Here is a 64,176-nt window from a genome sequence, read left to right as displayed (position 1 = left end):
ACCACTTATTTTTCTGCTACCGTTTCAAGTTTATAAAATAAACCTTTCACTGTTTAACATGAGGGCGGCACGGTGGCGCAGTGGTAGCGCTGCTGCCTCGCAGTTAGGAGACCCGGGTTCGCTTCCCGGGTCCTCCCTGCGTGGAGTTTGCATGTTCTCCCGTGTCTGCGTGGGTTTCCTCCGGGCGCTCCGGTTTCCTCCCACAATCCAAAGACATGCAGGTTAGGTGGATTGGCGATTCTAAATTGGCCCTAGTGTGTGCTTGGTGTGTTTGTGTGTGTCCTGCGGTGGGTTGGCACCCTGCCCAGGATTGGTTCCTGCCTTGTGCCCTGTGTTGGCTGGGATTGGCTCCAGCAGACCCCCGTGACCCTGTATTTGGATTCAGCGGGTTAGACAATGGATGGATGGATGTTTAACATGATGGCTGCTTATAGACTGCAGCATTTCTTATTTCACATGCTGATCATACATCTTGGTTAAAATGATTATAAAGATTCCAATAAAAAATATCAGCCATTCATTTGTAACACCTGAACTACCACACACAAACTTTTATCAGTTAGAGGCATATTGTTTTTAAAGGAGATATGCAAATTCACTAACATTCAAGTCACCAGTTATTGGAACTGCACAAAACAGACATGAAAAGATTGCAATGCTTTTTTAATAATGTGTAGTCCACATGATGGAGAGCAGGCCCTTAAAGTTTGCCTCAGTTCTTCCTGACCATAATCTTAAATTACAGTCCAATACTCAGACACATAGTGTTTGAAAACTGAGCTTCGTTTAACTAGTCAAATGCTGCCAAATGCCAACAACTGATCATTTCTTTTTCCATTATTTTATTTGTTGACAATATTTTTTCTTAAGATCTGGTTTATAGACTAATAAAAATAATGCTTATTATGATTTTGTTTCATGGCTTATTCCTTATATACAAAATATTAGGCCTTTATGGCTAATAAACTTCAATCCACAGTGTGTCAGTAAGAAGAATGTACTATTTAAAATTGATTGACCACACTGAGATTGTAACACAAATTCATCTTTGTGCATGATCCCTCCTGCAAGAATTAGCAATCAGACTACTGGAGCTTTGGTCGCAATCAATAAGTATGCGGGCAAGTAGTTCTGTAGTAAATTTTACACAGAATGCTGTGGCACAGCAATCTTTCTACAAGATAATCTGCTATCAAGGTCAAAAAAAATGAATGCAACCAGCAATGGAAGTGTTTCTTAAAAATTTAATTTCCTGCAGTACAAACCCGCCAACTTTTTTCAGCACCATTGCCGTTTTTAGTATCAACATTGAACTCCATTGTTGCTTTTTATTAATGATATTCAGAAGATAACATCGCATTTTGTCATATCTGACATGTAATTAATTTATTTTGGGCCCTTTAAGATGTTTCTGCAGTCTAATCCACAATATACAGTAATTATCATTCAGATAGCAGCACTAAAGAATAAAAAAATATTCTAATAAGACACAATAACCTTCACTGTTGTGAACCATGTCTTATTAAAACAATCGTGCAAAATGTAATCAGTTTTCCAGCAACTCCCTAAACTATATTACTGTGCCAGCCAGAAGTAGGTCACTTTGGCATTGAACTCAAACCTTCCTCATCTTAAGGTTGTCTGGTTAGCACATGAATTACACTGAAGCAGTTTAACCTTTTTGGATATAAAAGACGGTTTACTCACTTTAAAGACTGCCCTACCTTCACAACACCTGATGAATTCTAGTGCAGAAACTATTGTATTTTATGGTTAAATATGCCAGAACTAAATACACACATGCAGATTTTAGATATTAAATGCCTTAAGCCATAATAAATGCAGAAATGTGTCTTAAAATAATTATCATCTAGCGCAGGGTTATGGGGAAGATAATGTCTGTACCACAACTTTGGCAACGGATTGGCCTCCTGTCTAGGTCTGTTTCCTACCTTTCACCCAATGCTGCTGACACAGGTCCCACCACCCTGTGAGCTTGTGTTGTGCTAAGCAGGTCAGGAAAAAGGCTGAAAAATAACAGAATTAACCTGTAACCTTATATCACTACCTCGTTAACTACTAAAAATGGGTTTATAAACTTATTTATTTTGGTCAGTTAAAATGAGTCATCAATTTGCATCTTTTGCACAGTGTAGGAAGTCACAGCACGCATCTTTTGGCTCCTTTTTGTTAAAATTGTTAAATCATAGCTTGTATATTACACTTCTTGAAATATTTAGCTTGTACTGTAATTATATTTCCACTATTAAGATGTAAATAAAATTGGATTTGCTTCACTGTAACCAAATACTACCTTTCGGCACATGGGTAATAAACCACAGGGAAGTTCCACATGGATTTGAGTCTGAGCAGACCCCGTTACTGGGCCTTTGGCAGTGAACACTACCCAAAGGCCTGTCTCCAATAGTGGACTCTATTATTCCTATTCTAGAGAAGGTACAGTTACATTTTGTGACAACCATATGAGTCTTCTTTTTGAATTCCTCTTTATCACACCCCCTCTCTTTAGTCCCATCTGCCATGGGTTCCTATAATGCATCTCTAGAGATCATTGAGGCATTCAAGCCTCTTCACAATCATGCGGTTATGGAGTGTCATTGACTCCACCCAAATGAAATGTAGAAGGCATAGTCCACTGGAAAAACACTCAAGATATCTCTTGGCTGGCCTAAGAATTCCCCAGAGAATTACAGACTTGCTAGGATACAGAATAAAGAAAACAGACATTTCTTATATTTTTCATCTCACTCACCATAGCAGTTAAATACACTCATCTATTAACAGATTTTTGTTCACACTCAAGTAAAAATTTCAAACCTGCCCACCCATGGCAAAGTAAACCCTATGACCACCTGGCAAAATGATTTATTGTTAAGTCTTCTTGCAGATGGAACTGAAATGTACACCTAAATCCCCATTAAACTAAATAGAAAAGGTTACACTGCATTTCTTTAGAAGTGGCAGCAATCTAGGAAGAGGACTGCAATGGATAAGCTCCCCGCCCAACAAAAACAAAGAACCAGTTCAGCTAAAGCCTTTACATCAACCGCATAAAAATTCTTAATAGTGTGGCCTAATTGGATTTTTAAAAGCTCTTCTGAAATATTTCTATTCAAATTAAAATCATCAGAGTGTAGGTCTCTTCCGCAAAACTGTGAAGGAAGCAGACAGACCTCCAAAATTGTGGGGTATATAGTTCTGAAAGACAAAAAAGCAGTATATTTTAATATCACGCACAAAGAAGTTCACATCCAACTGCAGACCTCAAACTTTTTAGCTTTTTAATAAAATTTGGAATTGACCAAGCTGATTTCATGTGCAACAAGATATTACCCCTAACCAATGACCTGACAAACCTTGCATACAGATACCAATGATAATTAGGTAAATGTCCTAAACCCTCAGTCCAATTGAAAAACGAGTGGAATCTACTTATATTTTAGGCCTGCTTTACACCGGGCGTTAGATGCTAATTTCATGCACATACACTACCATTATTTTCCCGAACCCACATGCTTCTGTTACATGGCCGCAGGTTGCCGAAAGCTATCAGCACAGGAATCAGGCTTGCCTGAAACGGACAATCCGTCGTACCTATCCCACGGAAATAAGGTCGGATTCCAATTGATACAATTTGCACATTGACTGGGTTGTAGAAAAACGGAATACTTAGGAAGAACAACTCACAAATATACAATAAACCAAATCCAGCAGACCCATTCATTATGTGCACATTCGAAATAACCTAAGCAGCTATAAAAAAAAAGTTATTCTAAGATCTGAAACTCGGCATGATTGAAACATGTAAAAGTTTAAATCGGAGCACATTTTAATAATTTACAACCAGCTAACTCTTTTTTTTAACCTTGATTCCTGTAACTAGAAATACCCTGTCTTGTGCCAACTCTACATAATTAATCCTAGCATTCAAGAGTGGGCACCGAGCTCGCGCATAGTTATCAGACTTCCCACCTCCTGCACCTGCTCTCAATTTTACATGTATTCCAGCGACTTTAAAAAGAAATCATCTTTATAAGATTCCACCATACACGAACTATCAGCAAGAAAGCCTGGTCCGATCCAAAAGCCCGCAAATTGCCTGACACGCTTCCCCGAAGTTAGTCAGAGAAACTCTTCTAAACTTTGAAAAATGACTGTGGAAAACTCCGCGACTCCACACAAAGCCCTGATATCAGCATGCAAATATGTAATCTAGACGCGGTAGTCATGATGCACCTGTAGTTTTGTACGCGTTCTAACACAAACACATCAGTGTCATGAATAATTGACCGTACATATCGGCACTGCTGCACAGACTTTATAAGACCCATTGATGATAGTCCGAATCGCACTACCCATCATAACTTGACGCATTGCAGGTCTAACGTAGCAAATCACGGAGCGCGACACACCGAACTAAGCATTGCAGGTCCGCCCTGACCAATCACAAGCGGCGTCACAGAGCGGCTCGCCAATTCTCCAGCGTCAACGAGGAAATAAGGCGTATGACCCTCTCGCTTTCCAGGAGTACCCTTCCGCTCACTAAATAAAATAGTTCCTTAAACCGTCTCGTCAGGATGTGTGGGGAGGGAGAGGAGGAGTGGGATCGGAGATGCGGTACGTTTTAGTTCTCGTATTCATTATTTGTAATACTTGGAAAGCGGCATCATCGGCCTTTCTTCTGATTCAGTTGTGATTTCAATAACCCAAAACTTGAAATCTTTACTTTTTTAATATTACAACGTTAAATTGAATGAAAGTTTGTAGAAGTTAGTAGCCAATTACTCTTTAATCCTATTAAGTGCCATACCCAGTGGTGTAAAAAAACACATGTCAAGGGGTAAGAAGCCCCGCATTGCCAGTTAGATTTCATTTAATATAGAGCCTTTCACAATGAGTTGTACTTTACGAATCAATCTGTAGCTCAGTGAAAAATTTTAAACAAAGAGTGAATATAAACACGTAGCATTTGCAAATAATACATATTCAAGACGTCTGTAAAATCAGGATGCAAAATAACATTTGCCTAAACAGACAGAAAATGCAGTGTATTTTTGTGTTTGAATCTAGCGTTATTTTTTTTTATAAGCTCGCAAAAGGGGCATCACTACCTTTGTTTTTGTATGATATCGGGGAGACAGATAATAATTAGCACTGCTGCCGGAGATCCAGACTTGAATTTTAGCCTGGTCTCCATCTTTGTGGAGTTTGTATGTTCTCCCTGTTATGTACGTGAGGGTTTTTTTTTTCTTTTTCTAAAGGTTTTCTTCTTTTCTCTCATTTTTCCAAAGTTGTACGTTAGTTTAATTAGCTAGTCTAAATTGGCCCGATGTGATTGAATGTGTATATCAAGTGTCACTTATCCAGGTCTAAATGGCACCTAATCCAGGGTTTGCTTCCTGTCTTGTGTCCCATGCTATAAAAACTGGCAGTAGCTTCCCTGAATGTATCCACAGATTAAAAAATGAAAGGGTGGATCTTGTGTTCTATAACCGTGCTATGTTGATTTGGAAAGACCACCCACTATTTAATATCCATCCATCCATTATCTAACCCACAATATTCTAACTACAGGGCCACGAGCGTCTGCTGGAGCCAATCCCAGCCAACACAGGGCGCAAGGCAAGAAACAAACCCCAGGGCACCAACCCACCACAGACTATTTAATATGAAGCCAGTTAATGAATGAGTAAATGAATGATCCCATGCTAAAGCTGGGCCGCTGCTTTTTTTTTGTTCTTTATTTCAGCTTATACAATTTCTTGTATTAGGAATTTGTTAGTTTTCACATACCCCTTGGGATCAGAGCACAGGGTCAGCCATTGTACAGTACCCCTGGAGCAATTGAAGGTTAAGGGCCTTTCTCAAGGGCCCAGCAGAGTAGGATCTCTTTTGGCAGCGATGGGGATTTGAACTGGCAACCCTCGCGATACCAGTGCAGATCCTTAGCCTCAGAGCCACCACTCTGCCCTACAGGTTTGTACTGATTTCAAGCAAATTCTACTTTTGCCATTCAAGGGAATATGAAACTAATAAAGAAAATACTTGGTTGCAGCCTTTTTTATAGATACATTCAGATGTATTCCTTTTTTGTTGTCATGTGTGTTCTATGTAATTCTTATTACTTCTTGCATAATTATGTACCAGTATTATACAAATTAATATACCAACAGATGCCAACAATCTAGCTGGGAGTTTGACACGCAAGGCAGACGAAAACCAATTATTACTGAGAAGCAGCATTTGCAGCACATTTCTAGGTGGGAGCAATTAGCTTAAGGTGTGGAAAGCACCTCTTAGTGAGTCATATAATTTACTGGGTGCGTTCTAAACCTCACTCATTACTAAAATAGCTTTTTTAGGCCAGTGATTGCATGTCTGCTCTGTTTTGAAGAGCAGCTTTTTACAATTTTCTAACACACCAGAACAGAAATATCCATCCAGGGCCTTATTTCTCAGTACAGTGGAACTAGGGCATGAAATCTTCAGTTACAATAGACAAAAATGCGTGGGTTGTCATAGATTTGTAGGGTCAGTATTGTCACAGGTACAAAGTACAGTAGAACTCCTTACTTGATTGTGTTAATTAACATGCAGCATGTGGTCCATGAGCGGTTTCATGCCTGTCTACTGCTGAGGACACAATATATTGAAGCAAGTACTGAAACAAATGAAACTTGCTCTGTTAGCAAATGTCTTTTGTCTTATGATCATTTTCCTAAGATATAATAGCTTTAATCCAGAATAGTCACTCAAAACAATGGACATAACAAACTGCTTTAGACTTCAGATTAAACAGATAATGCAATAATACCAGAAAATATTTATTAGTGGTATAACAGTAAAAATAACATGTCAGCATGTCGAAAGAGCAACAGGGTGGGACAATGTAGAACCAGAATGATGAGTCACAGTTTCAGATATGTATCAGCAGTGGACTGAACAGGATCTGAAATATCAATCCTTTTTCATCTTACAAAGAACTGGATGAAAGCTTCTTGATGCAATCTCTGAGGCTAGCCTTTTCATTGTTCCTCAATCATGATGCACAATTTTCACTCAAAGGTCACTTAATTTTAAGGGGCACCATATCTGGAACCCAAGCTCAGTTCCTCTCTGTGATGCCCACTTGGCCTGCAGATGCACATTTTCACCAGATAGTTCAGAGTATCAATCTTAAATTGACAAGCCTTTATTTTTTTATTTAAAGTCGTAACTGTTTAATACATCGTCCATTCATCTTGTGCTTGCTACAGCGCTGGTTGCTTTGTTTGGTTTATTAAATATAAAGCACCACATGAATAACTTTGAGAAGTACTTCATAGAATGCTACATTACAAATTAAAGACTGAGTGATCAATGTATTTGTATGATTATAGGGACATTATTGTTATGTGTACAGAATACAGTGAAAGTTTGACTTTAATGTGCTAATCAGCATGCAATACATAACTATTTTCTTGCACCATAATAAGCAAACCACAAAACTATGCAGGCAAGTCATTTGAGATTAAAAAGTAGTACAATTGCAGTTGGTGTAGTAGGTGTTGGTACAGTAATATCAGCTTATCAAGAAATCATTTATTGTTGCACTAAACTGTTTAAAACATTTACTTCCTATTTCAGAATACTATAAAAAGTGCTTTGAGATATTTTCTACAAATTACAATTTGTCAAATTTATAAATAACTTATTATGGGTAATGCAATATAATATACAACATTAGGTTCCATTTCAACTGTTTAATTTTTTTACATTTGGGATACAGAAAGATCATGTGACTTGCTCAGAGTCACACGATGGTTTAAAAGTGGGGGTTAAACTAAGAATCTGTGCCTCAAAGTCATCCTGCACATTAAAAGGTGCTATATAAAATATTACATGGGTAATATGGTAAAGCCATATGTGTTTTAATGATGAAGGCATCCTATAAAGAAATTGATTTGTAGAACACATTGAAATAGTTTGCCCAGTTAAAGGCCTGTTCATAAAAAGGTTGGTTGGGTGTAATTTTTCAAAATATTATAAAGAATATAAACAGATAAAATGGCAATATAGAGGGATGTCCATCCATCATCCAACCCACTGAATCCAAACACAGGGTCACGGGGGTCTGCTGGAGCCAATCCCAGGGCACAAGGCAGGAACTGATCCCAGGCAGGGTGCCAACCCACCGCAGGACACACACAAACACCAATTTAGAATCACCAATCCACCTAACCTGCATATCTTTGGACCGTGGGAGGAAACCGGAGCAAACCCACGCAGAACATGCAAACTCCACGCAGGGAGGACCTGGGAAGCGAACCCGGGTTCTCCTAACTGCGAGGCAGCAGCGCTACCACTGCGCCACTGTGCCGCCCTATAGAGGGATGTTTGTTTCATAAAACACTTTTCAGTACATTAAAAAAAACAAAGTGTAGCAACTGATTAGTTCATTTGTAGAGCACTTTGTGATATTTTACATAATAAAAGAAAAGAGAATTTTGATATATTGCACAATAAAGACGGCTATCTAGATCTAGTAGTTATTGCTTCATGTAAAGTGATTTATATATTTGGTGTCTTATCATAGATTACAGAAGCAAAACTGCAGTGGTTCGTGATCCTACCTTGCAGCTCCAGAAACCTGCTATGAAATCCAGGCCCAATCATTGCCTATGTGGAGTTTGCACATTCTTTCCATGTCTACGTGGATTTTTTCCAGGTGCTCTGATTTTCATCCTTAACACATGAAAGTTAGACTTTTAAAGGTTAAGCATAAAGGTTAGGTTAACTGGTGACTCTAAATTAGCTTAGCACGGGTAGATGTGAAACGTACCTGGCCTCTTCAGCCATGTTCAGCCTCTGTCTGCTCCCATTGCTGTTAGTTTAGGCACTGGCTTCCTGCAACCCTCTAGCCATTTTTATATAAATCACCAGAGATGAGCGGACCGGTAAAGTCATTGGTCTAGTACTGAACTAGGGAAGAACTCAAATCCCAAGAATTTGAGTTCTTCACGCTGCACAGAAACTGCTTTTCTCTGGTGATTACATGTCATGATCTTTACAAAGCTCCCACATGAAAGAGTACTTTTTGTCTTTAAGAAAATGAAAACGTGACTGTTCAATGTTAAGTAATGTGCAACTGCTTGTTTTATTGAAAATCATTAAATCAATCGGTCTTAATTTTAAATATTACCTAAGTAGTTTCTAAGTCTTTGTATAATTTTCAGTCAATAAATCAGTCTTTACTTTACATGGGGCCCCAATAGAGTATAACAGCACAGTTTAAGATGAAATACAGAAGCTTTCAAACCTTTGCCAGCTTATGAAGAAAAGATGAACTGAATAGTGAAAAGAAAATGACAATAGGTGCTATTAAATGAATTAATTTGTAAAATACATTATTATTAGCCTGACAAAGAAATGCATATGGGACGCCAGGTGTATCTTGATAAAGAGTTTTGTGACCAGAGGTGGGCAGTGGATAAAAAACATTTTGGAACAGAAGCTAGAAAGGCAAATTAAGAGAGAAGTGACGTTTCTCAGCATCTATATGGAAAAACTTGTGGATATTGTGGAATGGGAAATAGGGTTTTAAATCTGAAATATAAATGTGTAGTATGGATTTTTGGTCCAATTTTTGAAAAGATGATAGTCCTTGGTTAACAAATCAAAGTTGGAAAATGACTGTGCATTAACAAAACTGTATTTTGTTGAACTGTGTAAATAAAACTTACTCCCTGCGTGGAGTCTGCATGTTCTCCCCGTTTCTGTGTGGGTTTCCCACAGTCCAAAGACATGCAGGTTAGGTGCATTGGCAATTCTAAATTGTCTCTAGTGTGTGATTGGGGTGTGTGTGTGTGTGTGTCCTGCGGTGGGCTGGCACCCTGCCCGGGATTTGTTCCCTGCCTTGTGCCCTGTGTTGGCTGGGATTGGCTCCAGCAGACCCCCGTGACCTGTAGTTAGGATATACACAATGATGATGATGATGATTATTGTAAAATAATGTGTCAGTTTTGCTAGGTGACAGTTTTTAGAGTGAAAGTCACTATATAATGAAGACTGGTCTCTCTGTGATAAAAATAAGTATAGATTTATCACTGTCAAAATGATATTGCAGTACACACCTTAAGGGGTTCGTTGAAAGGCCCATCCATCTATTTTCAAACTCCATTGTTTCTTTGTCTTTGTATGATTCCACTTAAAATACAACATGGCACTCTTCTGATGCTCTTGTCACTTCGGAAGTGCACTGTCTGTTAGGCAAGAACTGTATAATCACCATGTCACAGGACATTAAACTTCAATTAAATAAATATGCAGTATTAAAAGTATTGTGAGATTACTCCTTAACCACAATTCTATCATTACATCTCATTACTAAAATACTGTACATCCCGTCCAGTGACGTTTCCATAAGGCTTTCACTAATAATAGTCATTACTCATCAATAAAGTTGTTCTGCACTGATTCTGTTACTTTTGAGTTATAAGAGCCAAGCAAAATGACACCTTTTATTGGCTAACTAAAAAGATTACAATATGCAAGCTTTCGAGGCAACACAGGCCCCTTCTTCAGGCAAGATGAAGGGGCCTGAGTTTCCTCGAAAGCTTGCATATTGTAATCTTTTTAGTTAGCCAACAAAAGGTGTCATTTTGCTTGGCTCTTCTCTACATTCATAATGGCTAACACGGTACAACACCCTAGTACTTTGAGTTATAAGAAAGCTTTCAAGAATTAAAAAGAGCCGCTCTTAACTACTGAAGTATTTTCTTTGCTCTTTTATCTTTATTTTGCTTTAGATGACTTGTCTTCTGTTTATGCTTTGGTTTAAAACTCAATACTTTGATCTCTTTATATCCCAAAATGTATTATTCACACTCCTGAGAGCTTCAGGCAGATTCATTTCAATACTGGTCCTCTCAGTGCACAGTAAGTAAAGCTGCAGTCCTTCAGTGGTGCTCTTTGCTTCGGGAGTTTCTGTGGTCATGTCTTAGCTCAGTTACTGAATGACTTGTGTTCAGTTCTCTGTGCTGTCCATCTTCATTAGCTAGTGTAGTTAAAAATGATTCACGGTGGGCACTCTCACCTAGTGGCCAATGCACTGGAGTATAAAACACAAAGATGTCCATTCTCTTTCTATCCCTGACTTACCGGCTGACATTATGTTAGAAAAACAAGAAAATGTATATTAGATTACTTGGCATTATTCTACTAAGAGTGAATGCGAGCGTGCCTGAGTATACACTGTGACAGACTAGCACACCAGTCTAGGTTGGTTCCTGCTTGGTGTCTGATGCTGTTGGGGCATTACCATGGGAATTTGATAATTTTATACTGGAAATTTAAAAGACACACCCTATTCAATGTATCATAGAAAGGGTGGCCCCTTAGCCTGACTGACATTTCTGAAGTCAAATACATTAACTACAAAATGTGCCTTTCAGTATGTCAATCTTCATAAATATCTGCCTGATACTAACACTTCATCCATTGATGCTTACTTCACCATTTGTTTCTTTGTCATATTTAGAGTATACTAATGAAGTCAAAATTCATATTAAATAATCTATACTTCATACAGTTACCCCACTCTTAAAACATCTCAGCCTGTGTTTGAGAAAAGGGTGAGTTTTGGGCAAAGTCTTTGTCCGGAGGTATGTCAGCATTGATTGGAGAGCTGTATTTCAATATGATGACACCAGTAAAGACAATTGAATTACCCAACAGTACCAAATCATGGACTAATTTCTTTAAAGGAATATTCCTAGGATGGCACCACAGAGCAACAGGTGGCACTAATTCTTGGATCCTGGTTCAATTCCCATCTTTAGTGCAATCTGGATTGAATTTGTATGCTCTCCCTATGTTCTTGTGGGTCCCCACCAAGCACCGCCACAATTCCTATAAATATCCAAAGACACCGATTTATTAAAAGTGAGTGTTGATCATTGAATGACTGTGCCCTGCAAAATGGCTAGCACCTCATCTTGGTTTCTTTTCTGCCTTGTGCCCATTCCTAATAGGTCAGTCTATAGTTAGCCACAATCCTTTACTGAAATAAAATGAGTCCAGATGGATTGGATGTCACTACAGTCAGAAGCCTCAAAATTGAGCTGCTGTGTAAAAGACTTTGTAAAGTGGAAGGACTTAATATGATAAAATAAATTTATATACCCTAATAGTTTCTATCATGAAGGACACCATATAACAAAAGCAACTGATTCATAAACCTTACATGACAGTAGACACAATACAAAGTTATATAAAAATACCAATTGATTTTAAACATTTTATGATAGTTTGTGTAATTAAAGGTGTATTACTTGTAAAGCATTTTGTGACAGAGCACACCTTGGAAGACAATGTACAAAATAAAATGTGAGCTGCTTGACCAGTTAAATGATTCACAAACCTTTGTAGTTCGAACTGTCTGTCATTGACGCATTATTTGGCCATCCTTTAATGACTTGAAATGTGTTATGAACTCCAGCCAGAAGAAAGCAGAGATTTGAATATTTTAATTTGTATAAGACTTGGCAGCAGACTAGTCACATACAAACAAAAACTGAAAGGACTTTATCTGGCAGCAGCATTTTTGTTTTGAAGGTGGAGACACCTCTGTCACCTTCACAATTGCAAGAGTGAGACGAAATCATGCTTCAAGAAAGTAGAAGGAGGACGACTGAAAAATAAATGGTTGTGTGTGAGGACCCCAGGGTAATACTGATGCTTGACTGAGAGTTAAGTTTGTATTTAGTGTTGCCCCATTTCCAGTTCATGGTGTCAGCACATCCTTCTGGTTTTAACTATTCTTTTATGCAAAGCTGAGCTACAAAGGAACAGGGGGTGGTGTTGGGATATCTGTAGTATTTACAATGGGGAGTGTAATGAATATAACAATAGGATTATTTAAATAGTTTCATTTTTTGTCCTTGTGTTGTGCATATTAATCTCAGTTTACCCTTAAGATGCATACACTAAGTAAGGATTCCTTGGATTGCTTTCCTGTCCAAGATCAACTTGAGACTTTCCCAGGTATGTATGGGCAGAGTTTCTTAGATATTCCCAATCATTTGTATAACGTTTACATTACAAGTGACATTTTTTCATAGTAGCTTTAATTAATTTGGAGTCAATTACTACTGTAGGTCGCCAGTCCATGGCAGGCCACAGATAAACACACATAAATATTACTGTTGGCTTAAAGTGTTACAGTGGGATGAAATGGCGGCCTCAGGAATGGGAGATTGGAAAACATAGAAACTCCACCAGAAATGGTTTTCAGCACAGATGAAAATCAACATTGATGTGTGCACCTTTGTGATGACCTGACATTCAAGATGTTAGATAGAACAGCAAACTGAAACCTATCCTAGAACGAAAAAGAGCAATTTCAAGGCATTTTTACCTTTTTTTAAGTAAATAAAAAAATTATTTAGCTCTTTTCCATCACAAAATCTTTTCCAATGGGCTTTACAGGTTCAGTTTAGCACAATTCCTATCATATTTCTACATTTGCAGAACTGGCATATTATTTATACACTCTTAAAAATAATGATGTTATGGCATTTTACTGGGTTGTGTTGTTCCTTGTAGAATCATTCCTTAACAAAAAAAATCATACTGGGAAGGCTTGTTTGCATATGAAATTGGTTCTTTAGACTTTGAAACGGTTCCTAAAATGTGGACTGAAACAGACATTTTGAATGTATAGTTTAAGTTACCTACCTAACAGGATTAATCAACAACAACAACAACAACAACATTTATTTATATAGCACATCTTCATACAAACAGTAGCTCAAAGTGCTTTACATATTAAAGAATAGAAAAATGAAACACACAATTATAAAACAAAATAAATCAACATTAATTAACATCGAATAAGAGTAAGGTTCAATGGCCAGGGGACAGAAAAACAAAAACTCCAGACGGCTGGAGAAAAAATAAAATCTGTAGGGATTCCAGACCATGAGACCACCCAGTCCCCTCTGGGCATTCTACCTCACATAAATGAAACAGTCCTCTTTGGATTTAGGATTCTCACGGAAGGGCTTGATGATGATGATGGTCACGTAGACTTCTGCCTTTTAATCCGTCCATCATTGTTGGAGCATCATGAAGCTTTGAGTAGGTGGAGGTGGCGCAGGCCACCACCACAAAGAAACCGGAAAAAGAAACAGAAAAGAGAGTCGGGGTCAGTACCGATTTTAGAGCCACCATGAATAGTTATTTTGAGGAAATTGAACATATAGAGTATCAGGATTAAGTTAAATTAAGATTAAAATGAAGTTATAAAAAGGCCATGTTAAAGTAATGTGTTTTCAGCAGTGTTTTAAAGTGCTCTACTGTATCAGCCTGGCGAATTCCTATTGGCAAGCTATTCCAGATTTTAGGTGCATAGCAGCAGAAGGCCGCCTCACCACTTCTTTTAAGTTTTGTTCTTGGAATTCTAAGAAAAACACTCATTTGAGGATCTGAGGTTACGATTTGGAATATAAGGTGTCAGACATTCCGATATATAAGATGGGGCGAGATTATTTAAGGCTTTATAAACCATAAGCAGAAGACTTTAACTTGGCTTGTGCTGTTGTAGGCAGGAAAAGTCCATTTAAAATCACATACCCATTTGTATTTCACAAATCTGTTACCTGTTCATGATTATTTATCGAAAAGTGTTAGAGATCTAAATAAATTAAAGGTTCTTTCTGGATCCTTCATGTAGATGATTCCCCCATGGCATCGATCTGAAGAACCCCATTGGACACCTTCATTTTTAAGAGTGTTGGCAGTAAGACAGTGATAGGGGTGGGAGCAGGAATTATATAGTGACTGTTGTGCCAGATCGTTAAAATGGTTAATGTTTTATGATAGAAGGAATCCGTGGTGGTTATGAAAGATCAGACAACCAAGAAGAAGTTAGGTACCTGTCAACCAAAAATTAATATGCCATCAAAAGATCAGGCTAATGTGCTGCGCGGACAGCATCTTCCAAAACCAGCAGGTATGAAGCTAAACTGCAAATTGACATTCAATAAAAAAACTGATGAAGACGTCGTAAGATGTTTCAACTTCTTAAATAAAAAGTCGAAAACGTACACCAGTCCATCAGTTTTTTATGACATTAACAGCAGTATGGACATTGATGTTTCAACAAGATCCAGAATACAGTATTTTAAAAAATGAGAAAGTGAAGTGGGGCCAAGCCATCACAGCTCACCTCACATATTCGCCCCACTTAGCGATCCCTAAGCGTCCCCAGCATGTGGCTCTCTCATTTGTACTGCATGTGATTTAGCGCAGTCAGAGATTACTGCTGAATTGAAAGGCTGTATGTGCTGAATAACGCAAAACTAGAAATGAATGGGTAATGGGGGTTGGGGGTGGATCGGAACATAAATTCTGGATAAGCAGAACTAAAGCGCAGCCGCAACGCCGCAAAGCACGGGCTCATATCTGCGTCTGGCGCGCGCATCAATCCCCGCCTCCTGGTGTGGAAAGGGGCGGGGAAAATATTGGCCCTGCAGTAAGGAAGCCGCTAAGTGACAGGCCCGTGCGGCGGAGGAATACGCAGTTATATAGGCATAGGCAGATGAGCTCAGCCCGTCACTGCTGACTGGAGTTACAGGCGAAGGTTTATAGGATTCGTTCTGATACCTGGCGGCTGTGTGAGCGAGAACGTGAATTAGCTAGTCCAGCAAACCCATCAATAACCGACAGACATGGTACGTATAACCAAGGGCAGCGTTCTCTTTTACTTTAGTGCAGTGTCGAACGACTACAAGCTATGTAATGCTGGGTTTCTTTTTCCAGTTAGGATGCCGGGTGTTGTTTTTTCATTTACAACGCCTTCTGAAAATGGCTCTTCTGTTATCTTCGTGCAATTGAAAAAAAATGGGCGTTTCTGGATTGTCCGAATTTGTTCTTATAATACGTTAGGGTGCCTATAGCCTGTGGAGTTTTAAAACGTGTACTGCTGTTAGAAGCGCAAGGTAGTGACCAGCCGATTACTGACTGGAGGAGTGCTGGTGCAGCGTGCCATGGGCTAGTGTTTGTGATTCATTTTGCATTTGATTTTTTTTTTTTTACCAGTAAGATAATAGAGTAGAATACATAGGTAATAAGGCGGAATTAATTAGTATTGATGATAAAAAATACGTAGTAAATTGCTTTGAGTCCCTTTGTAGAGTAGAGCGGTTTGGCTTGTCAGACGATATCCGGTGAGCGTTTCCTAGAGGCGGACAGCGCCGAGCCACGCAGCATGAAAGCTGGTTGCACTCAAAAATTTGCATTTTGGTTAGATTACCAAGGAGGGGCGAAACCAGTCAACTGTGTGTGGGTGAGGGGGGTTCGTTTTAGGTGTTTTCTAGAATGGGTTACGATATCAATTAAATTGATGGCACTGGTTTACTGAGGGGCAGCGGGTTAAGGAATGTAATAAAACCAGGCAGAATAATTTCTAAGTATACTACTGCTTTCGTCAGCTGATGCATGTTTCTTAAAATTCCCCCTTTGTTCGTCTTGCTGACACTTTTTTTTTTCTTTTTAATATACCCACATTCTTTTATTCATATGTACCTAAGGAATTGACTTGAATCGTAAGCGCAGCGCAGTTCTCAAGATCTTTATGAAGCGCAGGCTGCAGAGTTTCGAAGGTCCCTCGCGTCACCAAGTATGGGCAGTTTAATTAAATGTTGCAGTATTGTGTGTCCAGCTATCCAAATCCTGAAGGGTGTATATTCCCTTGTATTCCATCTTCCCACGACCCCGTTTTTTCTTTTCTTTTTTTTTAATTTGGAAGTGAGTAATTTGAAAGATATCAGGACCATGTTTTATAAAGACTATTTGATTACATTTTGCAGAGGATTAGATTATAGACATGGAATATTGTAGATGTCGTGGGCATGATGTTAAAACTGCTAAACAATTTCTTGTTCATCCGGTTCAGATTTTATTCACTCGGTATGTCCCGTCTTTTTTTTTATCCAGAAGCCTGGCCTGCTTAAAATACATATTGATTAAAAAATAGACATTTGATATGAAATGTATGCTGCAGGTTGCAATCCTGTCTGCTTTCTGTAATTTTAATAAGGACGGCGCAATAAGTTGTACCTGGTGCATGTGTTTTAGATGACCTCAAATCTAGTATTAAATGGGATTGTCTAAGACCCACCACCTCTTTTGTCTTCTTTTCCTTGCAGTCCCGCATGTGCCTGTTAATAATAACCTGGCAACCTGCTATTTCTTACTCAATGCTCTTGTCCGAGTAGGTTATTTGTTGGGTTGCTAGGCGTGTGTTTTCCACTGATTCAAAGCACCTTAGTCTGAACGTTTGCACACACAAAGGAGAAATGTTACCTTGTGTTTTAAATGTTATGGCTTTAAGTTTCTTTCCTTGTATTTATTTTGCTGTTGTATATTTTGAAAGGTCTTACAACACATTGAAATGACTAAACCACTTGTCTTAACATGGAGATAAGCAATGCATGACACAGGTTTTGATAACTCCTCCCTTTCAGATTTTATCTTATTTAGAGATCACTGGAATTTATCTTTACATATCCAGTCTAAGTCAAACGTAACGAAGTAGTAGACACAGTTTCAACCTGATACTCAAGTTTACCTGAATGTATAAACATTTCACTACACTGTGTACTATATGTATGGTTTGTATGCGACACAATATGATATTGGTTATTTAGTAGTACAGTAATTGTAAGTTAATCACTTCTCCAGCTGGATGCACACAGAGGTATCTCCATACTTGTCATTCCACCAGTCCACATATAGTCATTCTAGATTTACACCCTTTACATGTCAAGAGCCCAAGGCCAAATGGAAGCATGTCTACTTCAGTGATTCTGCTTGTCAAACTCTTTCTGTTTATAGAGTAATATCCACATTGTTTTATTCAGTAATTGATGAATGTATCAGTTAAGATTTGTGAATTTGTTTTTATCTGAAAATGGGAAAATTGTTATAATTTTGTTCTATCTCATTAATACATGCTGTATTGGCAAACTGCACAAGTACTTTTCTGCACTAAAGAAAAAAATATGCACAATGATTGTTATACTGTAAAATATTAATGGTCTTAATTTGGGCTGTACCATCAAGTATATGTTGGGCAAGCATGTATTTTGGAAAGGAAGACTGAATCATAAATAGACTAAACACTGTGTAAAAGGTTAGCATTTATTCACTAGAAAGGTATGCTTTGGGTGGTTTGATTTCATGGATTTTTGTAATCTTATTTTTTCTCTTAAAGAGGTAAATCATTCAAAAATTCAGAGTAATTTAAATTGTAGGCAACCATATAAAATATAAACATTTAGGGCGATATCAGAACATTTAGCTCGGCCCAATGTTTTCAAGACCCTTTCACCATACATTTCCAAGTCAAGTTCAAGGTCCACAAGGTGTATAGGCTACACAATGTCTTGTTCTGTGCATCTGCCTTCTTCTGTCCTAGGGAGCACATTAGCAGAACAGTTTAAACCAAATGCAATCCATGCCCTTTTGCTCAATGCATGTTTTTTTCAAGTGAAAACTTGCATTGATCTAAATTACATTATTAAAAACGTCCTTTTGCTCCTAATCTTGGGTTGCTTAACATGAAAATACTCTCTTGAGGTTTAAGTGGTTCTTTGCAGTCCTGGAACAAGTCTGTAAAATCTCCAGACTCTTGTCTATTTCTTCTTTGTACTTCTAATAACGAACAAAACTGCAAATAGTGTTTTCATATGTGACCTGACAGATGCATTATTACTTTGGAGTAACATATGCAGTATGAAATTAGTCAAGTTGTGTACACCTTTTGCTTACTTATAATTCCACAAAGACTACATTTAAACTAGCCCCAAACCTACCCATTTAGTAGTTAAATAGAAAATGCATTCCATGTGCAACAACAATTTGTAGAGTTGCTTTCATTTGTGGCAAGTTGCTCAAGGTTCCTGAAATTCTAAATGTTAATTTATTTTCAGATTAACTTATCAATAAATTCCTTGTACCTTCAAGTGTAAAGGGTCTACCCTCATGAGCAAACCCCCAATGGAGCACTAGTTACATAACAGGACACTCGCTTATACTTCTTAACTTTGGATTTTCCAATTAATGTTTTTGTGATTTAGGAGAAAAGCAGTGACAGATTCTTGGAGTCAAACCTAGTATCCTGGAGCTGTGAGGAAGTAGTTCTCATCACTGCACAAGGCGCTTCCCATAGTTTTATCTAAATCATGTACATACATTTTAAAAAAGCAATGACTGTAAAAGTAATCCCTGTAGGAACCTGCTTTTGACATACTTTTAATTTGGAACAAATTCCTTATCTAGTATTTTGTGTGTGCCTCTGCACTTAGTGCTTGCCTTTTATGATCAACGTAAAGATTATATAAACCAGTACTCCATGAAGAGTAAGACATACTAGTATGGTTCATTTTTAATAAATATATTGTAATCATTCATAACCTTGTTTAGTATTTTTTTTGTACATTTTGTATTGATATGTTGTCTGTAGTTTCCCAAAGATATGTTGCAGTTAAATGTTCATCTTGAAGCTGGGATATGGCATAAAGAAATAAAGTTTTTTAATGTTTTTATTTTACAGGCTGACCAGCTGACTGAGGAACAGATTGCTGGTAAGTTCTGACAAGAGTTTTGGATTTTGCTTATAAATCAACCCATTGCAAGTTTACTTGTACAGTTTTTTTTTTTTCTTTCTTTTTTAATATAGCTGTGTTCAGAATTGCTAGAAGATAAGCCTATACATACTAAAATACATTATTAGCATTCGCACCAGTAACCAGAATGAGTCTGATTGCATGTGTGTTTGCTGTTACACCTCTTTTCCCCCCCACCACTTACTAGGAAGAATTTTGAAGGAGGTGTAATCTGTACATTGCACTTTTTTCAGTAGTCATTAAAGCTGAATACCGGTAATTGTTTTTAAGATAAAACGCGCTGTTTATAGGCCATGTTTATCAGCATGTCAGAAAATAAGGATGCAGGCAGCAGAACACACTAATTTCAACAGCTTGTTGGTGGAGATTGCGAAAAAGAGTGTTGGAAAAGCACTTAAAAATCATTTTTTTCTTTTTTTTTTTCTCCAAACCCATTAAAATAACAAAATGAAAATCTAGTCCGTTGGTCATTTTAAGTAGTTATTTCAGGGAAAGTTATTTGCCTTGCTGCCAATTTCTTGCTGTGTTATCTGTTTAAAATTTTATGTGCTACATTCCCTTAACTCTGGTATCAGTTGCTCTCAAATGACAGACTAGGCTGATATTCGCAACAAACACTAAAGTAAACTTGAAAGTGTAGATATCTGTCAACATACTCAACCATATGATTACATGATACAGTCTCTGGAAAAGGTTTTATTAAATGTATGCATTGCTTGATTGATCCCTTGAGGCAATTGTGCGACTGCGAGTCCTGTCAGACCTGCCGAACCAGAATGAATATTTTAGTGCATGAAACATTATTATAGTTCTGGGACTGAAATTGTTTCTGTGGTTATCCAAGGCAGTAGTGGGATGAAGCTTTTAGAATATGGACGGGAGCAGGATTTAACCCCCCAAAAAAAAACCTAGTAGACCAAGGATCACCAGAGGATTATTTTGAAAAATCATCAGCCAAACTGGTGCCATTGTTGAATTTAAAATTGTTCTTATAATTGTGTTATTTCCCAGTGCTGTTTATAAAAGGACATAAGTAAGCAGCCAGTGAACTATAAACCGTTTCTTTATGAACATGATTGCTTTAGAGATGTTAAGTGCAGCTGGACATTGACAGTTGATCTTGGGTCATGTCTGATTGGTATAATTTTTTAAAATGTGTATAGAATGAAAACATTCCAAAATTGCCTTTCTCAAGGTTAATTGTTACATGTTCCGCATCTTTACTATGTTATTGCTAACTTTAAATAATCCAGCCAAAATTAATCATCACTAATTGATTAATTAAGGGCATCACTTCTGTGCTCTGTTTAATTTTTTTCTACTGTATAAAGCTGAATATATGCATATGAAATGAACAGTGTTTAGTTTTGTATGTTACAGGCTTTATTATTTTATTTAAGTGAAAAGTTCCCAACAAGTGTGCTACACCTCCTCTACTTTCCTGTACAACTGTGTTCAGGCATACTTTATAACTTTAATAGTTTTTTTTTTAATAATGTTTTATAATGCATATTCTAAAAATTCCACATCTTGTCCATTTTCTACAGAATTCAAGGAAGCTTTCTCCTTATTTGACAAGGACGGAGATGGTACCATTACAACGAAGGAGTTGGGAACAGTAATGAGATCACTTGGCCAAAACCCAACAGAGGCAGAGCTACAGGATATGATCAATGAAGTGGATGCAGATGGTAGGTTTGGATTGAAAATATTTCTTGGATTACATTGTAAAACTGTCTAGCAACTGTCCTTGCGATACATAATTTAATCATTTTGAGCACTTTGCTTCATGGTCAAGTGCAGGAAAAGAGGCCTGGTAGTGCCAGCATTTGCTTTTTATGGATAGAGTAACTTTCTCACACTATTTTTTCGATTTACCATTTAACAGATCAGTTACATTGCATTGTGGGTGTCCAGTTAAATATGCGTTTGTTACATAATAAAATGTGTGGCATGTTTACTTAGTGCACCTTGTTTACTTGTGTGTAAAAGTTTCATGCTGTTTACTGAATAATAGTAAAGACATCAGTTTGACATTCTGGAAGTAGAAAGAGATCTAAAGCAGAAAATCTTGGTATTCTGGTGTACCATGCAACTGTTGAGCTTCAAACCATTAATGCCCATTTTATACTAACCGGTCTAGTCCCCTTTATCTCAAAGTTAGGTTACTGTTCTTTTGTTTGTGTGTTCTTTTTTTAACACTCAAATTGGGCCTCAATCCATTAACTCCTGCATCTCAAGTTTGTCAATTTATTATTGACAGGTACACAGAATTCAAAGTAATTGCAAGATTGAAACTGTAAACAACAGCTTGACAAAGATGATATAGGTGTTGGTGATAAGTAATGAAAAAAGAAGGAAAACAGTTCTGTAAATTGTAGTGCATGAGATAGATATAGATATATATTTATATTAACTACATTTAATCAGAGTAAGTAGAGGATGTTGATGTTTTTATGTTTATACAGCTGTACTTAATGAACGGTAAGTAATGACCTTCTACAAAGACAAGAATGTCCATATGGGTCCCTTTTTTCCCTTGGCAGTTCTATGCTTGTTTGGAAATTGATGTTTTTTTTTGGGTGGGGGTGGTGCTTTTAATTTGTAATTATGTACATTTCCACAGAGGTCTGGTTTACAACTTGGGTATTGGTTTTTACTTTTTTATCCTAATCTGTTTTAACTCGGTTAAAGGTCACAGAGTTCTTCAGTTTTTCCAGATAGTAATGCATACATTAAGGAGACTATTATTTAACAGGGTTTGGCCTATCTTGTGTCACAAGTGTGCACCTACTTGCATGAATTTCCCCTTGGGATTAATAAAGTATCTATCTATCTATCTACTTGTAATGAGTATGCTTCATAGCTTTGATTCATCATTATAATTGAGCACCATTTTTAGTTCTTCTGAAACAAAACTGCATACATTTTCTCAACAGAAGCCAATATCTTTAAGATGAATTTGACATTATTCCTTGGATTATAGTTACATTATTAAAACAAAATATTTAATCATAAAACCAAATAATGAGGATTTGTCACACTTCGTTCCAACACACTCTTTGCTAATTATGTTTGTGTTAAGAATTTGCCTTGTCAGAGTCCTTGGAGGTGAGTGAACTAAAGTGTCAAACTATTGTACATATTTAGACCTATACATGACCTATACACATGTTTTGGTTGGCAGAAGGTGGTACATCTGCCTCTTATTGTAGTCAAGTCCAAAAACGTTTGGCACAGCCTGAGTGCATGCCAGTACACTTGATGTACCTTAGCAGCTTAAAACTGCATGCATAATATGTCTGTTACTAGGCGTTTACTTAGCGGTCTTTGTTGGCAGTGATTGAAGTGGTGTGCTTGTCATCTCACATATGTAGTATGTGTGTTTAATATGATTTTCTTTTTTAATATGATAGTAATACAGTATGTTGTCCTCTAGCATCTCTTACCAATCAGAGATGTGCTCCTTGTTATGAGCATCATTGATGATTGTTTAGACCTTGTTTTTTGAGTAAGGTTTTGTTACAGTGATACTTAACATGGTGGTAAAAAATGTAAACATATGCTTGCATAGTAAGATAATCAAAAATATGTTTTGTAATTGTCATGTTCCAGTATTCAATATGTACACTTTTAAAACATGAGGGGAAAATTGATGGTTTAGACAAAGGTGGCTTCATCTTTGCTCCAAGTTTCCTTTAATGCAAAAGGAAACATTTTGGTTTAATTGCTGCACAGTCCCTCTTTTAATCTCCGCCATGCATAGCAATTTAGGACAATTATTTTCTTTCTGTATTTAATACAGCTTGCAATCCGGTAATTTCTTACCACTTCAGAAAATATACTAAACTACTGTTTGATGCCCCAGTAAACAAGTGGCTGTTTACCCGTCCAATTAAAGAAGCATTCAGACTTTGCACTCGTGGTATAGTTGGGTCACCCATAATTTTGCATGTTATTTCAAGCTCTTCTTTCTTTTTTGTATTGCAACTTGTAGACAATGTGTTTTGTTTGATGCTACCATGCTTCTAAAACTTTTACAAGCATTTAGTGAAAATCTTTTAATTTGCTCATCTGGTGGCAAATCAGCTATTTTTTGAAAATATATTGCACCATCTTCTAAACCTGATTAATCCTGAGCAGAATTGTAGAGGGCTGGAGCCTATCCCAGCAAACATAGGGTGCAAGGCAGAAACGGATGGGTCACCAGCCCATCACAGAGAAACACACATGTGCTCAACCAATAGGGTCCATTTAACGTCTCTAATCTGCCTATCCTACATGTCTTTGGACTATAGAAGGAAACTGGAGCACCTGGAGGAAAGTTGGTCATGCAAACTCCATGCAGCAACTCTACCACTGTGCCGCCTTTGTTTTTGAAAATCTACATTTTATTCCTTTTAAAAATTGATTGTTTAAATGGGTTTTTTTTTTTTGGTTGTGGTTTTTATATGGTGGACTTTAATTTGAGGTACTTCTTTGCTTTGACCACCAAAGACGAGGTATTTAGAACATTTGAATTTTGGAAGTTACTAGATTTCCTACAAGTTATGCAGAAGACTTGTAATAAGCCATAATTGGTTTATTATAACATGTTCTTTATTTTGTTGGATCAGAATATTTTAATTTCAAAGATGTGTAAAATTACATAAGTTTATTAAATGCAATGTGTTAGTATTTTTTTAAAGTACACTGGGTAGGGTTAGTGTTGAAGAACTATGAATAATACATGTAAATGTGTTCTAAAAAGTGCTTTTTGTAGTTGGATTACTTTGGTCATGTATCTACAAAATTTTAAAACTTGTTTGTAGTTTTGCCAATGATTTTAGGATTGCTGCTTGCAGTCTGTAACTCCAGACAGCAGTTTATTCTAATAAACCTGTAATATCAAAGGTGTTATGTTATGGAAATATTCTGTTGGTGTTCCTTTGGTTTGCTTATTTGTTCGGTTTGCACACTTTTTTAAAGTGGTAATTTGCAAACTTATGATCCTTAAAACAATCCCTGTCTCTGTTGCCTTTGCAGTGGAAATGCTACAGTGAGACAAAACATTTTTGATCAGGGCCAGCTGTTGTGTATGTGTTTTAAAATGTAGTCTAAAACATATTCCTGCAATACCCGAGAAATGATTTGGACAGATCCTCCGAAATTGTACATGTAAATTCTTAGTATTTTGAAAATCACTTTTTTTTTTTTTTCCCTGTGCTATTTGACAGTGCACAATTGACTACAATATTATTTTGTGTATTTAGGATTCCTTGTCATAATGTATACTTGACTAACATTATAGGCTTCTGTGATTATGAAGGGAGATGTGGTGTTTTTATATAAAATGAAAAGGGTTTGTACTTTTTGTCTTTTTTTTTTTTTAATATATATAAAATGGCAAGGTTTTCAACATTATGGAGAATTATCAAAGAGAAGTGTTATCAAATTATTTTAGTGGTGTCATTTCACACTTCAAGCATATGTTCCTTCATTATGTATCCTATGCATGAAATTGCTGACTTCCTAGTTTTAATTTGGTTTACTACAGTAATTAATATAGTTTAATTTTTATTGTATTTACTGGCTGCATTCATTGAATGTTTCATGTTTGAGGCCTGTCGTCTTGTCTTGTGATGATGGTCCTTTGTGGTCTAGCTGGTGGAACATGTGCTTCATGATTAATCATGGTAGCTTCTGTTTTAGCTTAAAATTATTCCTTTCTACCATTTGTGGGATGCTTCTTTAAATTTTTCTCCATCTATATTTAATTCATTTACATTTTCTTTTGGCCTCATTAGCTGTGTGTACGACTTAAACCCCTTCAGTAAGATTGTTTAATATTTTCAGTTTTACACCAGTCTAGCACTGTCTGACCTACTGAAACTTGTCTTTGACTCACACCGATTTCATCTAATGCTAAGCTTTTTTGTACATGTGCCGACTATGTAAGCATACTGTACATGTTCATAAACAGGATTGCTATGTTGTAAAACCATCTACTGACCATTAAACAGGTCAATCTAGCAACCATTGAATAGCATGTTGTTTTGTAATAGAAATACTGATGGAATCTACTTACTGTTTAGCATAGCTTGTTAAATTTGTCCCATAATGTTGCTAGTGCTGTTTGTAATGAATGGGTTAATTTAGTTAGCTAGCAGCTGGCTAATGTAGGTAAAGTGTTATGTTAGGACGCATGATTGGAAACTTGTATCCGTGGTTATCCATGGTCTGAACAATCTTCATAAGTTTGAATCAAGGGAGTCTGTAAATCGATGGTCATCATATCCAAGCAAAATAAACTGCTCAGATGCATTAGTCCATTTATATAGATAGTTATTTATAACAGCCTGGCTACTGCCTGGTGTTTGTAGTATGAAATGAATTTGGGTTTATGAAGAATAGACTTGAAACGCCAACCTTAGTGCACACCATCCAACTTTATTGCCTGCAGAAACTGTAGTGTTTAACTTTGCTATACTCAGGCAGGTGGAGAATAATCACAGTCAGCCAACTGGATTAGTGAACAAGAACATATAAAAGCTTGTATTAATAAATATGCAAGCCTACTACTCATCTTTATGCACCTGTGCTCACTCTTGACACAATTCCACTTGTCTGTTTCTTTTCGTACACTTCTGTTAAGTTTCCCCACTATTGAAAGTGAGATTACTGGGCAGCCCAGTCAGTAATCACTTGAACTGTAATCCATAGATGATGTTTACAAACGGCATCCTGTCTTGAAGTGAGTTAAGTTCAATAAGCAACTGAGTTTTCCAAAGGTATATATTGCCTATGGTGTGTTGTGTGTGTGTGTGTGTGTGTGTTTTTTTTAATATGATTGTACTATGATCCTGTTTTTATTGTGCCATGCTTTAAATTTATTGGCCGAACCTTGCACTATGCAACACACCTTTTGAATAGGTGTGAAAAATCTGAAGCAATCTTGTTTTCAGTCACATGCTACAATTCACTTAAGGCGACTGATGCATGGAATGAGGAATGGCGAGAAATATTATAAAAAATACCCTTGTTTTAATTTTCTACTCAGTAATTCACATGGCAGTGAATTGAATTTTTAGACTGAATTTTAAGCAGTATTTCAGTTACTAGAGAAGACTGTTTAGTACAAAATATTGTACAGATTTCGTAATAATCCAGTAGCCCATAATAATCCTATTTAAAATCATATGTGGAAATCTACCCCAGGCCAATACAGTAAAATAACTACATTATTCACTGTTAGTAGTTTCATCGCACCACTATGCTGTTCAATAAAGAACTTCATTTTGGAAGAGTTGGCTTTTTATATACATTTTCTGAAAGTCAAAATCCTATTGATAAAGACTGAGACTTTATATTTTCCATGATTGATCTCTGGGGTCAAGATTGGCCAGTTTTACTTGCCCATTTAGCACAAGTTGTGTTCACTGTTGTAGTGTATTCATCAGGCTTATTTCTTTATTTTTTTCTTTTGTTTCTACATAACCAGCATGTTGCAGTTTTTAGCCTCTTTATGTATGTCTTTCTGACATATCATTTTGTTTGTTCTCTTAATTATTCCCTTTTTCACTTCCAGTGTCAGTACTCCAAGTACTTCAAATAGTACTTTTTCATTTACAATTATTTTATTACTGTTTTTCAGTGTTTAAAAGCACATTCTTGCTGAGAACCATTAGGCTGAGTAGGTTTTGGGCCATGTATTACATTTCCAGGTAATGAAAAAGGAGTGTTAGTATAATAGTCATTAGTTTATTTATAAAAACACCCATTTTAATTTTCTGTTTTGAGTATGCTGTTTTATTTTCAGTTTACTTTTCAATATTTTAATATTGCTTTTGCTTCATTTACCTTTTTTATTTTATTAGTCGTTTTAGTTAACAGTGACAACTTTGCCTTCTAGCTGGGGCATTTAACAACAAAACCACGATTCTTTTGCCATTCCTGATGCCCACATATGCTTGCAGTGGTGGAGGATATAGTTTTATGTTTTATGCTATGTGATACTTTACCAGGTTCTTTAGGGAAAGTAATGTGGTGCAAGACCTGCTTAATTTTAAAATGATTTTGTCAACTGGTAGAGAACCACAAAATGACTGCCTAATACTGTACTTTGCACAACATTGCTTCTCGTAGCCATCCATCCATCCATTTTCTAACCCGCTGAATCCGAATACAGGGTCACGGGGGTCTGCTGGAGCCAATCCCAGCCAACACAGGGCACAAGGCAAGAACCAATCCACCGCAGGACACACACAAACACACCCACACACCAAGCACACACTAGGGCCAATTTAGAATCGCCAATCCACCTAACCTGCATGTCTTTGGATTGTGGGAGGAAACCGGAGCGCCCGGAGGAAACCCACGCAGACATGGGGAGAACATGCAAACTCCACGCAGGGAGGACCCGGGAAGCGAACCCGGGTCTCCTAACTGCAAGGCAGCAGCGCTACCACTGCGCCACCGTGCCGCCCCGCTTCTCGTAGCTCAGTCATAAATTTGAGAATGAAGATATTCTAGTTCTGAATATTGTGTCATTGGTGCATATCAAAGCTGTTAGGTTTACTAGGACAGTTGATTTTTTTTAACCTGGTAATTTCGGTCAAGAGACACAGGGTCAGGAGCCAATAGTGGAAGCCTTGGTAAATCTTTTGACATTTTTGTAGAACTGTAAAATGTATAAAGAGAAAATGGAATGTGACATTTGCACATTTAAGGTATGTTCACATAACATTCCTGAATAAATATAATCCTGCAGTTACCGACTGTCAAAGGTTATTCGTTGTATTATTTAGATATGGCTTTTAAACATGCAAACACAGACATAAAGACACTGACTGTTTATAGTTAATAGCATGGTTAATTGTTTACTGGGGAAGACCACATGATAGAACAAATGGCACGAATAGCCTTAAGTTTATTTTTTCGCTAAATGTACAGAAAAGGGATTTATCCATGCTTAGAATTTATTGAGCTGCTGCTATACTTCAGTCAACCTGGTATGAGCATAGAAGGGAACATCAACAACAACAACATTTATTTCTATAGCACATTTTCATACAAACAGTAGCTCAAAGTGCTTTACATAATAAAGAATAGAAAAATAAGACACAATAAGAAAACAAAATAAGTCAACATTAATTAACATAGAATAAGAGTAGTGTTGAGACAAAGTTTAAATGTTTATTTAGAAAAACACTAAGCTTTTGTTATTAATAAAGTAACTTGTTAATTAGCTCTACACTTCTACATTGTGTTCATCAGTTTTTATGTTAAGACTTAATGATGGCCTTTACCTTTGAAATTGTTGGAGTAGCTAATGTTCTGGCAGGTATTTAATCATGGGAAAAACAGTATTAATGTTAATGTTTTGTCATACATTACGTACAACAAATTTTTTAAAATGAATAAAACTATAATTGCGCTCTCCTAATGTGAATGTGCAAACTTAAATGTATAGGCAGCTGGTTTTACAAATTGGAGTATTTCGGCCATATTTGTGAGAGTGGGGTAAATGTATCTTTAAATGGCAAATTAACAATGTCGAGCAGGTGCATGGGAAAAGTGCACAGGGCCAGGAAGCAGGGATAGTTTTTTGTCAAAGAGCATGCATCAAAATTGGAGATAGTCAGTCATACATTCTTTATATGCATAGGTTTACTCAATATTAATACAAGTAGCTTGCAGTGGAGAATAAGAGTGCTGTCATTACTCTGCTGCTGGCAAAATTGACTAATACAGCACAAGTCTTTTATTGTTTCTCACAAAAATATCGAGGTAGGAACTTGTGATCATTCTCTTAGGAGCTTCCCTTTTTCTTCTGAAATATATGCACATAATATGAATAACACTGCTCTTTATTGTAGTCCAGGAGGGTATTTTAGAGAGAGTATCTGAAGTTCTCAGTTAACACAATTGTTCATGTGTTCTTTTTCCTTTGGGTTTAAATTAGTTTTTCAGAGTGTGAAATACTGATTTTCTTAAACAGGTGACACATTCTCAAGCTCTTATTTATACATTTGATTTATTGCCTGTATCTTACTGATGATTTCTTCCCTTCCCTCAAACAACTGTAGTGGTCAAAAAGCATAAAATTTAGGTGCACAAATGAAAAGGTTTCAATTTATTTATTTATTTTTCCCAACAAGAATCCTTGCTCTGATCAAGCTACCATGGTACTTAGTTTTGTTTGACCATTTGTTCAACTGTTGCTGTTAATTATAATTAACAGTCAAAATGATGTGGCCCCTGTTGACCTGCTTGTAATGTTAGTTGGCTAACCATCAATTGTCAGGCAAATTTGGACAACCCATGTCTTGGTTATCAATGCTTCTGTCGGCTTTGAAAACCACAACCGAGCTTATCCTTTTGTGCAAATAATTGTCTTTTGCTGGACAGTAGAGCCATTTTGGTATAGTTTGGGATGTTTCAAGACGAAGTGTGAACATTGTAAATGGAAGATACTCAGATGCAGCGAAGAAGTCTGTATTTAGCTTGATTTTCAGTATTTTTAAACTACCAGCTCCACTCTGACTCAATTAGTTGTCTTCCCCTTATTCATTGTTCTCACCAGCCAGCGGTTTTATCTGTTTTTGGGATTTTGAGGGTTACTTTTTTTTTTTATTAGTTTAAGAAATAAAACGCATTTCAGTCATTTGAAAAGAACATAGTATTGTAACTGCTGTGTTCTAAAGATATTTCATGAAAATTGGAAATCAACCCCCACTCAGCAAAGAGTCACATTTTTATTACTTATTTGACTGCTGCCTTTATTCAAGGTGACTAACAACGAATTGCATTTCTCAAATATATTTCCTTTACTTTTTCCAGTTGAAACAGGCAGGTAAAGTGACCGGTAGCTCAATGTCATTAGCAGGATCTGAACCTACAACCTCAGGGATTGAATTAGAGTTTAACCACAATGTCATACTGCCAGTATATACTGTAGTTACAGAGCCACATCTAAAATTCTTTGCAGAGAAATCAAAAACAAGCTCTTTTTTTAAAAAACAAAACAAAAAAAATGGCTGAGAATGGGTACAGCAAGTTTACTTTACGAATGAGTTCTTGACAAGTTCTGAAAAATATTAACTGATTTTTATTTCAAATCTGTTCTGAACTTGTCGGGAAAGTAAGGAGACGGTTTTTAAATTGGAGACATAGTCACATTTTCTAACTATTTCTGCCATCTTTTCAATTTACTGCCGAGTAGTAAATAGGTGATTTTTGGACAGTTTGACGTAATAGTACAACTTGTTTATTGGAAACTAATTTAAAAAGCGTAATACAGTATTATCAATATTAAGAGTTGTAATTTTAAGTCATTTTTAAGTAAAGGAAAGCAGACTGTAATTTTTTTAATTAAGACATAAGACTAAATTGTCTGTTTCTTAAATTCCTGAATTATCACCTATTTAAACTATTTTTACTGTCCTACCCCAAGTTGAGGACCAGTATCTCGTCACCTGATGCTTTTCCTCACTAAAGCAGTTGCTCTTAGTGTTTGTCACTCAGTGTTAATAAAGACCAATCGGCACCATAGGCATACAAAGTAATGTTGAAGTATTTCACAACTGCATTCTCATTGGTAAAGATATTCTAGATTTGGGGCTGCAGTATGCAGATAACAAAGTAAGAACAGTGTGTAGCAAATACAATATCACAAAGTTTTGAGAATATATTTTATGATCTGTACCATCAAACGTTTATATAAATTGGGATTATGATTACATTTTCTACATCATAGGATATTGGGTTATTATGTTCAACACAATGTTTGACAGTGGCAGCTTGAAAGAATGAGGAGTGTTAGTCAAGATGCTTACTGGGCAAAAGTTTTGCAACTACTGTATTTAATTTCTTTCAAAAAATTGGCATAATCCTAGACTGGATAACTGGGGTACTGATTTTATTTTTGCCATACCACTGAGTAGCCAAAAAAAGTCACCTACAACTCAAGTCATGATATTTTTTTTATTGAAAGAAACCAAAATTAGAAGCCACTAGAAAAAGTAAATGATTATATTTTTGGCAGACAATGTTGAAACTTTTTTATTTATATATATATATATATATACACACACACACATACACACACTCTTAAGCCAATTCCTTAATGTAACAGTATGAATGCCCGACTAAAACGTTAATGAGTATTTTGGAAATTAGTGATGCAGGCATTAAGGTTAATATTGTGTGTGCAGAAATTCTATTCCAGTAACTTGATTACACATCACACACAGGTCAATTACTGTACCACCACTGCTTTTTATATATAAACAACTGAGCCTTTCTAAATTGGTGCTTTGAAGTTTAGAATTGTTTTTCTGACCTGCCAGTCTTTTTGTAGGATCTATTCATTTATAAATCCAACTTAAAGAGCCACTTTACAGCTGTCATTTAACCTAGATGGGTTTCTTGTAGTACTTGTGCAGACAATGAACATTTTGTGTTGCCTAACAGATATGATGCACTATACTTCTAAGGGCTTCAGCATGTCATTACCATTCTTATTTAAAGTGAACTGCTAACAGTGTAGGAGTGTGGGGTGTGGATAACGATATCTGATCTTCAGTGCAGTGGCACATGGTTGTTATTTTTGTTCAATATGTGAAGCAGCTTTATTATACCTAAATGGAAAACTGTTTTATCTGCATAATGACAGATTTAAGGATAGTTAGCAGTTCTTGAGATAAAACAATATACAGCACTTCATAATCTGGCATCCTGTCTTGGAGGGATGAGTATGATCAAGACAAGGTGTGAATGTGCATATTGAGATGCAAGTAAAGCTTACCTATGATTGTTTGCATTGAAATTTTAATTTATAGTCTAAAGTTTATTTTTCAAAACATGTTCACATTCTTCTCACTGAACCTTCTTCATGATTCAGTAGATTTAAAATATTGTTCCATTTTTGTGTATTCTAAAACTATAACCACTTAGTTACACCAAAACATTAAAAGACGACTTTCTGAATGTATGTATGCGAATATTAAATGAGTCATTCTGGAGTTTTCTAAATTAATACTTTTTTTTGGTCTTGTTTGTATAAACTTTTCATAACACTGTTAAGGTCCATGTTAGTTCCACAGTCCCTGTCAGCTTCTGGGAACAACTTGAAACCTAAACCACCGATAACATTCCTGACAATGAGCCGGGCAAATGAGGACACACAGTCAGCAAGAGTTGATGCACAGTGTTTTAGTACTTTTTCTTTAAAACCATATTAAAGTGCAGTGCAGTTCACTCAAAAAATAATCCATACAAATGAGATGCAAAGTAGAGGTTAAAATGTCACATACCACAAAAACGAGGGTAAAAGCATGGCAGGACTCTGTCCATTCATTTAAAACAAACACGAGCCACATTGCAGCCTTCTAAAAACTGGCATTTCCTCCTCTATGTCCTTCCAACAGGCACAGCCAACATTTAACTGGGCTCTGGTTCTTGCCTCCAGTCTAGTAGCGTTCACGAGACACCATGCCAAGCCTCATTCTCTTGTCCCCCACTGCCATTCCTCCCTTTTTTTGCAGGAGCCCTCTATGAGCAAGCAGGTCATTCCTTTCCAGGTAGCTCAGCGGCAGTGACCCTCAGTCCCTCCTTGAGCAGCAGCCACACGTTCCTCTCCTAGAACTGTCTTTCTAGCTGCCCGTCTCCACTCCTCCTTGCACTGGCTGCTCTTGCAATTGTGGCTTCTTTCAAACGTCAGTTTAACTTCTGGCCTTATTTCCTTTCTCTTTCATTTTTCTTTGTTTGCTACCCAGATCACCTTTTATACAGCAGTTGGGTGCAGGTGTTGCAGTCATAAAATCCGAAGCACTAAAAAGGAAATTTACTGAGCCATACACATCTGCACGTGGATGCATGGCCAGTCAATTCCCCCATTAAAACTCAAGCGCCTCGTGCTTTCTTTGCATACACCCCATAAAGCCTGAGCTGAACCATCTTTCTTTATTTAGAAACTGCTTAGTGCCTCTGACCTGTCATCACAAACTTGTATACAGTATTACCGTGTTTTGGTAAACATGTTAACTTTTCAGTAGGTCATTCTAATGCTTCTGTACACTACATGTTTTTGCTGCTATATGTATCTAAATTTTCCTTTGGGATTAATGAAGTGCATCTGCCATCTGTTTTTTTTTTTGTTTTTAAACCAACCCCATCTTTGAAAGAAGACTTTAGTATGGTTAAAAAGGTAATTAAGAAATGAGATACAGAAGAAACGACCGTCAGGCCTTGAAATTAAGAAAATGTATCAAGTATATCTTAAGCTACTTAACAGTATTTGTTAATGATGCTCCAATCGATCAGCTGATTTTTCACTACAAAAGGCCAATCGCAAAAAGTTGTGTGTATTTTTTTTGCATCTGCTTTTCTAAGCTTTATGGTAATGTTGTTCCTGTGCTCCTTTATACAAGGTGTTACAGTAGTTGAGCAAGCAATCTTTTATTGGGAACTTTCTGGAAACGGAGAGTAGTAAATGCAGACGTTACTAAAAAGAAAATGGGAATATTAACTTTTATTACCTTAAAAATAGGGTAATAAATCGAGGAAAAATAACCAGAGTAGCCTTCCTGTGTAATTAGGGAAATAGCAAGAAAAACGAATGACTTCAGACCATTTTATCTTGTCTTTTAATTAAAACAAACACTGATAGGCTGAGTTTGGATGGTAAACAAGCTTGTGTTTATTCTTTGTTTGTGTGAGTCATACAGTACAGGTTTTGGAAATAAACAAGTACTGCATAATTAAAATGGTAATCCATATTTCCTAATTATGGAGGTGTAATTATGTCTAGCTGGAACTAAGGAAAATTTATAAAAAAAAATAAAATCTAAAAATATAGTAAATGTATATTTTAACGTCAAAAAAAGCTGTAGTACAATTATTGGTTACAAATGTTTAAAACCTATATGTGCATGTGTATTTACATTTAAGCATTATTTAACTGCCTATTGATTAATTGATCAAATGTGTGAGAAAATATATATTAGAGTTTTTTAAAAAAAATCTTTATCGGAATCGGTCAATCAAGTAACGTGATATCGGCGATCAGTATCGGATACCAAAAAATAAAAAAATATCTGATCAGAGGATCGCTAGAATATATAAAAATAAAAACTTGTACAGATCTTGCTGCGCAAGCCCTTTGAGGATGGGAAAGTTGCTATATAAATTAAATGTATTATGATTCTAGAATGAGAATACAAACAAGTTGCCTTTTTTGAATCACTTAGTTACCACAAGAGTTGGCTTTTGATTTTAAAACTTTTGTAGTGAAAACCTGCATCTTTCTAGGAATAGGTTTACCTGCCTCTGATGTAGCCAAAGAATAGCATTCTGTGTAGTATGCACATTTAACACCCCTATTGTTGTTAAATATTAATTATGGAGGTTAATAGCTGGGACAGGCAAATTACATAATTCCTAACTTATTTACCATTTGCCCTAAAATTTATATACATACACACACACACACACACACTTACATCCAATTCAATCAAAACTTTACCCGGTGTCAGTTTGCAATCATTAACTATAAACTGCAAATACCAGTTTCTCATTCTTCCATTTTGTTACAGACTTGTAATGAGAGAATGTCGTTATAACTGTAGGGGAGGAGCAGCTCACTTTCCCAAACGTTTAAGCTGGTATTCAATATAATGTTCCTTTTGTCATTTGTCACTGAATCGTGAGAAAACACTTGATTATCTAACTTTTATATCAGCCCAGACTTTGTGCATCAATCCATGAAAAGCGTCATAGGAAAAAACTGAAAACCATACACTAATTAATCTAGTTATTAATACAGTGATACATTATAAGGAACTGGTCAGTGGAAGTGAAATGAGAGTTTTAAGGATTCTTGGGAACTGCTGGTTTGACATTGGGACTCCATGAGCAACCACTTGTTTGACACAAATGAGGCACGTTGCCTGCATTATGAGGGACCATCAGTTACAGCACTACGGCCATGTGACACATTTCCCTGAGGGTGATCTGGCTCACACGATCCTCATTGTTGAGGACCAAAGCAGCTGGACTAGGCCAAGGGGACGGCCACATAACACCTGACAGCAGCAAATAGTGATTTCTGGGGGGTGGGACTGGACCGCATGTCTACCTGGGGGATTGCTAACTGGGATTGAGTCGTTTCATCTTGTGGTGGGTGCTGCAACACACTGTACCAGTGCATGCTTCCTGACCTAAACTGATTCTGTCACAATATGATGGACCATCAATTTTTTTTCCTTTCTTATGGCTACATTGTATGCGTTGTGCTTTTAGGTGAGTGCTAATAGTTTGTTGGCTCTCACTGTGACGATGTGGGTTCTGGCTCCACGCTCCCATGGCTGTTTGGGAACCCTTGAACCCAACACCGTCGATAATGAAACCGAGAGAGCTAGTCAGTGAAGGCAATAATTGAGCATCTGAGCAAGGGGATGGTTAAAAGTGAAACAGTGCTTTTATTAAAAGAAACAATCAAAACAAAAACAGTGTTCTAATAAATAGTGCAGTTCAAAAGTTCTTCATTAAATAAATAATCCATAAAATGAAAACGTGGAGGTTAAAACAACAATAAGAAAAAACAATCCTTTAAAACGAGAGGTAGAATCTTCTTTAGGAAGCAATCTTTAAAACAACAAATCCGGTGTAACGTTTCTGTTAGCATCTCACCTGCTTATCCCGTTTGGGCTTAGCAGCAGGCAAGACGCTCTCTGCAGCTGCCCTCCTCTTACACTTTCGCGAGACTGGAGACCTCCCGATCCCTGGCTTTGGTTTGGCTCTCATCCCATTCCCCGAGACTTGATGTCCACCAATGACCAGGACGCACACATTGGGGACTCCACCACCAAGCCTCCCGACTTCCGCTGCCTTTCCGCGGCCTTCTGCGGCTCGTCGCTTTACTCTAGGCACTCCCGCTACCTGGTCGCTCAGCAGGAGCAACATCAACTCAAACGTCTGGGTGTTGGCCTAACACCCAGCTTCCTTACAGCTGCCCTCGACCACTCGATCGCGCGCTCACCACACGCACGCACCACCTGTCCATCTCTCCTGCACCGCATGCTTCCTCGCTCCCTGTAACCTCCGTCCTATTTTCCTCTTTTTCCTGAACTCGTTCTTTTTTCCATTTTTTTTCCACCCCACAACCGACTCGCGCTTTTTAAAATGACGAGGGCCACAGCAGCTGCAGCATTAGCCATGGGACAATCACGAATTTGGGCAGTTCCTCACCTGTGCACTCGGTGAGAAACGCCCACACCCTACGGATCGTCCCACGGCTCGCTATGGCCCAACGACTCCTCGCTAAGCCGCGAGGGCGTCGATTATTTATTTAAAATGAATGGCCTTTGCTCAACGAGCTGTGGACCCATAACACCACACTCACACTCTGACACAAAAAACTTGTTAGTGTGTTCTTGGCCTTGCTTACAGTTTTAAATTTTGAAATCCTTATTTCATAAAGTTGTTAAAGCTTCTGAGCCTAAATTGGTTGTTTGTTTTTAAATACAGGTCAACATGCTACATGGTATTTGCATGTTCACAAAAGCATGTTCATGGTAGTACACACTCAAACTGGTGTTTCAAGCTATGCCGTTTTTCTAAATATTTAAGCACAAAAATCAGTTACTCTTCCTTATTAACTAGTCAACTACAAGATATGTATTTATAAGCCTAAACAATGCAGACGGTTTTGACTTATTCCACAGTGTATGTGTGGTGTGTTTTTTGTTGTTTAAGTGGCATGCTGCCATAATTTTCCACCCCTTCACATTCTGTAGTAAAATGGCACAAGTAAGAAGCGGCTCAGGCACCATTACTCCATCCTCTGCTTTTAGTTGTGTTTTATGGATCAAAGCTGTTCACTTTTATAATAGGATTTCTAAAATGTAACTCAGAATAAATACTCAAATACTGAGGTTTTATGATGCACGTAGGGTATTTTTATATTTTCCGTGTCTGAAGAATAAGCTTGTCTTAAATGTTTAGCTTCTCTAAATGTGACCAAAGTCTAGGTGTTATATTGATTAATATTTCAGTAAGATTTGAAATGAAGTCTTCAACATTTAAGTGTTACATATTTTGAAATATGCTTTTCTTTTGTTTGCTTTTAATAAAGGTAATGGAACTATAGATTTTCCTGAATTCTTAACTATGATGGCACGGAAAATGAAAGACACAGACAGTGAAGAAGAAATTCGTGAAGCCTTCAGAGTATTTGATAAGGTAATAATAAATGTCATTTTCAGTGTAGCAGATTGTTAGAATTTTTTCAGAACTTGAAAGCTACTGCCAGATTTTCATTATTGTTATGTAATCTTTCTTACCTTTTCTCAGGTGCATTTAACTATTCAAATACAATTTGCCTAATGAAGTTGTTCTTATTTACCTGTGTTGTAAAAATACGGCTGGGGGATATTAATTTAAAATTGATGTTGGGGATTATTTTGACCCAAAATGCAATATTTGATATTTCTTGATATGTTCTCAAAACAATTTATAGGTTTAACAGCACCATGTAGATATGTATATACACATTTTCTATACAAAGTCCAAATTTGGACTTTAATAATTAATGATTAGCTGTAATGCAAAAACCAGCTCAAATGTCAACCCCCACCATTTTGGTTTTCTGTATCTCCTCTACTGACACTATCAGTTATAAGTTTTAGATCACCTCAGTTTTTTCAGCTTTTATGGAAATGCACACAGTTTAATGTCTTGGAATTCATGGCATCGAATAAACAATTCCAAAATAAAAAACAGTCAAGGAAATGTACAACATTTTTACTCAAATTTTTGATTCCATCAAAATAGCCACCTTTTATAAGAGTCAAACTGGGGTAACCCTTTTGATTTGGGATGCCAGTCACGCTATGCAAGTAGCCACCTCTTCCTCCAGCAAAAGAACTCCAGACCATCACACTAGCTCCTCCATGTTTGACAGTTGGTGTCACACACTGAGGAGCCATCTTTTCATGAGCTCAATGACGTACAAACGGCTTGTGTGATGAACCATAGACTTTCTTCCAATCTGCAGTTGTCCACAGCTAGTATTTCAAGGCACTATTTTGTTCGGTAAGGAATGGCTTTCTTCCTGCCACTTGCCCTGTCAAACCTGCAGCACAAAGTCTCCTCTTCATAGTAGGAACTGAGATTTTTTTTACTTTTTATTTATTTATTTATTTTTTGACCACTGTTAAGCTGTGCTTGAAGCTGTTGTGCTGTGAGGTGCTTATCACACAAGCTGGTGACCATCAGAAACTTGTCTTCTGATTGGGTTGTGACTTTGAGTCTGCTAGATCTCTTTGTATCAGTTTCTTCCAGTTTCTAATTCCTCTTTGCATTGTGTAGGACACCATACTCGCTGACGCAATTTCTCTGAATGAAAGGCCTACACTTGCCAGAGTAATAATGCTTTGTCTCATTTCGTTTGTCATTTTCTTGCCATCATCACTAGAATTTACAAGTTTCTACGGTGTAATATTGCCGAAGTAGTACTTTAGAGGGTCTATTAACACATTCTGTTCCAGCTGTACTTTAAGACGGACAGATTACCTATTCAAATGGTTTGCTTCAACGTGCAAGGATTAATTTACTTTAAATGAAACAGATATAGAACTTTTAGTTTTTGCTAACCTGAACTTTAAATTTAAACCTCTGGCAGTTTGTTTACCTTCTCACCATTTTGTCATTTATTGCATTTCAACTGATTAAATTTGAAGAAAACCTGGAAAAACTGAGGTGTTCTAAAACTTTTGACTGCTAGTGTATAATTGAGGTTCCATTGTATCTATTGCGTCTGTGTCTGTCAGTCAGTAAACATTGGTATCTCTCTCTGGCAGTTGTACACAAGTAAATACAATGCTCTTGATTCATTACTGTGCCAGTTACATATGTGTTATATGTGTGTTATACATGTACATTTTTAAGATTAACATTATGTGTAATGGTTCTAAATTATGTATTTGTAAATCCATGCATATTATCTACTGATACTGCGACTGAGCAACTTGTATTATCAGTTCTGTACACTTAGCTTTTTTTGAATCCTTGCTTCTCAATAGTCTGCATAGGTATTTTACATGCCTGGTGCCAGGTAAGAATCTGTAAGAAGCAGTTGAAATTCTGAGGAGCACAGAGCAAGACTTTATTGGGATTGTAAATGAAACCATAAAGTAACGTCATAACGTTGCACATTTTTTATTTCATTAACTGATATCTTATGACTAACCTTTGCTATCAAAGTAATATGATTAATTATTTGAATTCCTCCAGTAATCTTAGTTTCAAATTGTCACCAGGCTAGCACAGTTTAGCACTCTTGGCCCAGACCTAAGACATTTGGCTCTTGGCACAGACATTTTCAACAAGTGGCCACTGACTGTCGGAGTAGTTGGGGGATACCTAGAGAAGCTGGCTATAAAACACTTGCATACCCCATCTGATACATTAACACTGAATAATTTACCAAAAAAAAAAAAACATTGCACATGCGGCTGTTTTTATTGCTGCTTTTTGCATTTCAGTAATGGCGACGGTGTTAAATGGATGAACAGCGATTTACACTGCGTGGACGTCAGACTTCTGGTGTCTTATGAATTACTGGTTAGTGTAGTTCTTTGATTGGCATCCTGGGGAGAACCAAATCCTTTGCAAATCAGCTGTGTTAACTTTACCTGTTTTAAACTATTTCCTATTCTGAATCTCGCTCAATTACTCCCCGCAACCCCACCTTCGCAATCGTCACTGCCAGGGAGCAAGGACAGTGCCAACATAACTGTGCTTAGAAAGAGCACTGGAGGTTTTGTGGATTTTGTTTACATTCAGAAGTTGTTGATAAAGTACTATATATCTGTGTATTGGCTTTTGCACATTGGTTTTTCTTGAATATCAAATCATTGTCCAGCCCTCTGTCAAACCACTTCATTCCACTTTGGATGAGTCGGGCATCGTTGCTGTTTTAGCAGCCCTACATGATACACTAACCTGAAGCTTTCATAAAAGCAAATAGCTTTTTGAACAGTTATGTTCCAGTTATCTATTGAAGAGTAGACAACCTGCTGAAGATGTTCTTTTTCAACTAATGTAAAACTAATGTTTTACTTTAATTGGACAGTGCTTAGATTGTGTGAACTGGTGTAGATTACTGTATGTCTTAGTTTTTTTTTTTTTTCTTCATCTCAATATTAAATTTAATGGCAAATGCAGCTGGTGTTTAAGCTAGTTGATTTTTAATGTGCTCCTAGGGAGAATGATTCCTTCTCAGTATTTCTGAGCACAAAGCAGAAATCGCCCCAAGACTGTGTCATTAACGGTCATCTGTCCTGTCAATGCATGTTATACCTTAAAAAAGATGTCTCAGTATTAGTGGATGAGGTAGACGGTCAAATATTGCAACGTGATACAGAATTGGTTAGAATGTTAAGTCATTTGCACCAATTGGGCATGTAGGTTGTGATATTTCTCCAAAGCTGTGCCTTAAAACAGAAACCAGATCAATCTAAAATTGGAGGGAAACAACACCATAAATTTTGGCACAAGAGGATATTGGCAATGTGACTTACACAGTAGTTGCTGAAATCACTGCAGTGACTGCTAGACTATTGATAATGGGAGTGACTACCAACACTTTGGAAGCAAATGGAGACCAGACTACAGTAGATTAAAGGGAAAATTAATAGAATATTACATTCATTCTTAAAATGATCAAGTCAAAATACGTAGACATGATCATGGTTTCAAAGCCACAAACATCTTTTGTACTGTAATAGGTATTTCTTTATAAAAGGCATCAATTTCTGCTACTCATTGACATGAAAAAGTGAAACATGCTGTAAGTGTTGGAGCATTACAGAAATTTTATAAGGTTGTCAATTTTCTAATGTGTCTGAAATTGGTTACAGTAAGAGAAAAGATCTACAAATTTGGCACTGCAGGTATTTAACCGCACCTTTTACATTTATTTCTTGGGCCGACTCCTTTGTTCAAGGTGACTTACAACTTTGAGAGTCCATTGGTTCCAGTTTTTTGTTTTTCCAATTGGAGCACAAGTAGGTGAAGTGACTTCCTCAGGGTCACATAGTGTCAGTGGCAGGATTTGAACCCACAACCTCAGGGTTTGAAGTCCAAAGCCTTAACCACTGTTCCACACTGCCTGCATCTCACCAGATGATCGTTACATAGACAGACAGACCAATTTTGAGAAGCTGACCATGGTTATCTTCTTCTTATTCAGGATGGGAATGGCTACATAAGTGCAGCTGAATTGCGTCACGTCATGACAAACCTAGGAGAAAAATTAACAGATGAAGAAGTAGATGAAATGATCAGAGAAGCAGATATTGATGGAGATGGACAGGTCAATTATGAAGGTATGGAACTTGTTTTTTCTCCTTAGTTCACTTATACTTGTGATTTTTACATAGGAAAAAAAATTCTGTAGCTCTTAAACTGTTAAAACACGATATGCTACTCTGGATGGCACTGGAAGTTAGAATCTGCATTGGCAGTGTAAGTTTAAAGTCCTGTTTCTACTTCAGCTGTTGAATGCATCATTACAGTAGTCTCCTCTTTCACACATCTGCAGACTCGCACTGTCAACAGGGAAGAACTAAACCTAAGGAAATCCTAAGTGTCTGTTAAGAAAATGCTTCTGAACCTTGTGAAAAAAAAGTGTGTTCGTTTGCTTTTGTAATTATATTTATTGCATTTATGTTTAGTTTGAACTGAGTTGTTGTGTGTTTTTCTTTCTCTGCAGAGTTTGTACAAATGATGACTGCAAAGTGAAGTCCTCCTCTTCTTACCTTTTCCCTCTTAGAAAAAAAAAAAATCAGTTGACTCTTACCTCTTGCAAAATGTTCATTTATTCATACTGTTTCTGTATAGAAAACATTGAATGTTGAAAAATTCCTTCTGTCCACAAAAACTGCATGTAATGGTTGGTGGTCATGTCCCTAAAGATCAGTTAAGCATCAATTAGTAATAACTATACTACCTTCAATACTAAAGCACTTGGAGAACTCTAAAAGGTTCCCGTTGCTTATAATACTGTTTGGGCTGGCCATTTTTTTTCATGCATGCAGCTTGAGAGTTGAGCACAGTCTGATGTATCAAATGTGCTAATTCCACTCAATGTTGTATTGTGGGTATAGTACAACTTGTATTTGGTTTTCCTGAGAATGTAATATAATAAAAGCAAAATGGCTGCAGTTGTATTGCCACGTCGAAAGTGGAATGGAACTTTGAAGAGTGCTCAAAACAAATTCATAAAACACAGAAATAAAAACAGATGGCATGTGGGGATTTCAAAACTGTTACTTTGTTCTGCATTGCACTGTGGTGAAAGGAGTGTGAGGGTTGTGACTATTCTCTAAGTGATCTTCAGTGAGGGAAACATCCTAAATTTCGCATTTTTATCTTAAGTTCTCAGTTATGACATGAAAGTGTAAAGTGATATTGTATATCAACAATACATATATCAGCAAAAAATATTAGGCATTTAATCTGATTTTTGAAGTTTACATTCATTCCAAGTTGTAAATGCTAGTCTTTTTTTTTTTTTTCTTTTTTTTTTTTTTTCCAATAAAAAGACCATGAAGTTTAAAATATAATGTCTGTCTGTTATTCCTGTATCATTACTTTGAACCAAATCTCCCGTCTGTTGGTAGTATGTAAGTTGGTCTGCTCCTCCCATAGTGTATAAAAAACATAAGTTAGGATGTTAAATAATTTAGGAGCACAACTCTTACTTTTTGTTCAAGTGTCCATTCAAAAGCATGGGTCTTTCACAATTTCGTAACATTTTCTGATTAAATGACGCTAGTTTGTCGGGTCTTTGACGAGTGTTCGCCACCAATGGTGTGATTCAGTTTATTGTATTTCTGCTGTTCAGAATTTAAGCAAAATCTTTTTTTTTTTCCCTACATTTTACTAATTGTTCCTTTTAAAATGGTGCATTTCAAAGTACATTAATGTATTCCAATTCTAACATTATCATCAATTAGACCGGTATAATGGCTAACTTGTGTTTGACTGACTTAACAGTTGATCTGTGCATTAATAATGTCACACATAAGTGGGAATCTTGGGCATTAAATTCCTTGTTGGTCATATTCTTATTGCATATTCTTCCTGTGTCCCCAGAGTCATTCCAGTAAGGCGGCCCAGTATGAGTGAGTGGTGGTGGTGTGTAGGCCAGTGCACTCTGTCCAGTGTTTGCTTTCTGCATTGTGCCCAATTTTTACCTTCTGTTCATGTGACTTGGATTTAGTGATGAGAACCACTCGAAGAAGAATGAATGTGTTACGACTTGCAAGTTCAGCTAATGGCTGCTAAATCAACCTGCAGATCACGGTGCCAGGAGCTTGATCCCCTCCACCATGCAGTGGTACGTGTACGGCTTTGACAGAAAAGCAGTGATGTGTTTGTAGAGCGAGTGTTGTGCCTACTTGAGTTATCCAAGAGGCATGGCGGTTGGCTCAAGAGGGGAAACTTAACTGCGATCACACATGCTTTTCTTAAATCGGGGGGGGGTGTCAAACTCCAGGCCTGGAGGGCCGCAGTGGCTGCAGGTTTTCATTCTCGCCCTTTTCCTAATTATTGACCAGTTTTCACTGCTGATGAACTCCTTTTCCCTTCATTTTAATAGCCCTGTTTTTAAGGATTCAGTCCTCCTGAATTGATTTGTTTCTTCATGAAATGGCAGCCAAACAGAAATGAGACGTGAAACGAGCCAACAGATGAGCAGCTAAACTGGGCTTTCAAACTCCAACCAATCCTATTAATGAGAAGCTGATTCTCTCTGTTAATTAACTAAACCTGTTATTTCATTTTGTGGTCTGTTGCTGCTCTCATTCTGCCACAGCAGACATTTCCAAAACTGTTGACTTTCTTTCCGTCAAAATGTTTTGGTGACCTGAGAGATCAGCCTCACTGAGACCTTCACCTTTCTTTATTTTCAGATATTGTGTGACGGGCACAGGTGAGCTAGTCGTGTGGCAGCTCCTTTTGTGTCTCATTATTAAAAAAGAGACAACTAAGGGGCCGGAGTTAAGTTAATTAAAACTAAAGCAAAAGAAGTTAATTAGCAGGAAAAACTGGTCCCTAATGAAGAAGATGGTTAGAATGAAAACCTGCACCTACTGCGGCCCGCCAGGCCTGGAGTTCGACACCCGTGTCTTAAACGCTTGACTGAACTGTTTTATATGTGCCTGCGCACATTGGGCTGACCCATAGCGGTTTGTAAGAGCAGGACACTGCAGTTGTGAACACATTTGGTATGCTTGGTTAAATGTCTTCCTCAGCTTAATTTCCGTCACTGTGAGATTCTAACAAGCAGCATATATTTTAAAGTCCAGTGCTTGGCAGCTTTGGCGCTCCACTTTTCAGTATAGTCCGCGCCCTGTTTACTCGGCATGAAATGCCAGCGGAACTGATTTTTAACATGATGTACACATCTCTGATGAAACAAACCTGACATGGCACAACAAGCCCTCTCCTCTTACTGGCACTCTTCCCCTTAAAGGCTGAGGGGACACCAACTGGCATGCGTTTCTATGCCATTGACATTAAAGTAAATGCATCTTTATACAGTACGGTCAGGTAATGGTTAAAGATTGCAGAATTTAGACCACGGTGCGTTCATCAGCACGTCATATTTAACAGCACATTCTTCCAGTTTGGCCAGGCAACAATTCAGAAAGTTGAAAGAAGTGGGGGTTTCGAAGCTTGAAGGAAGCAAGAACGTGTCGCATGTTTCACTGAATGAGTCCTCCGTTCTCTTATAAGCGGACACATTTGCTCATCGGACTAAATGTGCCAGGCAAAGTATGAACTCTTAAGAGGGAGGAAATGGGAAAGTAAAGAGCCCAACTGGTGTATTTTACATAAAACGGCGACACAATGGACGCACTTGCCACATTAGAAATGGGAAATGCAAAAACAGGAAGAAATGAAGGAAAGAATACAGCTGCACTTGGCTTCACACAATAGGGGCAAAAAAGGCACGAAACGCAAACCTTGTTATTGTTAAGTCAATTTTTCTGTGGTAAGGGAGAAGAACAAGGCGTTCGCTTCATGTAAAATTCCCTTTTAATAAATGAAATCTCCAGTAGCTCAGTTTGGGCCAAAGAAAGACCCCCTTCTCTCCTAACCCACAGGTACAATGGGGGGTAACTGCACCTAGCAGCCTGTCTGGTGCAGGCCTGAAGACCACCGTGAAACTGGGCATCTCTTTTGAAGCAGTGGCCGAGATTTACAGTATGGCCTTGCATTTCTTGATGCTCTTGTTGCCTGTTACCTGCACCACCCCGTGTTGGAAATTTTTCTGCTTTTCACTTCTAGACAAGTACAGCATGTCTCCATCATGTGAGGGGTAGCTTTAAGCAGCCTGGTCATTCCTTAGTTCCTGGTCACATAATTATTTACCATCTTAAGTGTCACGTAAATGTGCTCAAGTGTACATACGCTTGCAGGGTGCAATCCAATAAATTGTAATTTTGCAAATCTTTAAAGTCCGCCTTCATGCCTCCCTTTCCACCACAGAGTGGACATTTCACTTCTAGTAACTTTTTTTTGCAGATTCTGGAAGTGTCCTTGAAAACTTGCCGCCTCTCTTGTTCTGCTCCACCGTGCCGTCCTGGAATTGTCTTTGGTGGGGCCGTTCAGGGTACAGGCATGAAGACCACCTTCACGCTAAGTGTTGCTTCCACGTGCTTGATTGATTGATCTAAATCGGGGGTGTCGAACTCTGGTCCTGGAGGGCCACAGTGGCTGCAGGTTTTCATTCTAACCATCTTCTTAATTAGTGAGCAGTTTTGGCTGCTAATTAACTTCTTTTGCCTTAGTTTTAATTAGCCTGACTCAGACCCCTTGTTTCTTTTTACTTAATTAGCAGCCAAACAGTAATGAGACCCGAAACAAGCACCCACATGACCAGCTCACCTGTGCCCCTCACGCAGTATCTGAAAATTAAAGAAAGGTGAAGGACTCAGTAAGGTTGATCTCTCGGGACACGAAAATATTTTGATGGTGTTCTAAGAAAAAACAGAAATCAACAGTTTTGGAAATGTCGGCTGCAGCAACGAGCCATGGAATTAAATAATGAGTTTAATTAACAGCAAGAATTGGCTTCTAATTAAACTGGTTGGAGTGAAATTGATTGGAGTTTGATACCCCAATTTAGCTGGTCATCTGTTGGCTTGTTTCACGTCTCATTTGTGTTTGGGTGCCATTTAATTAAGAAAAGGATCAATTCAGAGGACTGAATCATTAAAAACATGAAGGGAAATGAAGTTAAGTACAAGTGAAAACTGGTCACCAATTAGCCAATACTGATGCTCTATGTAAGAAAGGTCAGAGCAGACTATACTTCCTGAGAAGGTTGGCATCCTTCAACATCTGCAGTAAGATGCTGCAGATGTTCTACCAGACGGTTGTGGCGAGTGCCCTCTTCTACGCGGTGGTGTGCTTGGGTGGCAGCATAAAGATGAAAGACGCCTCATGCCTGGACAAACTTGTTAAGAAGGCAGGCTCCATTGTAGGATTAAAGTTGGACAGTTTAACATCTGTGGCAGAGCGACGGGCATTAAGCAAACTCCTGTCAATCATAAAGAATCCACTGCATCCACTTAACAGGATCATCTCCAGACAGAGGAGTAGCTTCAGCGACAGACTGCTGTCACCATCCTGCTCCACTGACAGACTGAGGAGATCGTTCCTCCCCCACACTATGTGACTCTTCAATTCCACCCGGGGGAGCTAACATTAATTTTATTTAAATTTTTTTCATTTTTATTACTATTTAATTTAATATTGTTTTTTGTATCAGTATGCCGCTGCTGGATTATGTGAATTTCCCTTTGGGATTAATAAAGTATCTATCTATCTATCTATCTATCTATCTAGGAAAAGGGTTAGAATGAAAACCTGCAGCCACTGCAGCCCTCCAGGCCCGGCATTCGACACCCCTGATCTAAATTGTTTTTCAGTTTCTTGTCCTTTTTATATTCTGAAAACATTTTTTTTTCCTTCAATAACTTCAACTTCCCTCCTCCAGATTTATCACTTTTGAAAAGAAGCCACAGAACAGTCCACACCTCAGCTCCGTCCTCCTCACCTTCCACGTGTCCCTTCTGTACGACGAGACCGGTGTGTGAGGAGCAGCTCTTTTGGCGTTTTTGCTGATATGGTGTCGGTGGCCATCCTGCTCGGGGGTGATTGGTTTACCAGTCTCGCCAACGCTAGCGACAAGTCATCTTCTGATATGCGAGGAAAATGTGTCTGTCTCTGATTCTATATTTAATTTTCTCTGCCTGACTCCCATGTGGGGGCTGAGAGTTAGATCACTTAGCAAATATTGTGAGATTTGGAGGAAGGATCTCATCTATTTGTCACAGTTTATGCAGTAACCATAACACTTTCTTCAAATTGTGTATGCGCATCGCAAAACTTAAAGGAGTTTGTTGGGTTTTTTTTTTAATCCCCTTGGCTGGCAGCTGTTGCAGTGATTCTGACTCCTTGATGGTTCAGAAATGTACAGTAAGCCACCTGTGGTTTGGAAAGCCCAGAAGCACCTTGGGCGAATATGAAGTGGCAGATCAGCAGCAGCGGGGGGTTTCTGGGGGGCGAGAGATGGCATGCTGTGTGCTGCCAGCGTAGGCCATTGAAACGGTGAAAATCTCACAGTCTCGCAGGTAAACGCGTACATCATACGTGCATAAAGGTTGTCATTTCTATGGTGCATCAGCGATTATTCTAGTCAGAAGTTGAGGATTTCTGGGCCTTGTAGTTGGTCGTTCTTTTTAAGTTGTGTGTTTTTTGGCAAACTACTGTACAGTATAGTTGTGCTTGAAAGTTTGTGAACCCTTTAGACTTTTCTATATTTCTGCATACATATGACCTGAAACATCATCAGAGTTTCACTCAAGTCCTAAAAGTAGATAAAGAGAAACAAGTTAAACAAATGAGACAAAAATATTATACTTGATCATTCATTTATTAAGGAAAATGATTGAATATTACATATTTGTGAGTGTCAAAAGTATGTGAACCTTTGCTTTCAGTATCTGCTGTGACCCCCTAATAACTACAACTAAACGTTTCCGTAACTTCTGATCATTCCTGCACACCGGCTTGGAGGAATTTGAGCCGATTACTCCGTACAGAACAGCTTCAACTCTGGATGTTGGTGGGTTTCCTCACATGAACTTCGCTTCAGGTCCTTCCACAACATGTCGATTGGATTAAGGTCAGGACTTTGACTTGGCCATTCCAGAACATTCACTTTATTCTCCTTTAACCATTCTTTGGTAGAACGACTTGTGTGCTTAGGGTCGTTGTCTTGCTGCATGACCCACCTTCTCTTGAGATTCAGTTCATGGACAGATGTCCTGACATTTTCCTTTAGAATTCTCTGATATAATTCAGAATTCATTGTTCCATCAATGAAGGCAAGCCGTCCTGGCCCAGATGCAGCAAAACAGGCCCAAACCATGATACTACCACCACCATGTTTCACAGATGGGATAAGGTTCTTATGCTGCAATGCAGTGTTTTCCTTTCTCCAAACATAACGCTTTTCATTTAAACCAAAAAGTTCTATTTCGGTCTCATCACATCCGTCCACAAAACATTCTTCCAATAACCTTCTGGTTTGTCCACGTGATCTTTAGCAAACTACAGACGAGCAGCAATTTTTTTTTGGAGAGCAGTGGCTTTCTCCTTGACACCCTACCATGCACACCATTGTTGTTCAGTGTTCTCCTGATGGTGGACTCATGAACATGAACATTAACCAATGTGAGAGAGGCCTTCAGTTGCTTAGAAGTTACCCTGTGGTCCTTTGTGACCTCGCTGACTATTACACGTCTTGCTCTTGGAGTGATCTTTGTTGGTCGACCACTCCTGGAGAGGGTAACAAGGGTCTTGAATTTCCTCCATTTGTACACAATCTGTCTGACTGTGGATTGGTGGAGTCCAAACTCTTTAGAGATGGTTTTGTAACCTTTTCCAGCCTAATGAGCATCAACATCTCTTTTTGTGAGGTCCTCAGAAATCTCCTTTGTTCGTGCCATGATACACTTCCACAAACATGTGTTGTGAAGAGCAGACTTTGATAGATCCTGCTCTTTAAATAACACAGGGTGCCCACTCACACCTGATTGTCATCCCATTGATTGAAAACACCAGACTCGAATTTCACCTTCAAACTAACTGATCATCCGTGAGGTTCACATACTTTTGACACTCACAAATATGTAATATTCGATCATTTTCCTCAAAAAATAAATGACCAAGTATAATATTTTTGTCTCATTTGTTTAACTGGTTTCTCTTTATCTACTTTTAGGACTTGAGTGAAAATCTGATGATGTTTCAGGTCATATTTAGGCAGAAATATAGAAAATTCTAAAGGGTTCACACACTTTCAAGCACAACTGTATATTGTTGTTTTTCAGTCATAAATGAAATCTGTGGAGTAGTCTGTGATGATCAACTGAACATGAATGGCATAGGGATGAACGACCAAAACAAAAACTGATATTAGTATGGTGTGCTTATTTGGGGATGACGTTAATAGGCGTGCTGTATATTATTAGGAGCCATTTATGTTAACCAGTTTGGCACTGCTTGTTTTGCGGTCTGTATAACCCACTCTGTAGTTCTACACGTGTGTCCCTTGTGTGCAGTAGTTTGTAATTTACTTACGGCGCCCTGAGTCTCTACTCAATGTGGAGCTCAAATCAATCACAGATCGAAATCTCCGATATGCTGCACCAACAGGATGACATAAGAATCTGATGCAAACAAAGCTAATTATTCTGTAAACAATTTTACAGAAGAAAACCATTTTTACCTTCGGTCATAAAACAGTTTGTTTGCAATGTGTGTATCAATCAGGGAGGGACGAAGGCAATTAGAATGGGGCTTTGCAGCAGGCAGGGTTTGTTCCTCTCACGGCTCTGCTAATTTATGTTCTTTATTCTTTGTTTCACTTCCTCCATATAATTAATTTTCTTAACATTGATTACATATACTTATGTAACGTGTGTGATTGTTTTAATTACTGTCTAGTTTTTATGTGTGTATCCATGTTCTACTGTGCCCCTTGTGTTTTGTGAGTGTCTCCCCGAGAGGCGGGGCCACCTGTCCAGCTTCCTGTTTGAACCGTCCCCCCAATCCTTATTAAGCCTTGGGAGACCCACTGGTCAGATGAGGTTCATTGTTGTCAGTTCTCCTTTGGGTTATAGCAACGTTTCCCAAACTGTGGACCATGGCGGCATTGCAGGTCGACCACAACTGACCAAACCCTACCAACTCTGACAATCGCACTCGATTCACAATGGCAGCATCGTATCTTGACCAATCCAGGATGATGTCCCCAACCGGAGCCATGACTGTTTTGCTCAGTTTACTATTGACCATCGTTCTTGCTTTATCTAATTTGCGTGGTACTCCTCCCTGCTTTGATGATAGCACTCAATTCACTGAGGGGGGCCAACTCACACTCCACACAGAGACAATCACGGTAAATTCAACGGAATGGAGGACACCCCCAGGTGGGTCACGAGCTTACTAGCATGTGAAAAAGTGGGTCGTGAACACCACAAATGCTGGGAAGCACTGGGTTTACTATTAAAATTGTTTCTTTGATTCTCTAGATTTCTGACCTCTGCTTTTTTGACCGTGACTATTGGGCTCTGCTGCGGTGGGCTGGCACCCTGCCCGGGGTTTGTTTCCTGCCTTGGCCCTGTGTTGGCTGGGATTGGCTCCAGCAGACCCCTATGACCCTGTAGTGGGTTGCATAATCAATGGGTAGATTGGGTTCAGATGTACAGAACAGTTTTGAAGTAAACATTTTAATTTTACCAGGGGGATCCCCCCACCCTGCTCTTATGCGCCAACCACTTCGCGTCTCTGCCGCAGCATTGTGAATGTCACTTCCTTATCCGGCTCCCAAAGATGCCGTCACTTTCCGGCTCCATCTTGATGACATCATGTCCAGTCTCCTGAAGATGACGTCACTTCCACCACACCATCACTTCCGGTCTCCTCTTGATGATGTAACATCCGTCTTGCAGTTACGACGTCATCTCCTGCCACATCATTTCCGCCCGCCATTTTATTCCATTACTAGAAGGTTTGCCCCCTGCTTGCTTCTCTCGCCAACCCCCGCAGGCCTGTGCCATGTGCCAGCCACTTCACGTCTCTGCCTCTCGCGTTGTGACGAGGAGGGCTGAACGCACACCAAGGAGACACAGTCACTCCACTGAAACCCCCTTCTAAACGGTGATACAATGGGAAACAATTTTTTTTTTTGCCTCCTCTTTGCTCAATCAGCTGCTGGTTTTCTGCTGCCATGCCGCGTGATCTGCATCTCGCACAGTGCTTTGAACATTTAAAAGCCTGCCTTTGTCATCTACTCTTTGTCTTTTATTTTCAGCCCCGGGTGTGGTTAAATCTCTTGGCACAAAGTCTCCTCTCGCTGGACGTGAGTTCTTGATATTTTTTAGTTTATAATTTACAAATGGAATAAGAATCTGAAAATCTAACAACATCACATTAAAGTTCAATAAATTCTGAAAAGAATGATACCAAACATATATATGTAGGCTTCAAAAAAAGCCAGATTTAAAGCGTGACAAAAAATGTGACATTAAAAACATTACTGTTGCACTTTTAGGCTTTAATATTTACAGAGTAGATGGATACTTTATCTGTCCCTTATTTATAGCCAAAGGTTGACAGTTACCCCGTCTCAGCTGGGGGCTTTTGTGTCAGCATTTTGGCTCTCATTACTTGTTGTGGCCAGTTTCCCTGTTGGAGGGCCTGCTCCCCCGAAGCCAGCAGGTCTCCCCTGGGAACTGGCCCGGAGTTAGTGGGCCTCAGCCTGGTGCACCAGTCAGGAGTCTGGCCTGCTCTCTAGCCAATGTGGAGGCCCCTGTGGATTTCTCTTGGGAAGAACTGCCACATCATGACAGTTCCCTGGTTTACATTTATTTTTCGTGTTTTGTTGTTTGTAAATTCCTTTTTAATGTGTTTTGTGCTTCTTATGTATTTTTTTAAATATTGTTATGTTTATTTACTATATAGTATGCAGGTATATTTAAGCTGTTTGTGTATGCACCTTCTTTTCTGTGGGTGAACCCCCAAGAGGCGTGGCCATTGTGACATCACTAATGAGGGACTGCCCACAGCCTTAATGTAGCCCAGCATTTCTCAACCTTTACGTATTTGCAACCTGAGTTTTCATAACAGTTTTAATTGCGCCCCCCCCTAGCATTTTTTCAAAGGAGCCCACTAATACCAACTTGTTCTTTTTTAATCTATACTAATAAAAGGCAAAGCCCTCACTGACTGACTGTCTCACTGACTCATCACTAATTCTCCAGCTTCCCATGTAGGTAGAAGGCTGAAATTTGGCAGGCTCATTCCTTACAGCTTACTTACAAAAGTTAAGCAGGTTTCATTTTGAAATTCTATACGTAATGGTCATAACGGTCAACAACGTCTGCCATGATGAACTTTCTTATTTATGGCCCCATCTTCTCGAAATTTGGTAGGCGGCTTCCCTGCGCTAACCGAAACCGATGTACGCATTCTTATTTCGATGGTATGATGCCACTGTCGACCGCCGTATTGAACTTTCCAACGTCACTAATTCTCCAACTTCCCGTGTAGGTAGAAGGTTGACCCCATCTTCACGAAATTTTGTAGGCAGCTTCCCTGCACTAACCCAAACTGATGTACGTACTTATTTTGGTGGTATGTCGCCACTGTCGGCCGCCATATTGAACTTTCCAACATCACTAATTCTCCAACCTTCCGTGTAGATAGAAATTTGGTAGGCTCATTCCTTACAGCTTACTTACAAAAGTTAAGCAAGTTTCATTTAGAAATTCTACACGTAACGTTCATAACGGCCGACAACATCCGCCATGTTAAACTTTCTTATTTATGGCCCCATTTTCACGAAATTTGGTAGGCGGCCTCCCTGCGCTAACCGAAATTGATGTACTTACTTATTTCGATGGTATGATGCCACTGTCGACCGCCATATTGAACTTTCCAACATCACTAATTCTCCAACTTCCCGTGTAGGTAGAAGGCTGACCCCATCTTCACGAAATTTTGGAAGCAGCTTCCCTGCGCTAACCCAAACTGATGTACGTACTTATTTCGGTGGTATGACGCCACTGTCGTCCGCCATATTGAACTTTCCAACGGTCTTTGTTACTTATGGGCCCATCTTCAAGTAATTTGGTATGCGGGTTCCCAACGCTAACTGAATCCTACTTATGTACATATATACGTCACTAGCCTGCAGCTCTGTCACCGTGTGAGGCGGCATTACCAACTTGTTGTTTTTTAATTTATAATATATCGTAGATGCATATTTTATTATACCTACTTAACTTTTATTGACATTTATCTAACTCCATATTTATTTTTCTGGTATCAGAATGTAGTTTAAGTTAATTTGTTTTGGTTTCAATAGATGTATTTTTCATATTTTTGATTTGTTATCTTTTTTTCACATCTTCGCGCCCCCCTTTTTGTTACTTCGCGCCCCACCTAGGGGCCCGCCCCACAGTTTGAGAACCACTGATGTAGACTGAAAGGTGGTTCCTCAGTGGTTCATTGATTGTTGTGCTGTAAAGATGGTTATGGGTAGGAGACGGTGGCACTGACCAGAAAGCAGGTGACAGAGCTGGAGGTGGCAGAGTTAAAAATGGTAAGATTTGCATTGGGTGTGATGAGGATGGACAGGATTAGAAATGAGGACATTAGAGGGTCAGCTCAAGTTGGGAGACAAAGTCAGAGAGGAGAGATTGCGTTGGTTTGGACATGATGCTGGGTATATTGGGAGAATATTGGGAGAAGGGTGTTAAAGATAGAGCTGCCAGGGAAGATGAAAAGAGGAAGGTTTAAGAGAAGGTTTATGGATGTGGTGAGAGAGGACATGAAGGTGACGGGTGTAACAGAACAAGATGAGGAGGACAGAAAGATATGGAAGAAGATGATCTGCTGTGGCGACCCCTAACGGCGATAGCCGAAAGAAAAAGAAGAAGAAGAAGAGTTTCTTGTGATTCTGCTTCTGTCTGTCTGGATGATATTTTGGTCTTGTTAGCTTTGGATTGCCTTTAAGACAAACTCTGTTTTTGACTTTCTTTGTTTTTCTATCATTTGGGGATTACTCTTGAGTACATGCTTTATTCATAAGGGGTCTTTGGTTGCTTATATATACAAAGCCGGAGGTCTGATGTCATCCTCTCCCTTAAAAGGAATTTTTGTTCATTTGGAACAGCCAGTCAGTCATTTTTAACCCCACTATCTCCTGAACAGGGTTGTGGGGGTGTGCTGGAGCCTATCCAAGGTAGCATAGGGTGCAAGGCAGGAACAGACCCTGGACAGGGCGCCAGTCCATCACAGAGCACACACACACACACCAGGTCCAATTTCGAATCACCAGTTCACCTAACCTGCATGTCTTTGGTCTGATAGAGGAAACCCACTCAGACACGGGGAAAACATGCAAACTCCATACAGGGTGGGACCCTGAACGGGACCCCTGGTCTCCTTACTGCTACCACTGTGACACCCATATCTGGAGCATGTAAAGTATATCTCTGAACTCTAGAGGTCAGTGTCCCATTTTAAGCCTGTGCTGGCTGAAGCTGTGGGGTCTGGAGGCCTATTTTTGGGTCAAGCTCATGTTTGCAGGACGCGCCACTGCAGGGTACTTTTGCAGTTTAATTGTTGGGTTGCTTTTCTTGTTATTTTTATTTTTTAACTTACCCCACAGGAATGCCCTGAATGAGTTGATTGCCGTGGGTTGGCCACTTTGATAGAAAGGAGTGGGGCAAGTAAGAGAAGAGAAAAAGAAATAGAGAAGAGAAGGACAGCTGGAGCTCCATGTGGGTTGCTGATAGAAGTGAAGGCGAAAGAGAGAACACACCAGCTTGGGGGGGAGGGGCGGGGGGCAGAGCTGGGTGGGAGGCCAAGAGAAGCTGCTTCTGTGTGCAGGCTTGGAGGCGTCGGAGCCGTGGGTAAACTTGCCGGGGTCTGACCCAAATTCCCAGGAGGACCTGAACTGTGTGTGATGCTCCGGCTCAGTAGCCATTCTTCTGAGGTGAACTAGAAGGGTTTTTTTTTGGTTTGGTTTAAACTGTTAAATCTCAGCCAGAGTTTCTCCCCTAGCTGGGGTTCAAATTCATGTTTTTGTCTCTTTTGTTTATTCCTGATTCTTTTGTTTAAGTGTACTGTATGTGTCATTCTTTTTTTTTTTTGGATTTCCTCTATGTATGTAAGCTGCCTTTGTTATGTCCCATCTGTTTTATGGGTTGTGCGTCAGGAACTGCCTCCACCCTATAAATCCCGAGGGTCCTCCACAGTTCCTGGTAGATCATTTCAAATTCGCTTAGGAGTGGTGAGTTCTTGTGCTTCTTGTGTATTCGGCGTGCTTTGTGCTTACTGGATTTTTGACTTTTTCCCTTGCATTTTGACTTTTCTCGGGATTTCGTATTGGGTCGTATGGTTGTATAGGATTGTCTTATTGTTTTGGGCAAATCCTGTCGCCTTTGTGCTCCACAGAGCTTCATCGTTATTGAAGAAATTTGTTTTTGTGCAGACTAGATATTTTATTTGATAAAGATTCTATGAGGCAGTTTTTGCGTCTAGCCAGGGTTTTTGATGAGATTTCCCCCCCTCTGATGGGCATTTTGGAAGGACTTACATGCTTTGGGCCTCCTAGTTCATGTGAAGTCTCCTGAAAGCGATTGGCTGTTTTTATTTGGTTTTAGTGTTTAGTTTTAACTTAATTTATTCATTTCAGGATCACTGTGGACATTTTGATTCTTTGCTGTCTGAATTAAACACTCGGCACTTTTTTTGCATTTTAAACCCTCTTCTGCCTCCTCACTTGCTCCTGGTTCATCTTTGGTGTATGAACTACAAGATGCCCTGACAAGGCATGATGCCATTGGCTGCTGGCACAGGGCATTATAACTCAGTGAAGTTCTGGTCTGGCTGGTGGTATTTGAAAGCTTGTAAACACCACCACCTTTTTGCTATGTCTGTGTTACCAAATTCGTTGCACACTTCTACACAGCCTTGTCTCAGCTCCATTGCCACATTGTGACCACCCTTGACTTTGGTAGGCTTATATCTCATTCTGGCTGGTGTGTTGTGCTTGAGCTCTGCCATTAGCATTTGGTGATGGTCTCACACCCCATCACCCCTCTGGTGTTCCTGTGCCAGTGTGTCCCCAACTGCATGACAACAACCCTTTCCTGTGTTGCGCCTTGAAAGTAAAAGCACAAAGATGTCTTCAATTTCCACCTCAGTCCACTGTGTCCTTCTCTTTCCAGGTCTACAGCCCTTACCACAATGATGACATTTCTTTTCAGATGCTGCATAGTCAACCTTGGCACCGCACGATCGATGGGGAGAGTAAGCAACCTCTCTCATTTCTAGTGCTGGCAGCATCACAACGGACTTGAATGGTGAGAAGATCAAACATACGTCAAGAAGGCTTGAGGGTGTGGTGCTGTCTGCAGCTAAGTACATGGCATCTTGGCACTTGTCAGTCCAACCCTTTGTTTAGATGGTTTATGTGGTGGGCACTTCAGCTGGAATTCCTCATTTTACAAGTGGCTGCAGTGACTCTCCCCCTTCTTGAACTTTACAATTCTGGTTTTTGTTTTCAGTGAAGATGCCAGCAATTCACCTGCTGTGGGGCTGATGAAGGCCCGATCAATCTGCTGGACTAACGGTGGGTAACAATTTTACAACAGAGATGTGGTAGACAGCTGATGGGACTTTGGAGTAAAGTTTGAGCCCATTTTGTGGTTTAAAGTGACCATCATTGCCTTTTGTCTTGACCATGTGTTAATGTATGTCTAGGTCCTTGGTTTGGTGTTGGTATACAAACTGGAGAAGGTTATATTATTTAATACCAATATACAAGGAAAAGGAAATCCAGTCTTGTGAAAAAGTAAGTGCCCCTCATGGAAATTGTTGACCTTTTCAATTTTTTTGAACAGGCAAACAGTACCAGCTGCTAAAAGTGATACACTCGAATACAAAACACAAGGAACATTTCACTTTTCCAATCATTTATTCAACAAAAATGTCAATAGATGTAATGGTCTAGCGGGGTAAAGGAAGCCCACCCTTGGCCTCAGAACTGCTTGTTGTCCCCTTAAGCAGAAATAACTTGTGGTAAGTGGTCTGTGGCACTGTGCTAATTTTAAATAAATAATCTCACCCCAAGATGGTGCAGGTGCCAACAGGGTGCGGGTGTGTGTGAGTGCATTTCACCACACGGTTAATTGGGGTGCCTCGCCGACAGTGGCGCATCCACGTGTGGAGGTTTGTGGATTAATCAGGCACTGCGGAGGGTGAGGCTTCTCGTACCCGTGCCCAATTAGGCAGCAGTGTATAAAAGGGGCCTGCATGAGCAGAGGAGGAGAGCAAGAAAGAACTGAGAGGAAGAAGAAAGAGCAGAGAGCCGTGAGAACCGCATCGGGAGGAGAGGCAGGCCGAGCCAACTAGCCGGTGCTGGGAAAAGCAGCGCGGTCATTGGCTCTGTGATGGAGCAGAAGAATGGAGCTCTAGGGGCAGATCGTCCTCGTTGATTATTTTCAAGGAGCAGGTACATTCGAGGAGGGGTCCTCCCCAGTGAAGCGAGGAGGATGATGGGAGGACTACTGATAGCGAGCGGTCTGGTTGACAATGCTCGAGAAAGCCATGATGAGGGTCGGGCTGGTGAGAACTGTGGCTGTCCTTGGGGCGCCGGAGAGACAAAGAGGGAGTTGTGCTGGGCATGACTGAGAGTGGAAGGTACATTGACTCAATTGACAAAAGAAAAGGGTTAGAACGAAAACCTGCCGCCACTGCGGCCCTCCAGGACTGGGGTTTGAGATCTCTGCTCTATCCTCTTGTTTCAGGCCTATTTTGGACACAGTCTTTTGTGACTACTCTGTTCCAGCTATAATATACGGGGTGGATCGCCATATCTTTTTCGTATTTGTTTTCTTGTATTACGAGATTAGACAGGAGTCCCCGTGGACTGTGATGTTTGCTGATGACATTGTGATCTGTTGCGATAGTAGGGAGCAGGTTGAGGAGACCCTGGAGAGGTGGAGATATGAGAGGAGAGGAATGAAGGTGAGTAGGACCACCAAGACAGAATACATGTGTGTAAATGAGAGGGAGGTCAATGGAATGGTGAGGATGAGGGAGTAGAGTTGGCGAAGGTGGAGGAGTTTAAATACTTGGGATCAACAGTACAGAGTAATGGGAACGTGGAAGAGAGGTGAAGAAGAGAGTGTGGGCAGGGTGGAATGGGTGGAGAGGAGTGTCAGGAGTGATTTGTGACAGATGGGTATCAGCAAGAGTGAAAGAGAAGGTCTACAGGACGGTAGTGAGACCAGCTATGTTATATGGGCTGGAGACGGTGGCACTGACCAGAAAGCAGGAGACACAGCTGGAGGTGGCAGAGTTAAAGATGCCATGATTCGCACTGGGTGTGACGAGGATGAACAGGACTAGAAATGAGGACATTAGAGGGTCAGCTCAGGTTGGACGGTTGGGAGACAGTCAGAGAGGCGAGATTGTGTTGGTTTGGACATGTGCAGAGGAGAGATGCTGGGTATATTGGGAGAAGGATGCTAAGGATAGAGCTGCCAGGGAAGAGGAAAAGAGGAAGGTCTAAGAGAAGGTTTATGGATGGGCTGAAAGAGGACATGAAAGTGATGGGTGTAACAGAACAAGATGCAGAGGACAGAAAAATATGGAAGAAGATGATCTGCTGTGGCAACATCTAATGGGAGCAACCAGAAGAAAAAGAAGACAGTGTCATTTGCTGAAGTATGTCACCTTTATCTGTTGACACTCTTTGCATGAAGACCTAATGTTTGTCACCACCCCCACCACCATACAGTCACCTCCACTACAGTATTCTGCCTGCAGCATCAGCCCACCAAGAGCAAACAGGGTGCGGTCAAAGGCAGGTAGTGAATTGCCCACCACTGCCCCCATTCAACAGGCAGCCACCCGAGGCACACTCCAATGCTGCCCCCCCGCTGCCCCGTTCACCCTCAATAGCCAACATTCAGCCACAACCGGGTCACCGCTTGCACTATCACCAGCCACCCACCGAGAACGAACGGGTCAGCCATTCGAGGAACACTGCAAGACTGTGTGGTGGGCGGTCAGTGAAATGCCCTCCTCTGCCCCATCCAGCCTCCATCCAGTCAGGAGCAGTAGCTATGGCAGCAAACCGCCCCCCTCCACCCCATCAAGCCTCCATCCTGCACACGAGCGGTAGCTGTGGCCCTGGTGACTATGACCCACTGAGAATGAATGGGGTGCGGCCCCCACCACCCCATTCAACAACCGGAGCCGCCCGAGGGACAATGTCTAACCATGACAGAGCGGCAGTTACTGAGGAGCCTGCGTCGTGTCCCCCAGACAAACAGAGCAGCGTATGTCAGATGTCCCTAACTCGGGGACTACCTGTACTCTAATTTTACTCTCTAACTTACTCGTTATTTTGTTGTATTAAATAGCTCCAATTTGATATTCCTGGATAAGGTCAAAATCAAAAGGAAACAAGAAGGAAAAAGCTAAGAGCTACCCTGACTTCGCCTGGGTACTTGTTAGCTGTTTCCCAGAATGCCATCAAGACACGTTGCTTCAACAGTGCACAAGGACAAAGATGAAGAGAGTGAAACTATCAAGAAAATCAGTTTGTTGATGCATCACCGGTGCCCCGTCCTGACTAACCTGTTCTCTGTGTTGGCCTGTTGCTATAACAAGTGGCTGACACACGACTTGAGTCCTGCTTTATGTTTATTGAATCAACAACTGAAGAGACCTCTGCACTTAAACGGCTTGCCCTGGCTTGTGTACACAGCGCTCCTTTTTTGTCCAGTTTAACAGCTGACTTGATGAAGAAACCATGTTTGGTTTGGCAGCCACAGGCCCGAGGCTATAAGTTTCTCAACAATAGGGTTGTAAAAAATAATGTGCAATGAAGTCTTAATTACTGAAGCAGAGCAGCACTGTTCAGACTATAAAATGTGCTCGTTTGTGCTGAGATATTACGAAACGATGACTGACTTAGATATGCCTGGAGGGCCAGCTTGCAAGGCTAATTCACTGACCTTTGCCACTTTGGAATAAAACAAACATTTTTCAGTCGCTAATGGTTCTCCATTTGCAAGTCCTTTGGGAAGCCATGAATTATTGCAAATAAAGGTGTCGGATTCCCTGGTTATCGGTAACAAATGAGTAGCGATGTTTAGCACTAAAGGGTTTTGCCGTACCTAAAATTAATCAAGAAGGTGTTTCCTGAATGTTGTATCCTGTGATGGTGTGCAGCCTGTACTTGTTTGTGAAAAGTATATATAAATGGTCTACAGAAATCTGAAATTCACGTATAAGGGTACGGTCCTTTGGTGACCATGTTCTCCCCCTTTATTATGTAGACCTTAACACGATGCCCTCAACCCCATACTCTTACCACACTGTCAGTTACTGTAGATCAGCACTTTCCCCTTCCTTTCACGTCTTGTCACACACGTGTGCTGAGGAGGCAGTCAACAAGCCCTGAGGTGAGTTAAACACTGCGAGATGAAGGGATCATTTATGGTACTAACACCTCTCTCTTTTTTTCATCAGACCAAAAGAAGAAAAGTAACCCAATAACATTACCTCACGCACTTACGGCTTCGCAAGATGGCCGCCAAATGTCACTTCCTCATCCGGCTCCCAAAGATGATGACACTTTCCGGCTCCATCTTGATGATGTCATGTCCAGTCTCCTGAAGATGACATCACTTCCACCACATCATCACTTCCGGTTTCCTATTGATGATGTAACATCCGTCTTACAGTTACAACGTCATCTCCTGTCATATTATTTCCTCCCGCCATTTTATTCCATTACTAGAGGGTTCGCCCCCTCGCTTCGCGTGACAAACCCCCCCAGGCCGGTGCCATGTGCCAGCCACTTCACGTCTCTGCATCTCGCATTGAGAAGAGGGGGGCTGAATGCACCCCAAGGAGACGCAGCCGCTCCTCCGAAATCCCTTCTTAAACGGTGATACAATGGGAAAATAATGAAGTTTTTTTTTACCTCCTCTTTGCTCGATCAGCTGCTGGATTTCTGCTGCTGCCGTGCCGTGTGATCTGCATCTCGCACGGCACTTCGAACATGTAAAAGCCTGTACAGCAGCTGCCTTTGTCATCTACTCTTTGTCTTTTATTTCCGGCCCTGTGTGTGGTTAAATCTCTTGGCACAAAGTCTCATCTCGCGAGACATGAGTTCTGGATAATTTTTAGTTTATAATTTAGAAATGGAATAAGAATCGGAAAATTCTAACAACATCACATTAAAGTTCAATAAATCCTGAAAAGAATGATACCAAACATATATATGTAGATTTTAAAATAAGCCCAATTTAAAGCGTGACAAAAAAACGTCACATAAAATCGTTGCACTTTTAGGCTTAGGATTTTATATATAGGTTTGGTCGAGATCTGATTATGCAATTTTCATTACGCTATAACTTATTAAGTTTATTACATAGAAAATCACCCGAAAAATCCCGGACCATCAAGAAATGTGCGAACTGACGACATGCAGAATCGTCTAGAATCGTCCCCGCATAAATCAAAGTCATCCAGACGATCTGGATCTGCATAATTAGATCTGGACCACCTTGTATATATAGAGTAGATAAAAACGCCATGTCTGTATTTCCATCCATCCATTTTCCAACCCGCTGAATCCAAACACAGGGTCACGGGGGTCTGCTGGAGCCAATCCCAGCCAACACAGGGCACAAGGCAGGAACCAATCCCGGGCAGGGTGCCAACCCACCGCAGATGTCTGTATTTTCTCACATCAATTTCTGTTTATGTATAATGATCGCTATTTTTCATTCATTACTTTACTTTGTCCGTTGGACATTATACGGGGACGGTTCCTAACTCTTTTTCTGTTGTGGAAGTCTATTTATGACAGTCTATAACCCCAGGTAATTAGATGGAGTACCAGACACAGGTAGGAGAGAAAAAGCTGCACACTTATTCATGGACTACAGAGTAGAACTTTTATTCTTTATTGTAACTAGTGCCATAAACAAAAGCAAGTAGAATGTGGCTTCGCAAACCATACAACCTGAGGGAGCCAGATGCATAGTTTTCATTGAGCACGTAAACTTGTAGTTACACTCGTTTCTCCCTGGTCCGCTCTCTTCAGCTCATTGCGTTGTCCACTCTTCTCTTAGCTCATCATCTGACTTTATACAACTTTCTTCTTTAGTGGTCTGTCCCAGTCACATTTAAAATTGTCCCTCCTTCAAGCTTTCTTCCTAGAAGGGAAGGCACAGAGAACGTAAAATGTTCGTCAACTCTCTCCCTTAACTGCAGGTCTTACCTGACCTGTTATGTTGTAAATGTCCTCAAGCAAGGCCTGGCTCATAATGCTTCCCTGCATTATAAAATCAGATGATTAAATAGTAACTTCAAACATTTATATCATTGGGAGTCTAGGAGACAAACTCAGGGCTTATAGCCCGGAGTATAGCAGTTATACTCCGAGCCAGAGGCTGTAAAACATGGCTGCGCCTCCAGTCCCAGTCTGTCTTGGATAAGAAGATGGACGCATTTAGAAAACTGGGGCCTGTGACGATGCAGGCCCTGCTCTATACTCCCACCTCTCTTCTGGGAGCCTCTCGAACCCAACGCTGTCGGTAATGTAACTGGATTAGCTGTGCAATGAGGACAAATCACACATGGTGCGAGGGGATGGTGTAAAAAGTGGACAAGTGCTTTAATTAAAAACAAACAAAACCAAAACAGTGTCCATAGTGCAGTGATTCCAAACTGAATAAATAAATAATCCATAAAAAACAAGGTGATAAAAGTGGTGGTTAAAAATCCAATGAATAATCCTTTAAAATGAAGTGAAAAACAACACGCTGGAAGCTGTCCTTGTGTTAAAAGCCCGGTGCCTTCTTCTTTTAGCTGGCAGCTTATCCCAATGGGCCTTGAAACAGGGGAGTCACCCTACCTGCTTCTGCAGCTGACTCTCTTCCTGGTCCAGTAGCCTTCCGTCCCCTGGCTATGTTCAGCTCCTGCCAGACCGAGACTCAGGTTCCCCAATAACCAGGGCACTCACGCTGGGGCTCAACTCTCCCAAGCCTCCCTGACGCTTTCCTGGCGAGCCAATCACCTTCAAGGACACTCCAGCTCCTTGCAATTCCTACTGCCCCTGCAAGTTTCGGCCAAACACTCCTGCCGAGGGGCTCTCCTCCCAGCGGCCTGCATTCCAGTGAGCCTACTCTCGCTCGCTCCCACATCAGCTTTTTTTTTCCTTCCTGCCTTCCTCTCCTCTCCACTAACCTCCGTGGTTTTTTTCTTTATTTTTCTCCCCTCCGCACTCGGGCTTCTCCTATTTATAATGGAGATGTGG

At 39.3% G+C, this 64,176-nt stretch overlaps 1 protein-coding gene across 1 annotated transcript; it reads left to right on the top strand.

Annotated features, from left to right (window-relative positions):
• The first annotated feature begins 15,583 nt into the window (after positions 1–15,583).
• Positions 15,584–43,167, top strand: LOC120518519 (calmodulin-1). Its single transcript, XM_039741357.1, has 6 exons — positions 15,584–15,734; positions 19,619–19,649; positions 21,239–21,382; positions 37,807–37,913; positions 41,926–42,061; positions 42,448–43,167. The coding sequence occupies exons 1-6, from the start codon at positions 15,732–15,734 to the stop codon at positions 42,474–42,476; spliced, it is 450 nt and encodes a 149-aa protein (XP_039597291.1). The 5' UTR covers positions 15,584–15,731; the 3' UTR covers positions 42,477–43,167.
• The last annotated feature ends 21,009 nt before the right edge of the window (positions 43,168–64,176 follow it).

The sequence above is a fragment of the Polypterus senegalus genome, chromosome 18 (assembly GCF_016835505.1).
Source record: "Polypterus senegalus isolate Bchr_013 chromosome 18, ASM1683550v1, whole genome shotgun sequence".
In the NCBI taxonomy this organism is placed as follows: Eukaryota; Metazoa; Chordata; class Cladistia; order Polypteriformes; family Polypteridae; genus Polypterus; species Polypterus senegalus.
Note: the sequence above shows the minus strand (reverse complement) of the source record. Positions and strands in the feature narration are given on the sequence as shown.

Bases quoted from the DNA above. Each gene is read 5' to 3' on its own strand.
- LOC120518519 (XM_039741357.1), top strand. The intron at 21,383-37,806 runs GTAGGTTTGGAT...CTTTTAATAAAG, and splicing joins CAATGAAGTGGATGCAGATG to GTAATGGAACTATAGATTTT. The intron at 37,914-41,925 runs GTAATAATAAAT...CTTCTTATTCAG, and splicing joins CCTTCAGAGTATTTGATAAG to GATGGGAATGGCTACATAAG.